The sequence below is a fragment of the Anopheles stephensi genome, chromosome X (assembly GCF_013141755.1).
Source record: "Anopheles stephensi strain Indian chromosome X, UCI_ANSTEP_V1.0, whole genome shotgun sequence".
In the NCBI taxonomy this organism is placed as follows: Eukaryota; Metazoa; Arthropoda; class Insecta; order Diptera; family Culicidae; genus Anopheles; species Anopheles stephensi.
Window position 1 is genome coordinate 22,185,242 of NC_050201.1, and position 70,581 is coordinate 22,255,822.

The 70,581-nt window shown below is 41.8% G+C and overlaps 4 protein-coding genes and 3 long non-coding RNA genes across 13 annotated transcripts; all 7 read left to right on the forward strand.

Annotated features, from left to right (window-relative positions):
- The first annotated feature begins 7,501 nt into the window (after positions 1-7,501).
- On the forward strand, positions 7,502-12,122 carry LOC118514955. 3 transcript variants are annotated; one of them, XR_004906942.1, is made up of 5 exons: positions 7,502-7,638; positions 7,806-8,076; positions 8,166-8,236; positions 11,418-11,605; positions 11,720-12,122. XR_004906942.1 is itself a non-coding variant. In XM_036061805.1 (4 exons), the coding sequence occupies exons 1-4, from the start codon at positions 7,558-7,560 to the stop codon at positions 11,427-11,429; spliced, it is 435 nt and encodes a 144-aa protein (XP_035917698.1). In that variant the 5' UTR covers positions 7,502-7,557; the 3' UTR covers positions 11,430-12,122. The 3 variants fall into 3 exon arrangements, 2 of the variants coding, with proteins under 2 accessions (XP_035917698.1, XP_035917697.1); XM_036061805.1 differs by having other exon boundaries at positions 11,418-12,122; XM_036061804.1 differs by lacking the exons at positions 11,418-11,605; positions 11,720-12,122 and having other exon boundaries at positions 8,166-8,834.
- A 1,667-nt stretch (positions 12,123-13,789) lies between these two features.
- LOC118515044 lies at positions 13,790-16,197 on the forward strand. Of its 2 annotated transcripts, XR_004906950.1 has the most exons (3): positions 13,790-15,735; positions 15,820-15,898; positions 15,964-16,197. It is a non-coding gene; the product is annotated as an uncharacterized LOC118515044 (long non-coding RNA). The 2 variants fall into 2 exon arrangements; XR_004906949.1 differs by lacking the exon at positions 13,790-15,735 and having other exon boundaries at positions 15,742-15,898.
- Positions 16,198-17,062: 865 nt separating this feature from the next.
- On the forward strand, positions 17,063-18,631 carry LOC118508487. The gene is made up of 4 exons (XM_036048347.1): positions 17,063-17,210; positions 17,271-17,620; positions 17,788-18,058; positions 18,148-18,631. The coding sequence occupies exons 1-4, from the start codon at positions 17,063-17,065 to the stop codon at positions 18,348-18,350; spliced, it is 972 nt and encodes a 323-aa protein (XP_035904240.1). The 3' UTR covers positions 18,351-18,631.
- Positions 18,632-26,165: 7,534 nt separating this feature from the next.
- Positions 26,166-28,573, forward strand: LOC118515060. 2 transcript variants are annotated; one of them, XR_004906952.1, is made up of 3 exons: positions 26,166-28,111; positions 28,196-28,274; positions 28,340-28,573. It is a non-coding gene; the product is annotated as an uncharacterized LOC118515060 (long non-coding RNA). The 2 variants fall into 2 exon arrangements; XR_004906951.1 differs by lacking the exon at positions 26,166-28,111 and having other exon boundaries at positions 28,118-28,274.
- An 828-nt stretch (positions 28,574-29,401) lies between these two features.
- LOC118514824 lies at positions 29,402-34,460 on the forward strand. Of its 3 annotated transcripts, XR_004906814.1 has the most exons (6): positions 29,402-29,586; positions 29,647-29,996; positions 30,164-30,434; positions 30,524-30,594; positions 33,791-33,978; positions 34,093-34,458. XR_004906814.1 is itself a non-coding variant. In XM_036061797.1 (5 exons), exons 1-5 carry the CDS (start codon positions 29,424-29,426, stop codon positions 33,800-33,802), a joined length of 867 nt encoding a protein of 288 aa, XP_035917690.1. In that variant the 5' UTR covers positions 29,402-29,423; the 3' UTR covers positions 33,803-34,460. The 3 variants fall into 3 exon arrangements, 2 of the variants coding, with proteins under 2 accessions (XP_035917690.1, XP_035917688.1); XM_036061797.1 differs by having other exon boundaries at positions 33,791-34,460; XM_036061795.1 differs by lacking the exons at positions 33,791-33,978; positions 34,093-34,458 and having other exon boundaries at positions 30,524-30,895.
- A 2,375-nt stretch (positions 34,461-36,835) lies between these two features.
- Positions 36,836-40,035, forward strand: LOC118508548. Its single transcript, XM_036048476.1, has 5 exons — positions 36,836-36,882; positions 37,157-37,385; positions 37,457-37,536; positions 37,578-37,611; positions 39,767-40,035. The coding sequence occupies exons 1-5, from the start codon at positions 36,844-36,846 to the stop codon at positions 40,033-40,035; spliced, it is 651 nt and encodes a 216-aa protein (XP_035904369.1). The 5' UTR covers positions 36,836-36,843.
- Positions 40,036-60,785: 20,750 nt separating this feature from the next.
- Positions 60,786-61,009, forward strand: LOC118515033. The gene is made up of 2 exons (XR_004906948.1): positions 60,786-60,840; positions 60,916-61,009. It is a non-coding gene; the product is annotated as an uncharacterized LOC118515033 (long non-coding RNA).
- The last annotated feature ends 9,572 nt before the right edge of the window (positions 61,010-70,581 follow it).

Consider the following 70,581-nt stretch of genomic DNA (forward strand, 5'->3'; position numbering starts at 1 on the left):
TATCCTTTCAGATTTCCGTCGACGGATTACCGCTTCATAATAGTTCGGCAAGGCAACTATGGCCGATTCTTATGAAGGTTGAGGAACTGCCAGAAGCCCCGGTAATGTTAGTTGGGACATATTGCGGATACACCAAGCCGGACAACATCGAGCAGTATTTGCGGCCACTCGTGACGGAAATAAATGAACTGCATGAGAGAGGTTTGATGTTCGGCGATAAAATGGTGCATACTAAACTATGTATGTTTATCACGGATTCACCTGCTCGCTGTTTTGTCAACGGTAAGTATTCAAATATGTGTTTAGCATGCGCAACTTATAATAATTTTGCCAGACAATATGGTAATATCGGCGATTATATTTCATTCTAGCTACCATTATCTTCGTTGGAAAACATAGCTGCCTGAAATGTTCCTGCGTTGGAGTGCACGAAGCGAACAAGGTAATTTTTGTTGATGTGGATGCTGAGTTGCGTACAGATGAAGGGTTCAGGAACAGGGAAGATAGAGAGCATCATAAAAGTTGGCGATCACCGTTAGAAGATATTAGCTGCTTTGATTTGTTTCAATTGTAGCAGAACGTTTACATTTATTAGATATCGGGGTAACAAAAAAGATAGCAAGAGGTTTAGTAGAGCACAATTTTTTAGATTTTGGAAGATGGACAGCCCAACAACACGAAAACGTGTCTGATTTTCTAATGTCAACACAGCTTCCGGTAGAAATCAATAGAAGATTACGGCACGTTAAGTTTATTAAGTATTGGAAGGCAACAGAATTCCGCACGTTTCTCCATTACGTTTGTGTGGGAAAGATTTTGTGTGGGAAAAAGCTTTTAATCATTTCCTGCTCTATTTCTCTGCAATAACCATTTCACAATTTTTTTTGTTGCAATAACCAGAACAAAACACCACCATCTTTGGACGCTTGCTAAAAAGATGTTGTATAAATTTGTAAATGATTTTGCCAATTTTTATGGTCGTAGACACATTTATGATGACGTTGATAGGTTTGGTCCCTTAAATAAAATTTCAGCTTATGTTTTTGAAAACCATTTGCAATTTATTAAACGTTGCATTAGATCTGGCAATAGATGTTTAGAGCAGGTTAAACGAGAGGTAGAGAGTTTGAAAATATTAAGAGGGCTTATCATATAATAACACCAACCTATCCTAAGTTGTTGGCCAACGGCTCCGGCTTGCAAGTAAGAGATGATTTTTGTCTTACGGCCAATTTTAAAAACCAATGGTTCCTTAGTCATGTAAACTGTATTGTACAGTTTTTAGAAGCTAAGGAATCAGCTTCATCATCATCATCATCATCATCCTTTACAATAGTTGGTTTGCAATATGAATGCTGCGAAGAAATGTATAAAGTTTCGATAGAGGGGGACACTATCTCTCCTGTCGAATTATCGTCCACTGCTTTATATATTTATAAAGTAAGAAATAACACTCCTCGCCGCAGAGTGGAGCTGCCCCATCAAACGATTAAATGCAAATTAGTTGCTATACGCTTACCATCCCAATCGCTTGCCCGCCGGCCTGTTCAACCAACAATTCCTTCAACTACTACGGTATTTTTCCCCTTGATAGTTTGATTGTTCCCCTGAATAGTTTGCTTGATTTAATAACTAACACGTAAATTAAGTAAGATTTAATTTACTAATCACATTAACCTCTCTTAGTTAATTGAAAACTTAAATCACATGATGATAACAGTGATTAGCTCGGAAAAAAAAATAACGGTAATGCACAGATTTGAGACAATAGCATGTTAATTGTGGGCTCTTCATGTTTTTCTAATCATTCCCACGTTACTTCATAGATTATGTTTCCGTTCAATAGTCAAATCTGTGCATGGGAAAGAGGTGGGACATTTTTGTCATCATTTGATTTATCTTTTAGAATATTGATTTTAGAAATCTTTAAAACCTTTCACTGTTGTTCGTTTGAATTCGCATTACAATCGTACATGTAAAATGGTTGACCTCATCATTCATTTCAAATTAAAAAAATATATATACATTCAACAATGTTATCAGGCGCTACAACCGCTTTGCGGTCTTGGCCTGCTGCAACAATCCTCGATACCGCTCACGGTTCAGCGCCGTCGTCTGCCAATCCGTTATCCCGGCCGTTCTGGCGGACGCATCAACGCCATCACTCCATCTCAATTTGGGCCTACCACGCCTCTTCTGTCCGTGTGGATGGCCTAAAAGGACTTTACGGGCTGGGTCGTCCGGTGTCATTCTCATGACGTGACCAGCCCACCGGAGCCTGGCGAGTCTAATGCGCTGTACGATAGTGAGATCATCATACAGCTCGTAGAGCTCGTCGTTGTAGCGGCTCCTCCATTGTCCTTCCACACATACGGGGCCAAAGATCCTTCTGAGCATCTTCCTCTCGAACGCGGCTAAGAGGGCTTCGTCAGTTTTGGACAGAGTCCATGTCTCAGAGGCGTATGTGAGTACTGGGACTATAAACGTTCTGTACAGTCCCAGCTTCGTCCGTCGCGACAGGTATTTAGAGTGGAGAAGTTTCCTCAGGCTGTAGTATGACCGGTTGGCAGCCAGCACCCGTGCGCGTAACTCAACATCAATGTTGTTGTCGGTGCTGACTTTTGACCCCAGATAGGTGAAGTTTTGGACGACTTCGAAGGTGCGGTCACCTATCTGTACATCACCCCTGCGTAAATCAGTGTTTGTTAGCAGGGCCGCTGGTGGTGCCACCATCATTTTGGTTTTCGCCTCGTTAATCTCCAACCCGAGGTTCTGTGCCGCACGCTCGATCCTTTGATAAGCTTCTGCTACATAGGAGAGCCTCAAACTAATGATGTCTATGTCATCAGCGTATGCCAGGATCTGGATTGACTTATAGAAGATGGTCCCCGAAGTTTCCACCTCTTAGTCACGGATGGCTCTCTCTAGCGCCAGGTTGAAGAGGAGACAGGCGAGCCCATCTCCCTGGCGCAGGCCCTTGGTGGTAGCAAAGGGCCCTGAGAGTTTTCCATCCACCTTCACCTGGCATGTGATGTTGGCCATTGTCATTCGTACAAGCCTGGTAAGCTTGGCCGGGATTCCAAAAGAGCTCATTGCGTCGTACAGTTTTACCCTGGCTATGCTGTCATAGGCGGCTTTGAAATCAATGAAGAGATGGTAGGAGTGGAGCTGTTGCTCCGCCATCTTCTCCAAGATTTGCCGCATCGTGAAGATCTGGTCAGTGGTTGATTTTCCGTTTCGGACAATACTACATTCCGTACATTCAACAATACTAAAAACATATTACACCCTAATATAAGAGTAATGGTGAAAGATTTTGGTTGGTATTAAATTTTATTACAAACACAAACAATATTTCATATCAACTCACGATTCAGTTTTAATTTAACTAAAATTCATAAAATTCAATTATAATTCATTAACAACTTAACATTAATTCGTTTTTAAAATTCATACAAGTACTTTGTAAATTCATTGTTGCTATTGTTACAACTAACATTAGATGTTTTCTAACTTAGTATTTTCTTTGTTGGCTTTTGAACGATTACGTGTTATTGATTTTATTTTTTGTTTCATTGCAACGCGGCTTGCCGCATTTTTTAATTTCATTTTTATGAAATCAGAAACAATTTTAGCATCGATTACCTTTGGACCAACAGAAGCAACTTCCTGAAACAGCCGTAAAATGTTGGTCTTATCATAAAACGGAATTTTTGGATTAGGCCGGCCATCCCCACTTCAACTGCATTTTGTCAAAAACATTTGACAAAACAATGCGTACAATAACTCGTGTAACCTCTGCTTGTAGAAGGTAACTAAAATTGCACTACACATTCGCGTTTTTACCTCGTCATAAAACTCCGCACATGAAAACTTTTCATTGAACGCTTCATATCTTCTTCCGACGTTATTTTTTCCATTACAGATCCAGTATCGATGTTTGATGACGACGGCGCCAGTACTACCCAGTTATCAATAAGATGATCTAGTTGGCATTTCATTGTGACCACTGCACTCATCGTTTTGGATACGTTCTTCATATTTTCATCCAACTTTAGCTGCATGTGGTTTAATGTCATCAAAATTCGGTCCAACTTTTCTTCGACAGACGTTGATCGATTAGCGGCTGGTTGTTCGCTACCCTGGTTTGCCATCGCTTCTGATTGTGCTACGGTTGAAATACTCGCTAATTATCATTTATTGTTCACACACGTTCGTTTTTCATAACTATTATACCTTTTCTAATTTCAGTACAAATTTCACTGCTAGTTAAACGCAATCAATATTTTGTTTTGATCGACCAGCTGCTGTAAACATTCTGAATAAAACGTTCGATTGCATCGTAAATTGCTCCTTGCAACTAGGTTTCTAAGAATTGTTCTTTTATATCCATAACAGCTGTGCTTGGAGCGGGGAGCATCCAATACAGCAAAAGGAAAGAAAAAGAGAGCATGAGAACGAGTGCCGAGTACGCTCGCCGCTCACGCCCGGTCACTCAAGAAGGCTGAAACTCAAATGACTTTCAGCCCGAGTTCCCGCATGACAGAGAGTAACTCATTTTGATGCCTCTCGCTACCCCTGACCCACACTTTCGAGCGATCGCGCAACTTACTCGCACTCCGCAATCCCACTTCATGCCTGAACGCTTCCACCAGTAGTGTGTTTGCCGAATTTTCTTCCTGAGCATAAGCTACCCTCACACTCCACCTCGACACTACCTTCCCTCTCCATTCCGGAACGCTCGTTCCGTTAAGGTGTTCGAAAAATTTCGCCTTGCGCTCGGCTCACACTCTCGCACTCTCACATGGTCCACCACTCTACGCTACTCCTGAATGCTCTCTCGTTCTATGTGTTGGAAATTCACACTTGTGGTAGAAGGTTTACCAGACAGATCACAGGTAGATAAACAGTTTTCAACTTGGCTTGGCTTGGTGCGCATGAAAGTGGATTCTAAAGCTTAAAATTTTATATTTTAAATACAAATATCATTCTTTTATAGTGTTTTTGGTGAAATAAACTTTACCGTGTGGCTATTGAACGAGTTTAAGTGTATTCGCATGCGCGAAAGTGTTTGATCGTACTAGTGCAGTGAACCAAATAGTCGGTAGGTACCCAACCTAATGAAAGTGTGTATAGTTTTTCACGTTCGTTTTTCATAACTTTTATACCTTTTCTAATAATTTCAGTACAAATTTCACTGTTAGTTAAACGCAATCAATATTTTGTTTTGATCGACCAGCTGCTGTAAACATTCTGAATAAAACGTTCGATTGCATCGTAAATTGCTCCTTGCAACTAGGTTTCTAAGAATTGCTCTTTTATATCCATAACAGCTGTGCTTGGAGCGGGGAGCATCCAATACAGCGAAAGGAAAGAAAAAGAGAGCATGAGAATATGGTGAGAACAAGTGCCGAGTACGCTCGCCGCTCACGCCCGGTCACTCAAGAAGGCTGAAACTCGAATGACTTTCAGCCCGAGTTTCAGCTTGCATGTTGCGCGACATCCTGTCAAGCGCCCGCATGACAGAGAGTAACTCATTTTGATGCCTCTCGCTACCCCTGACCCACACTTTCGAGCGATCGCGCAACTTACTCGCACTCCGCAATCCCACTCCATGCCTGAACGCTTCCACCAGTAGTGTGTTTGCCGAATATTCTTCAAGAGCATAAGCTACCCTCACACTCTACCTCGATACTACCTTCCCCCTCCATTCCGGAACGCTCGTTCCGTTGAGGTGTTAGAAAAATTTCGCCTTGCGCTCGGCTCACACTCTCGCACTCTCACATAGTCCACCACTCATTCAGTTGGCATTTCATTGTGACCACTGCACTCATCGTTTTGGATACGTTCTTCGTATTTTCATCCAACTTTAGCTGCATGTGGTTTAATGTCATCAAAATTCGGTCCAACTTTTCTTCGACAGACGCTGATCGATTAGCGGCTGGTTGTTCGCTACCCTGGTTTGCCATCGCTTCTGATTGTGCTACGGTTGAAATACTCGCTAATTATCATTTATTGTTCACACACGTTCGTTTTTCATAACTATTATACCTTTTCTAATAATTTCAGTACAAATTTCACTGCTAGTTAAACGCTATCAATATTTTGTTTTGATCGACCAGCTGCTGTAAACATACTGAATAAAACATTCGATTGCATCGCAAATTGCTCCTTGCAGCTAGGTTTCTAAGAATTGCTCTTTTATATCCATAACAGCTGTGCTTGGAGCGGGGAGCATCCAATACAGCGAAAGGAAAGAAAAAGAGAGCATGAGAATATGGTGAGAACAAGTGCCGAGTACGCTCGCCGCTCACGCACGGTCACTCAAGAAAGCTGAAACTCGAATGACTTTCCCCGCATGACAGAGAGTAACTCATTTTGATGCCTCTCGCTACCCCTGACCCACACTTTCGAGCGATTGCGCAACTTACTCGCACTCCGCAATCCCACTTCATGCCTGAACGCTTCCACCAGTAGTGTGTTTGCCGAATATTCTTCCTGAGCATAAGCTACCCTCACACTCCACCTCGATACTACCTTCCCTTTCCATTCCGGAACGCTCGTTCCGTTGAGGTGTTCGAAAAATTTCGCCTTGCGCTCGGCTCACACTCTCGCACTCTCACATAGTCCACCACTCTACGCTACTCCTGAATGCTCTCTCGTTCTATGTGTTGGAAATTCACACTTGTGGTAGAAGGTTTACCAGACAGATCACAGGTAGATAAACAGTTTTCAACTTGGCTTGGCTTGGTGCGCATGAAAGTGGATTATAAAGCTTAAAATTTTATATTTTAAATACAAATATCATTCTTTTATAGTGTTTTTGGTGAAATAAACTTTACCGTGTGGCTATTGAACGAGTTTAAGTGTATTCGCATGCGCGAAAGTGTTTGATCGTACTAGTGCAGTGAACCAAATAGTCGGTAGGTACCCAACCTAATGAAATTGTGTATAGTTTTTCACTAAAATGTTTCTATTTCTACTTGCTACAACCGTGATATAGAATCCATTTTTATTTGTGAAGTGGAAAAAAGCAATGGCTTCGAAAAAATGCGGACTGATGGAAGCTTGATCAAAAAACGCCGTCAGTACATGGAACAGTAAGAACGTGAATGGCAAGCGGAGCAGCAAGCCAATCTTCCGGGGCCAAGCGTTGTATCCAGTGTACAAAGGTCGGAGCTGGATGCTAACACTACTGGTAAGCACGTGTAAATACTACATTAAATATGATAAAAATGACGTGTAATTTGTGTTTATTTTGCAGTTAAAACATTGCACGCTGCAACAGGTCAAAGCGTTTCGGGCAATCACACCGAGAAGATCACTATAAATTCTTCGGGAGGTGTAGCAGGTGATGAAAGAGGCGTTCAATATAGTTCCGTGGATCAGGAATCCGATACGGATTTCGACGTGCACGAGGACAACGATTGCCAGGACGATGTAGAAGATATATACATGGAGAGCGACACCACCTATAGTTTCTTCGATAACATAGCGCTGGCAGAAGGGCTTCGTTATATTGCCGTCACGAAGAATTTATCGCGGTCAACCGTCAACATGATACTGGCCCTACTTCGAAGAAAACTAAATGTGTTGCTGCCAACGGATTCGCGCACCTTGCTGAAAACGCCTTCCCAAGTCGGTTTGGAAATTCAACCAATCTCGGGAGGGCAATATTGGTATAGGGGAATCGAAACAGCGTTATACACATAGGTTCACTTTGTAATAAGATTTAAGTTCTTTTTTATTAATATTTTCTTTTTCTCAGGGACAATATCCCACCTGTTAATCAATTATCCTTTCAGATTTCCGTCGACGGATTACCGCTTCATAATAGTTCGGCAAGGCAACTATGGCCGATTCTTATGAAGGTTGAGGAACTGCCAGAAGCCCCGGTAATGTTAGTTGGGACATATTGCGGATACACCAAGCCGGACAACATCGAGCAGTATTTGCGGCCACTCGTGACGGAAATAAATGAACTGCATGAGAGAGGTTTGATGTTCGGCGATAAAATGGTGCATACTAAACTATGTATGTTTATCACGGATTCACCTGCTCGCTGTTTTGTCAACGGTAAGTATTCAAATATGTGTTTAGCATGCGCAACTTATAATAATTTTGCCAGACAATATGGTAATATCGGCGATTATATTTCATTCTAGCTACCATTATCTTCGTTGGAAAACATAGCTGCCTGAAATGTTCCTGCGTTGGAGTGCACGAAGCGAACAAGGTAATTTTTGTTGATGTGGATGCTGAGTTGCGTACAGATGAAGGGTTCAGGAACAGGGAAGATAGAGAGCATCATAAAAGTTGGCGATCACCGTTAGAAGATATTAGCTGCTTTGATTTGTTTCAATTGTAGCAGAACGTTTACATTTATTAGATATCGGGGTAACAAAAAAGATAGCAAGAGGTTTAGTAGAGCACAATTTTTTAGATTTTGGAAGATGGACAGCCCAACAACACGAAAACGTGTCTGATTTTCTAATGTCAACACAGCTTCCGGTAGAAATCAATAGAAGATTACGGCACGTTAAGTTTATTAAGTATTGGAAGGCAACAGAATTCCGCACGTTTCTCCATTACGTTTGTGTGGGAAAGATTTTGTGTGGGAAAAAGCTTTTAATCATTTCCTGCTCTATTTCTCTGCAATAACCATTTCACAATTTTTTTTGTTGCAATAACCAGAACAAAACACCACCATCTTTGGACGCTTGCTAAAAAGATGTTGTATAAATTTGTAAATGATTTTGCCAATTTTTATGGTCGTAGACACATTTATGATGACGTTGATAGGTTTGGTCCCTTAAATAAAATTTCAGCTTATGTTTTTGAAAACCATTTGCAATTTATTAAACGTTGCATTAGATCTGGCAATAGATGTTTAGAGCAGGTTAAACGAGAGGTAGAGAGTTTGAAAATATTAAGAGGGCTTATCATATAATAACACCAACCTATCCTAAGTTGTTGGCCAACAGCTCCGGCTTGCAAGTAAGAGATGATTTTTGTCTTACGGCCAATTTTAAAAACCAATGGTTCCTTAGTCATGTAAACTGTATTGTACAGTTTTTAGAAGCTAAGGAATCAGCTTCATCATCATCATCATCATCATCCTTTACAATAGTTGGTTTGCAATATGAATGCTGCGAAGAAATGTATAAAGTTTCGATAGAGGGGGACACTATCTCTCCTGTCGAATTATCGTCCACTGCTTTATATATTTATAAAGTAAGAAATAACACTCCTCGCCGCAGAGTGGAGCTGCCCCATCAAACGATTAAATGCAAATTAGTTGCTATACGCTTACCATCCCAATCGCTTGCCCGCCGGCCTGTTCAACCAACAATTCCTTCAACTACTACGGTATTTTTCCCCTTGATAGTTTGATTGTTCCCCTGAATAGTTTGCTTGATTTAATAACTAACACGTAAATTAAGTAAGATTTAATTTACTAATCACATTAACCTCTCTTAGTTAATTGCAAACTTAAATCACATGATGATAACAGTGATTAGCTCGGAAAAAAAAATAACGGTAATGCACAGATTTGAGACAATAGCATGTTAATTGTGGGCTCTTCATGTTTTTCTAATCATTCCCACGTTACTTCATAGATTATGTTTCCGTTCAATAGTCAAATCTGTGCATGGGAAAGAGGTGGGACATTTTTGTCATCATTTGATTTATCTTTTAGAATATTGATTTTAGAAATCTTTAAAACCTTTCACTGTTGTTCGTTTGAATTCGCATTACAATCGTACATGTAAAATGGTTGACCTCATCATTCATTTCAAATTAAAAAAATATATATACATTCAACAATGTTATCAGGCGCTACAACCGCTTTGCGGTCTTGGCCTGCTGCAACAATCCTCGATACCGCTCACGGTTCAGCGCCGTCGTCTGCCAATCCGTTATCCCGGCCGTTCTGGCGGACGCATCAACGCCATCACTCCATCTCAATTTGGGCCTACCACGCCTCTTCTGTCCGTGTGGATGGCCTAAAAGGACTTTACGGGCTGGGTCGTCCGGTGTCATTCTCATGACGTGACCAGCCCACCGGAGCCTGGCGAGTCTAATGCGCTGTACGATAGTGAGATCATCATACAGCTCGTAGAGCTCGTCGTTGTAGCGGCTCCTCCATTGTCCTTCCACACATACGGGGCCAAAGATCCTTCTGAGCATCTTCCTCTCGAACGCGGCTAAGAGGGCTTCGTCAGTTTTGGACAGAGTCCATGTCTCAGAGGCGTATGTGAGTACTGGGACTATAAACGTTCTGTACAGTCCCAGCTTCGTCCGTCGCGACAGGTATTTAGAGTGGAGAAGTTTCCTCAGGCTGTAGTATGACCGGTTGGCAGCCAGCACCCGTGCGCGTAACTCAACATCAATGTTGTTGTCGGTGCTGACTTTTGACCCCAGATAGGTGAAGTTTTGGACGACTTCGAAGGTGCGGTCACCTATCTGTACATCACCCCTGCGTAAATCAGTGTTTGTTAGCAGGGCCGCTGGTGGTGCCACCATCATTTTGGTTTTCGCCTCGTTAATCTCCAACCCGAGGTTCTGTGCCGCACGCTCGATCCTTTGATAAGCTTCTGCTACATAGGAGAGCCTCAAACTAATGATGTCTATGTCATCAGCGTATGCCAGGATCTGGATTGACTTATAGAAGATGGTCCCCGAAGTTTCCACCTCTTAGTCACGGATGGCTCTCTCTAGCGCCAGGTTGAAGAGGAGACAGGCGAGCCCATCTCCCTGGCGCAGGCCCTTGGTGGTAGCAAAGGGCCCTGAGAGTTTTCCATCCACCTTCACCTGGCATGTGATGTTGGCCATTGTCATTCGTACAAGCCTGGTAAGCTTGGCCGGGATTCCAAAAGAGCTCATTGCGTCGTACAGTTTTACCCTGGCTATGCTGTCATAGGCGGCTTTGAAATCAATGAAGAGATGGTAGGAGTGGAGCTGTTGCTCCGCCATCTTCTCCAAGATTTGCCGCATCGTGAAGATCTGGTCAGTGGTTGATTTTCCGTTTCGGACAATACTACATTCCGTACATTCAACAATACTAAAAACATATTACACCCTAATATAAGAGTAATGGTGAAAGATTTTGGTTGGTATTAAATTTTATTACAAACACAAACAATATTTCATATCAACTCACGATTCAGTTTTAATTTAACTAAAATTCATAAAATTCAATTATAATTCATTAACAACTTAACATTAATTCGTTTTTAAAATTCATACAAGTACTTTGTAAATTCATTGTTGCTATTGTTACAACTAACATTAGATGTTTTCTAACTTAGTATTTTCTTTGTTGGCTTTTGAACGATTACGTGTTATTGATTTTATTTTTTGTTTCATTGCAACGCGGCTTGCCGCATTTTTTAATTTCATTTTTATGAAATCAGAAACAATTTTAGCATCGATTACCTTTGGACCAACAGAAGCAACTTCCTGAAACAGCCGTAAAATGTTGGTCTTATCATAAAACGGAATTTTTGGATTAGGCCGGCCATCCCCACTTCAACTGCATTTTGTCAAAAACATTTGACAAAACAATGCGTACAATAACTCGTGTAACCTCTGCTTGTAGAAGGTAACTAAAATTGCACTACACATTCGCGTTTTTACCTCGTCATAAAACTCCGCACATGAAAACTTTTCATTGAACGCTTCATATCTTCTTCCGACGTTATTTTTTCCATTACAGATCCAGTATCGATGTTTGATGACGACGGCGCCAGTACTACCCAGTTATCAATAAGATGATCTAGTTGGCATTTCATTGTGACCACTGCACTCATCGTTTTGGATACGTTCTTCATATTTTCATCCAACTTTAGCTGCATGTGGTTTAATGTCATCAAAATTCGGTCCAACTTTTCTTCGACAGACGTTGATCGATTAGCGGCTGGTTGTTCGCTACCCTGGTTTGCCATCGCTTCTGATTGTGCTACGGTTGAAATACTCGCTAATTATCATTTATTGTTCACACACGTTCGTTTTTCATAACTATTATACCTTTTCTAATTTCAGTACAAATTTCACTGCTAGTTAAACGCAATCAATATTTTGTTTTGATCGACCAGCTGCTGTAAACATTCTGAATAAAACGTTCGATTGCATCGTAAATTGCTCCTTGCAACTAGGTTTCTAAGAATTGTTCTTTTATATCCATAACAGCTGTGCTTGGAGCGGGGAGCATCCAATACAGCAAAAGGAAAGAAAAAGAGAGCATGAGAACGAGTGCCGAGTACGCTCGCCGCTCACGCCCGGTCACTCAAGAAGGCTGAAACTCAAATGACTTTCAGCCCGAGTTCCCGCATGACAGAGAGTAACTCATTTTGATGCCTCTCGCTACCCCTGACCCACACTTTCGAGCGATCGCGCAACTTACTCGCACTCCGCAATCCCACTTCATGCCTGAACGCTTCCACCAGTAGTGTGTTTGCCGAATTTTCTTCCTGAGCATAAGCTACCCTCACACTCCACCTCGACACTACCTTCCCTCTCCATTCCGGAACGCTCGTTCCGTTAAGGTGTTCGAAAAATTTCGCCTTGCGCTCGGCTCACACTCTCGCACTCTCACATGGTCCACCACTCTACGCTACTCCTGAATGCTCTCTCGTTCTATGTGTTGGAAATTCACACTTGTGGTAGAAGGTTTACCAGACAGATCACAGGTAGATAAACAGTTTTCAACTTGGCTTGGCTTGGTGCGCATGAAAGTGGATTCTAAAGCTTAAAATTTTATATTTTAAATACAAATATCATTCTTTTATAGTGTTTTTGGTGAAATAAACTTTACCGTGTGGCTATTGAACGAGTTTAAGTGTATTCGCATGCGCGAAAGTGTTTGATCGTACTAGTGCAGTGAACCAAATAGTCGGTAGGTACCCAACCTAATGAAAGTGTGTATAGTTTTTCACGTTCGTTTTTCATAACTTTTATACCTTTTCTAATAATTTCAGTACAAATTTCACTGTTAGTTAAACGCAATCAATATTTTGTTTTGATCGACCAGCTGCTGTAAACATTCTGAATAAAACGTTCGATTGCATCGTAAATTGCTCCTTGCAACTAGGTTTCTAAGAATTGCTCTTTTATATCCATAACAGCTGTGCTTGGAGCGGGGAGCATCCAATACAGCGAAAGGAAAGAAAAAGAGAGCATGAGAATATGGTGAGAACAAGTGCCGAGTACGCTCGCCGCTCACGCCCGGTCACTCAAGAAGGCTGAAACTCGAATGACTTTCAGCCCGAGTTTCAGCTTGCATGTTGCGCGACATCCTGTCAAGCGGGCGGGCGGGAGCGCAAATACTCGTAGCGCACTACCCGCCCGCCGAAGGTTTTCCTGTATCAGATAGGCTCCACTTAGCAGATGAGGGTGTAACCCAAAAAGTTTTAGTTGGGCTTACAACCAATTTGTTTGAGCGTTTTGTTCACGTTTATCCTAGACAGAAGGAAGCAGTATCTACATACATGACAAAAATACGGCTTCCTTTTGAGATAAACCGAAGAATACATTCCCTAAATGAATTGCCGTTGTGGAAAGCTACCGAATATCGGACATTCTTGCACTACACAAGCGTTGTTTTATTGAAAGATTTCTGTTCGCAAGATGGAGCTTTCAATCATTTTTTGTTCTATTTTTGTGGACTGACAATTTTTTCGTCAGTGGAACATCAGCGACATTGGCCACTAACAAAAATAATGCTGGACGAATTCGTCAGACACTTTGCGAAATATTACATATTACAATATTACAGCAATGTGCATAATATCCAGCATATTGCAGAAGAAGTTTTTAAGTTAGGACCACTGGATTCGTTTTCTGCCTACGAATTCGAAAATAATTTGAGGTTCGTGAAACAATGCGTAAAATCGGGGACCAAGACCGTTGAACAGGTTGCTGGCCGATTGATTGAGCGCGGTCACATAATCAAAGCCTATAACGGTCGTGTGCAATCATATCCACAACTAAAAGCAAACGGTAGATTTTTTATTAGCGAAGATTTTTCCCTCCACACACAGTTTCAGAACAGGTGGTTTTTGACTAAAGAGAGGAATATTGTTAAGTTGATAGAGGTAAAAAAATCTAATGATAGTTCGTTTGTCATAATAGGTGATCTTTTAGAGTCTTGTGAGGAACTATTTCATGCAGTGTCCGACAACGACAATGTGTTAGCAGACATACAGCTTTCGTCAATCGATATTTACATATTTAAAGTTAAATGTAACGTTCCCACAAGTAGGGTTGAAGTGCCATATAGGTCGGTTAAATGTAAGCTTGTTCCTGTATTCATAACATCTCGATCTTTATTGCAACTTCCTGTTAGAGTATCTCCACAACCTGATTCGATAGCGTTATTCCCTTTGCTACACACTTTCCAGAACTGATACTGTTAATTGAATATATTATCTGTTTGTTCACGTCATCGTTTTGTTTTCATCATGATATTAGCGTTTCTTTTGTGATATAACTATGTGCTAAAACTAAATACCAAATAGCATAAGGTAAGCGCTAAGGAAATTTTGTAAGCCTACGTCTCACTGAATATATAAATAAAAAGAAAACTGAAGCTTCATTTTATTACTTTTTTGCGGTTATGCGGTTTGTGTATTACACTTTTTGTTATGCCCCTTGACACATTTGCGCTTTTCGAGTTTTTAAGTTTTAGTTTAATGAAACGCTCAGCATCATGCTTGGAGACAACACCTACTCTTTTTAGTACGGTTAGCATTTTCCTATAAGCAACAAATGCTACCTTTTCTGCTCCGTCTCGTGCTCGTCCTGTCCAACTACAATCGACTAAAAGTTTCCGGGCAAACAAAGTGTAGAACGCCTCATGCATCCTCTGCTTTTTGTCCGTTGCATCTATTTTACTTTCCAGCCAGGTCACCAAAGCATCTTCATTGGACTGGACGGACAAACAGGCCTCCAAACTGTCCAATTGATCCCTGCTGGACACGGTTTCAAAAAATTCAGGTCGTTGAATGCAAACTACTGGTTCGTGGTTTTCCTTGTTTTTGTCAGAAACCACCTCCACTAGCTCATTCAAAGTTACGGCTACGCCAGCAACTACCTTGGAAATCAGTGCCGTTTGCACAAGACGCGCCTCTGATGCATTTTTTAAGAGTCGCAACTCCTCCAATATCTTTGCATTATTGGCAGCATCCATTTCCTAAAACAAAAACAAATATTATGGAACAATCATTCATAAAGATAGACCTTGAAAATAGTAACTTACTGTTGTTCATATAGATATATTGCCTGGCGATTTATATTTATTTCTGGACACCTAATGTTACACCTTCGCACGTTGAAATGAAAACATACTTGATTTTACAAGACTGTGCATAGCACCAAGTTTTCTTATGTCATGTTATGTGCATAACCAATTAAAAAAAAAACAATAAATTATTTCTACTATAATTGTGCTACTATAAATTGCTACTATAAATCACTATAATTTGCAAGAAGCTGTGAAAATAAATTTCTAACGTGCACAACATTTACTAACATAGCTGTGCATGTTAACTGATTCCATTAAAATTTGATTTTTCAGTTGAAAATTCGTTGCAAATTAAATTCAGACTATTGAATCAACAACGATGACGTTTAGGTTTCTATCAACCCTGTCATACGTTGATCAACCTTGGTTAATTGTTTCATTGAGTTTGACAGCAGCGGACAGCACCGGAACTTCTGGCAGAATAAATTGGTGTAAAAAGATGTTTTTTGGTTGCAAAAATACCGTTAATGGTAAGTATTTCAATAATATTCTGCTTCTAGTATCTCCTTCAACAGGAAAGACAACTTTCAACATGGTTCCGAGCTGGAAAACTGGCTGCAAACAACGGCAGCAGTACCGCAGTATCGCAGTGAGGTGAGGAGCATTTTGTTCAAACGGATTCCCACAGATTTTCAACGTAATTTCGATCTTATTTCTAGCTTCCAGCCATCCCATCAACATGCCAACGTTATTCCTAGGAGCCTTAATTTGCTTCCCGGCTTCTCTCATTGCTCCCAGAACAGCACGGAACGGCTCCACGGCTCGGAACTGCCCCATGGCACGGAAGTTATATCGAAATTGAATTCCCGCCGAATCATAGTTAAATGTGTTATTTTGGGCCAATTATATTGTGTTGAATGTGTAAAGTGAATAAATAAGTTGTTTTAATCAAATATGATTCTTTAAATTCTTCAAAACATAAAATAATAGCAAAATTAATAACAGCAATGAAAGAAAGAGGGGAAAGGCACTCAAAGCACTCAAAATCACTCACGGTCACTCAAAAAGATGTTGCACGTTTGCTTAACGAGCATCTTCCTTTAAGCAATGGTTAAGCAAAGATGATACCCGCATGACAGAGAGTAACTCATTTTGATGCCTCTCGCTACCCCTGACCCACACTTTCGAGCGATCGCGCAACTTACTCGCACTCCGCAATCCCACTTCATGCCTGAACGCTTCCACCAGTAGTGTGTTTGCCGAATTTTCTTCCTGAGCATAAGCTACCCTCACACTCCACCTCGATACTACCTTCCCTCTCCATTCCGGAGCGCTCGTTCCGTTAAGGTGTTCGAAAAATTTCGCCTTGCGCTCGGCTCACACTCTCGCACTCTCACATAGTCCACCACTCTACGCTACTCCTGAATGCTCTCTCGTTCTATGTGTTGGAAATTCACACTTGTGGTAGAAGGTTTACCAGACAGATCACAGGTAGATTTCAACTTGGCTTGGCTTGGTGCGCATGAAAGCGGATTATAAAGCTTAAAATTTTATATTTTAAATACAAATATCATTCTTTTATAGTGTTTTTGGTGAAATAAACTTTACCGTGTGGCTATTGAACGAGTTTAAGTGTATTCGCATGCGCAAAAGTGTTTGATCGTACTAGTGCAGTGAACCAAATAGTCGGTAGGTACCCAACCTAATGAAATTGTATATAGTTTTTCACTAAAATGTTTCTATTTCTACTTGCTACAACCGTGATATAGAATCCATTTTTATTTGTGAAGTGTAAAAACAGCTATGGCTTCGAAAAAAATGCGGACTGATGGAAGCTTGTCCAAAAAACGCCGTCAGTACATGGAACAGTTAGAACGTGAATGGCAAGCGGAGCAGCAAGCCAACCTTCCGGGGCCAAGCGTTGTATCCAGTGTACAAAGGCCGGAGCTGGATGCTAACACTACTGGTAAGCACGTGTAAATACTACATTAAATATGATAAAAATGACAATTGCACGCTGCAACAGGTCAAAGAGTTTCGGGCAATCACACCGAGAAGATCACTTTTAATTCTTCGGGAGGTGTAGCAGGTGATGAAAGAGGCGTTCAATATAGTTCCGTGGATCAGGAATCCGATACGGATTTCGACGTGCACGAGGACAACGATTGTCAGGACGATGTAGAAGATATATACATGGAGAGCGACACCACCTATAGTTTCTTCGATAACATAGCGCTGGCAGAAGGGCTTCGTTATATTGCCGTCACGAAGAATTTATCGCGGTCAACCGTCAACATGATACTGGCCCTACTTCGAAGAAAACTAAATGTGTTGCTGCCAACGGATTCGCGCACCTTGCTGAAAACGCCTTCCCAAGTCGGTTTGGAAATTCAACCAATCTCGGGAGGGCAATATTGGTATAGGGGAATCGAAACAGCGTTATACACATAGGTTCACTTTGTAATAAGATTTAAGTTCTTTTTTATTAATATTTTCTTTTTCTCAGGGACAATATCCCACCTGTTAATCAATTATCCTTTCAGATTTCCGTCGACGGATTACCGCTTCATAATAGTTCGGCAAGGCAACTATGGCCGATTCTTATGAAGGTTGAGGAACTGCCAGAAGCCCCGGTAATGTTAGTTGGGACATATTGCGGATACACCAAGCCGGACAACATCGAGCAGTATTTGCGGCCACTCGTGACGGAAATAAATGAACTGCATGAGAGAGGTTTGATGTTCGGCGATAAAATGGTGCATACTAAACTATGTATGTTTATCACGGATTCACCTGCTCGCTGTTTTGTCAACGGTAAGTATTCAAATATGTGTTTAGCATGCGCAACTTATAATAATTTTGCCAGACAATATGGTAATATCGGCGATTATATTTCATTCTAGCTACCATTATCTTCGTTGGAAAACATAGCTGCCTGAAATGTTCCTGCGTTGGAGTGCACGAAGCGAACAAGGTAATTTTTGTTGATGTGGATGCTGAGTTGCGTACAGATGAAGGGTTCAGGAACAGGGAAGATAGAGAGCATCATAAAAGTTGGCGATCACCGTTAGAAGATATTAGCTGCTTTGATTTGTTTCAATTGTAGCAGAACGTTTACATTTATTAGATATCGGGGTAACAAAAAAGATAGCAAGAGGTTTAGTAGAGCACAATTTTTTAGATTTTGGAAGATGGACAGCCCAACAACACGAAAACGTGTCTGATTTTCTAATGTCAACACAGCTTCCGGTAGAAATCAATAGAAGATTACGGCACGTTAAGTTTATTAAGTATTGGAAGGCAACAGAATTCCGCACGTTTCTCCATTACGTTTGTGTGGGAAAGATTTTGTGTGGGAAAAAGCTTTTAATCATTTCCTGCTCTATTTCTCTGCAATAACCATTTCACAATTTTTTTTGTTGCAATAACCAGAACAAAACGCCACCATCTTTGGACGCTTGCTAAAAAGATGTTGTATAAATTTGTAAATGATTTTGCCAATTTTTATGGTCGTAGACACATTTATGATGACGTTGATAGGTTTGGTCCCTTAAATAAAATTTCAGCTTATGTTTTTGAAAACCATTTGCAATTTATTAAACGTTGCATTAGATCTGGCAATAGATGTTTAGAGCAGGTTAAACGAGAGGTAGAGAGTTTGAAAATATTAAGAGGGCTTATCATATAATAACACCAACCTATCCTAAGTTGTTGGCCAACGGCTCCGGCTTGCAAGTAAGAGATGATTTTTGTCTTACGGCCAATTTTAAAAACCAATGGTTCCTTAGTCATGTAAACTGTATTGTACAGTTTTTAGAAGCTAAGGAATCAGCTTCATCATCATCATCATCATCATCCTTTACAATAGTTGGTTTGCAATATGAATGCTGCGAAGAAATGTATAAAGTTTCGATAGAGGGGGACACTATCTCTCCTGTCGAATTATCGTCCACTGCTTTATATATTTATAAAGTAAGAAATAACACTCCTCGCCGCAGAGTGGAGCTGCCCCATCAAACGATTAAATGCAAATTAGTTGCTATACGCTTACCATCCCAATCGCTTGCCCGCCGGCCTGTTCAACCAACAATTCCTTCAACTACTACGGTATTTTTCCCCTTGATAGTTTGATTGTTCCCCTGAATAGTTTGCTTGATTTAATAACTAACACGTAAATTAAGTAAGATTTAATTTACTAATCACATTAACCTCTCTTAGTTAATTGCAAACTTAAATCACATGATGATAACAGTGATTAGCTCGGAAAAAAAAATAACGGTAATGCACAGATTTGAGACAATAGCATGTTAATTGTGGGCTCTTCATGTTTTTCTAATCATTCCCACGTTACTTCATAGATTATGTTTCCGTTCAATAGTCAAATCTGTGCATGGGAAAGAGGTGGGACATTTTTGTCATCATTTGATTTATCTTTTAGAATATTGATTTTAGAAATCTTTAAAACCTTTCACTGTTGTTCGTTTGAATTCGCATTACAATCGTACATGTAAAATGGTTGACCTCATCATTCATTTCAAATTAAAAAAATATATATACATTCAACAATGTTATCAGGCGCTACAACCGCTTTGCGGTCTTGGCCTGCTGCAACAATCCTCGATACCGCTCACGGTTCAGCGCCGTCGTCTGCCAATCCGTTATCCCGGCCGTTCTGGCGGACGCATCAACGCCATCACTCCATCTCAATTTGGGCCTACCACGCCTCTTCTGTCCGTGTGGATGGCCTAAAAGGACTTTACGGGCTGGGTCGTCCGGTGTCATTCTCATGACGTGACCAGCCCACCGGAGCCTGGCGAGTCTAATGCGCTGTACGATAGTGAGATCATCATACAGCTCGTAGAGCTCGTCGTTGTAGCGGCTCCTCCATTGTCCTTCCACACATACGGGGCCAAAGATCCTTCTGAGCATCTTCCTCTCGAACGCGGCTAAGAGGGCTTCGTCAGTTTTGGACAGAGTCCATGTCTCAGAGGCGTATGTGAGTACTGGGACTATAAACGTTCTGTACAGTCCCAGCTTCGTCCGTCGCGACAGGTATTTAGAGTGGAGAAGTTTCCTCAGGCTGTAGTATGACCGGTTGGCAGCCAGCACCCGTGCGCGTAACTCAACATCAATGTTGTTGTCGGTGCTGACTTTTGACCCCAGATAGGTGAAGTTTTGGACGACTTCGAAGGTGCGGTCACCTATCTGTACATCACCCCTGCGTAAATCAGTGTTTGTTAGCAGGGCCGCTGGTGGTGCCACCATCATTTTGGTTTTCGCCTCGTTAATCTCCAACCCGAGGTTCTGTGCCGCACGCTCGATCCTTTGATAAGCTTCTGCTACATAGGAGAGCCTCAAACTAATGATGTCTATGTCATCAGCGTATGCCAGGATCTGGATTGACTTATAGAAGATGGTCCCCGAAGTTTCCACCTCTTAGTCACGGATGGCTCTCTCTAGCGCCAGGTTGAAGAGGAGACAGGCGAGCCCATCTCCCTGGCGCAGGCCCTTGGTGGTAGCAAAGGGCCCTGAGAGTTTTCCATCCACCTTCACCTGGCATGTGATGTTGGCCATTGTCATTCGTACAAGCCTGGTAAGCTTGGCCGGGATTCCAAAAGAGCTCATTGCGTCGTACAGTTTTACCCTGGCTATGCTGTCATAGGCGGCTTTGAAATCAATGAAGAGATGGTAGGAGTGGAGCTGTTGCTCCGCCATCTTCTCCAAGATTTGCCGCATCGTGAAGATCTGGTCAGTGGTTGATTTTCCGTTTCGGACAATACTACATTCCGTACATTCAACAATACTAAAAACATATTACACCCTAATATAAGAGTAATGGTGAAAGATTTTGGTTGGTATTAAATTGTATTACAAACACAAACAATATTTCATATCAACTCACGATTCAGTTTTAATTTAACTAAAATTCATAAAATTCAATTATAATTCATTAACAACTTAACATTAATTCGTTTTTAAAATTCATACAAGTACTTTGTAAATTCATTGTTGCTATTGTTACAACTAACATTAGATGTTTTCTAACTTAGTATTTTCTTTGTTGGCTTTTGAACGATTACGTGTTATTGATTTTATTTTTTGTTTCATTGCAACGCGGCTTGCCGCATTTTTTAATTTCATTTTTATGAAATCAGAAACAATTTTAGCATCGATTACCTTTGGACCAACAGAAGCAACTTCCTGAAACAGCCGTAAAATGTTGGTCTTATCATAAAACGGAATTTTTGGATTAGGCCGGCCATCCCCACTTCAACTGCATTTTGTCAAAAACATTTGACAAAACAATGCGTACAATAACTCGTGTAACCTCTGCTTGTAGAAGGTAACTAAAATTGCACTACACATTCGCGTTTTTACCTCGTCATAAAACTCCGCACATGAAAACTTTTCATTGAACGCTTCATATCTTCTTCCGACGTTATTTTTTCCATTACAGATCCAGTATCGATGTTTGATGACGACGGCGCCAGTACTACCCAGTTATCAATAAGATGATCTAGTTGGCATTTCATTGTGACCACTGCACTCATCGTTTTGGATACGTTCTTCATATTTTCATCCAACTTTAGCTGCATGTGGTTTAATGTCATCAAAATTCGGTCCAACTTTTCTTCGACAGACGTTGATCGATTAGCGGCTGGTTGTTCGCTACCCTGGTTTGCCATCGCTTCTGATTGTGCTACGGTTGAAATACTCGCTAATTATCATTTATTGTTCACACACGTTCGTTTTTCATAACTATTATACCTTTTCTAATTTCAGTACAAATTTCACTGCTAGTTAAACGCAATCAATATTTTGTTTTGATCGACCAGCTGCTGTAAACATTCTGAATAAAACGTTCGATTGCATCGTAAATTGCTCCTTGCAACTAGGTTTCTAAGAATTGTTCTTTTATATCCATAACAGCTGTGCTTGGAGCGGGGAGCATCCAATACAGCAAAAGGAAAGAAAAAGAGAGCATGAGAACGAGTGCCGAGTACGCTCGCCGCTCACGCCCGGTCACTCAAGAAGGCTGAAACTCAAATGACTTTCAGCCCGAGTTCCCGCATGACAGAGAGTAACTCATTTTGATGCCTCTCGCTACCCCTGACCCACACTTTCGAGCGATCGCGCAACTTACTCGCACTCCGCAATCCCACTTCATGCCTGAACGCTTCCACCAGTAGTGTGTTTGCCGAATTTTCTTCCTGAGCATAAGCTACCCTCACACTCCACCTCGACACTACCTTCCCTCTCCATTCCGGAACGCTCGTTCCGTTAAGGTGTTCGAAAAATTTCGCCTTGCGCTCGGCTCACACTCTCGCACTCTCACATGGTCCACCACTCTACGCTACTCCTGAATGCTCTCTCGTTCTATGTGTTGGAAATTCACACTTGTGGTAGAAGGTTTACCAGACAGATCACAGGTAGATAAACAGTTTTCAACTTGGCTTGGCTTGGTGCGCATGAAAGTGGATTCTAAAGCTTAAAATTTTATATTTTAAATACAAATATCATTCTTTTATAGTGTTTTTGGTGAAATAAACTTTACCGTGTGGCTATTGAACGAGTTTAAGTGTATTCGCATGCGCGAAAGTGTTTGATCGTACTAGTGCAGTGAACCAAATAGTCGGTAGGTACCCAACCTAATGAAAGTGTGTATAGTTTTTCACGTTCGTTTTTCATAACTTTTATACCTTTTCTAATAATTTCAGTACAAATTTCACTGTTAGTTAAACGCAATCAATATTTTGTTTTGATCGACCAGCTGCTGTAAACATTCTGAATAAAACGTTCGATTGCATCGTAAATTGCTCCTTGCAACTAGGTTTCTAAGAATTGCTCTTTTATATCCATAACAGCTGTGCTTGGAGCGGGGAGCATCCAATACAGCGAAAGGAAAGAAAAAGAGAGCATGAGAATATGGTGAGAACAAGTGCCGAGTACGCTCGCCGCTCACGCCCGGTCACTCAAGAAGGCTGAAACTCGAATGACTTTCAGCCCGAGTTTCAGCTTGCATGTTGCGCGACATCCTGTCAAGCGGGTTTCAGCTTGCATGTTGCGCGACATCCTGCCAAGCGCCCGCATGACAGAGAGTAACTCATTTTGATGCCTCTCGCTACCCCTGACCCACACTTTCGAGCGATCGCGCAACTTACTCGCACTCCGCAATCCCACTTCATGCCTGAACGCTTCCACCAGTAGTGTGTTTGCCGAATTTTCTTCCTGAGCATAAGCTACCCTCACACTCCACCTCGACACTACCTTCCCTCTCCATTCCGGAACGCTCGTTCCGTTAAGGTGTTCGAAAAATTTCGCCTTGCGCTCGGCTCACAACTCTCGCACTCTCACATGGTCCACCACTCTACGCTACTCCTGAATGCTCTCTCGTTCTATGTGTTGGAAATTCACACTTGTGGTAGAAGGTTTACCAGACAGATCACAGGTAGATAAACAGTTTTCAACTTGGCTTGGCTTGGTGCGCATGAAAGTGGATTCTAAAGCTTAAAATTTTATATTTTAAATACAAATATCATTCTTTTATAGTGTTTTTGGTGAAATAAACTTTACCGTGTGGCTATTGAACGAGTTTAAGTGTATTCGCATGCGCGAAAGTGTTTGATCGTACTAGTGCAGTGAACCAAATAGTCGGTAGGTACCCAACCTAATGAAAGTGTGTATAGTTTTTCACGTTCGTTTTTCATAACTTTTATACCTTTTCTAATAATTTCAGTACAAATTTCACTGTTAGTTAAACGCAATCAATATTTTGTTTTGATCGACCAGCTGCTGTAAACATTCTGAATAAAACGTTCGATTGCATCGTAAATTGCTCCTTGCAACTAGGTTTCTAAGAATTGCTCTTTTATATCCATAACAGCTGTGCTTGGAGCGGGGAGCATCCAATACAGCGAAAGGAAAGAAAAAGAGAGCATGAGAATATGGTGAGAACAAGTGCCGAGTACGCTCGCCGCTCACGCCCGGTCACTCAAGAAGGCTGAAACTCGAATGACTTTCAGCCCGAGTTTCAGCTTGCATGTTGCGCGACATCCTGTCAAGCGCCCGCATGACAGAGAGTAACTCATTTTGATGCCTCTCGCTACCCCTGACCCACACTTTCGAGCGATCGCGCAACTTACTCGCACTCCGCAATCCCACTTCATGCCTGAACGCTTCCACCAGTAGTGTGTTTGCCGAATATTCTTCCTGAGCATAAGCTACCCTCACACTCCACCTCGATACTACCTTCCCTCTCTATTCCGGAACGCTCGTTCCGTTGAGGTGTTCGAAAAATTTCGCCTTGCGCTCGGCTCACACTCTCGCACTCTCACATAGTCCACCACTCTACGCTACTCCTGAATGCTCTCTCGTTCTATGTGTTGGAAATTCACACTTGTGGTAGAAGGTTTACCAGACAGATCACAGGTAGATAAACAGTTTTCAACTTGGCTTGGCTTGGTGCGCATCCCGCATGACAGAGAGTAACTCATTTTGATGCCTCTCGCTACCCCTGACCCACACTTTCGAGCGATCGCGCAACTTACTCGCACTCCGCAATCCCACTTCATGCCTGAACGCTTCCACCAGTAGTGTGTTTGCCGAATATTCTTTCTGAGCATAAGCTACCCTCACACTCCACCTCGATACTACCTTGCCTTTCCATTCCGGAACGCTCGTTCCGTTGAGGTGTTAGAAAAATTTCGCCTTGCGCTCGGCTCACACTCTCGCACTCTCACATAGTCCACCACTCTACGCTACTCCTGAATGCTCTCTCGTTCTATGTGTTGGAAATTCACACTTGTGGTAGAAGGTTTACCAGACAGATCACAGGTAGATAAACAGTTTTCAACTTGGCTTGGCTTGGTGCGCATGAAAGTGGATTATAAAGCTTAAAATTTTATATTTTAAATACAAATATCATTCTTTTATAGTGTTTTTGGTGAAATAAACTTTAGCGTGTGGCTATTGAACGGGTTTAAGTGTATTCGCATGCGCGAAAGTGTTTGATCGTACTAGTGCAGTGAACCAAATAGTCGGTAGGTACCCAACCTAATGAAATTGTGTATAGTTTTTCACGTTCGTTTTTCATAACTTTTATACCTTTTCTAATTTCAGTACAAATTTCACTGCTAGTTAAACGCAATCAATATTTTGTTTTGATCGACCAGCTGCTGTAAACATTCTGAATAAAACGTTCGATTGCATCGTAAATTGCTCCTTGCAACTAGGTTTCTAAGAATTGTTCTTTTATATCCATAACAGCTGTGCTTGGAGCGGGGAGCATCCAATACAGCAAAAGGAAAGAAAAAGAGAGCATGAGAACGAGTGCCGAGTACGCTCGCCGCTCACGCCCGGTCACTCAAGAAGGCTGAAACTCAAATGACTTTCAGCCCGAGTTTCAGCTTGCATGTTGCGCGACATCCTGTCAAGCGGGCGGGCGGGCGGGAGCGCAAATACTCGTAGCGCACTACCCGCCCGCCGAAGGTTTTCCTGTATCAGATAGGCTCCACTTAGCAGATGAGGGTGTAACCCAAAAAGTTTTAGTTGGGCTTACAACCAATTTGTTTGAGCGTTTTGTTCACGTTTATCCTAGACAGAAGGAAGCAGTATCTACATACATGACAAAAATACGGCTTCCTTTTGAGATAAACCGAAGAATACATTCCCTAAATGAATTGCCGTTGTGGAAAGCTACCGAATATCGGACATTCTTGCACTACACAAGCGTTGTTTTATTGAAAGATTTCTGTTCGCAAGATGGAGCTTTCAATCATTTTTTGTTCTATTTTTGTGGACTGACAATTTTTTCGTCAGTGGAACATCAGCGACATTGGCCACTAACAAAAATAATGCTGGACGAATTCGTCAGACACTTTGCGAAATATTACATATTACAATATTACAGCAATGTGCATAATATCCAGCATATTGCAGAAGAAGTTTTTAAGTTAGGACCACTGGATTCGTTTTCTGCCTACGAATTCGAAAATAATTTGAGGTTCGTGAAACAATGCGTAAAATCGGGGACCAAGACCGTTGAACAGGTTGCTGGCCGATTGATTGAGCGCGGTCACATAATCAAAGCCTATAACGGTCGTGTGCAATCATATCCACAACTAAAAGCAAACGGTAGATTTTTTATTAGCGAAGATTTTTCCCTCCACACACAGTTTCAGAACAGGTGGTTTTTGACTAAAGAGAGGAATATTGTTAAGTTGATAGAGGTAAAAAAATCTAATGATAGTTCGTTTGTCATAATAGGTGATCTTTTAGAGTCTTGTGAGGAACTATTTCATGCAGTGTCCGACAACGACAATGTGTTAGCAGACATACAGCTTTCGTCAATCGATATTTACATATTTAAAGTTAAATGTAACGTTCCCACAAGTAGGGTTGAAGTGCCATATAGGTCGGTTAAATGTAAGCTTGTTCCTGTATTCATAACATCTCGATCTTTATTGCAACTTCCTGTTAGAGTATCTCCACAACCTGATTCGATAGCGTTATTCCCTTTGCTACACACTTTCCAGAACTGATACTGTTAATTGAATATATTATCTGTTTGTTCACGTCATCGTTTTGTTTTCATCATGATATTAGCGTTTCTTTTGTGATATAACTATGTGCTAAAACTAAATACCAAATAGCATAAGGTAAGCGCTAAGGAAATTTTGTAAGCCTACGTCTCACTGAATATATAAATAAAAAGAAAACTGAAGCTTCATTTTATTACTTTTTTGCGGTTATGCGGTTTGTGTATTACACTTTTTGTTATGCCCCTTGACACATTTGCGCTTTTCGAGTTTTTAAGTTTTAGTTTAATGAAACGCTCAGCATCATGCTTGGAGACAACACCTACTCTTTTTAGTACGGTTAGCATTTTCCTATAAGCAACAAATGCTACCTTTTCTGCTCCGTCTCGTGCTCGTCCTGTCCAACTACAATCGACTAAAAGTTTCCGGGCAAACAAAGTGTAGAACGCCTCATGCATCCTCTGCTTTTTGTCCGTTGCATCTATTTTACTTTCCAGCCAGGTCACCAAAGCATCTTCATTGGACTGGACGGACAAACAGGCCTCCAAACTGTCCAATTGATCCCTGCTGGACACGGTTTCAAAAAATTCAGGTCGTTGAATGCAAACTACTGGTTCGTGGTTTTCCTTGTTTTTGTCAGAAACCACCTCCACTAGCTCATTCAAAGTTACGGCTACGCCAGCAACTACCTTGGAAATCAGTGCCGTTTGCACAAGACGCGCCTCTGATGCATTTTTTAAGAGTCGCAACTCCTCCAATATCTTTGCATTATTGGCAGCATCCATTTCCTAAAACAAAAACAAATATTATGGAACAATCATTCATAAAGATAGACCTTGAAAATAGTAACTTACTGTTGTTCATATAGATATATTGCCTGGCGATTTATATTTATTTCTGGACACCTAATGTTACACCTTCGCACGTTGAAATGAAAACATACTTGATTTTACAAGACTGTGCATAGCACCAAGTTTTCTTATGTCATGTTATGTGCATAACCAATTAAAAAAAAAACAATAAATTATTTCTACTATAATTGTGCTACTATAAATTGCTACTATAAATCACTATAATTTGCAAGAAGCTGTGAAAATAAATTTCTAACGTGCACAACATTTACTAACATAGCTGTGCATGTTAACTGATTCCATTAAAATTTGATTTTTCAGTTGAAAATTCGTTGCAAATTAAATTCAGACTATTGAATCAACAACGATGACGTTTAGGTTTCTATCAACCCTGTCATACGTTGATCAACCTTGGTTAATTGTTTCATTGAGTTTGACAGCAGCGGACAGCACCGGAACTTCTGGCAGAATAAATTGGTGTAAAAAGATGTTTTTTGGTTGCAAAAATACCGTTAATGGTAAGTATTTCAATAATATTCTGCTTCTAGTATCTCCTTCAACAGGAAAGACAACTTTCAACATGGTTCCGAGCTGGAAAACTGGCTGCAAACAACGGCAGCAGTACCGCAGTATCGCAGTGAGGTGAGGAGCATTTTGTTCAAACGGATTCCCACAGATTTTCAACGTAATTTCGATCTTATTTCTAGCTTCCAGCCATCCCATCAACATGCCAACGTTATTCCTAGGAGCCTTAATTTGCTTCCCGGCTTCTCTCATTGCTCCCAGAACAGCACGGAACGGCTCCACGGCTCGGAACTGCCCCATGGCACGGAAGTTATATCGAAATTGAATTCCCGCCGAATCATAGTTAAATGTGTTATTTTGGGCCAATTATATTGTGTTGAATGTGTAAAGTGAATAAATAAGTTGTTTTAATCAAATATGATTCTTTAAATTCTTCAAAACATAAAATAATAGCAAAATTAATAACAGCAATGAAAGAAAGAGGGGAAAGGCACTCAAAGCACTCAAAATCACTCACGGTCACTCAAAAAGATGTTGCACGTTTGCTTAACGAGCATCTTCCTTTAAGCAATGGTTAAGCAAAGATGATACCCGCATGACAGAGAGTAACTCATTTTGATGCCTCTCGCTACCCCTGACCCACACTTTCGAGCGATCGCGCAACTTACTCGCACTCCGCAATCCCACTTCATGCCTGAACGCTTCCACCAGTAGTGTGTTTGCCGAATTTTCTTCCTGAGCATAAGCTACCCTCACACTCCACCTCGATACTACCTTCCCTCTCCATTCCGGAGCGCTCGTTCCGTTAAGGTGTTCGAAAAATTTCGCCTTGCGCTCGGCTCACACTCTCGCACTCTCACATAGTCCACCACTCTACGCTACTCCTGAATGCTCTCTCGTTCTATGTGTTGGAAATTCACACTTGTGGTAGAAGGTTTACCAGACAGATCACAGGTAGATTTCAACTTGGCTTGGCTTGGTGCGCATGAAAGCGGATTATAAAGCTTAAAATTTTATATTTTAAATACAAATATCATTCTTTTATAGTGTTTTTGGTGAAATAAACTTTACCGTGTGGCTATTGAACGAGTTTAAGTGTATTCGCATGCGCAAAAGTGTTTGATCGTACTAGTGCAGTGAACCAAATAGTCGGTAGGTACCCAACCTAATGAAATTGTATATAGTTTTTCACTAAAATGTTTCTATTTCTACTTGCTACAACCGTGATATAGAATCCATTTTTATTTGTGAAGTGTAAAAACAGCTATGGCTTCGAAAAAAATGCGGACTGATGGAAGCTTGTCCAAAAAACGCCGTCAGTACATGGAACAGTTAGAACGTGAATGGCAAGCGGAGCAGCAAGCCAATCTTCCGGGGCCAAGCGTTGTATCCAGTGTACAAAGGCCGGAGCTGGATGCTAACACTACTGGTAAGCACGTGTAAATACTACATTAAATATGATAAAAATGACAATTGCACGCTGCAACAGGTCAAAGAGTTTCGGGCAATCACACCGAGAAGATCACTTTTAATTCTTCGGGAGGTGTAGCAGGTGATGAAAGAGGCGTTCAATATAGTTCCGTGGATCAGGAATCCGATACGGATTTCGACGTGCACGAGGACAACGATTGTCAGGACGATGTAGAAGATATATACATGGAGAGCGACACCACCTATAGTTTCTTCGATAACATAGCGCTGGCAGAAGGGCTTCGTTATATTGCCGTCACGAAGAATTTATCGCGGTCAACCGTCAACATGATACTGGCCCTACTTCGAAGAAAACTAAATGTGTTGCTGCCAACGGATTCGCGCACCTTGCTGAAAACGCCTTCCCAAGTCGGTTTGGAAATTCAACCAATCTCGGGAGGGCAATATTGGTATAGGGGAATCGAAACAGCGTTATACACATAGGTTCACTTTGTAATAAGATTTAAGTTCTTTTTTATTAATATTTTCTTTTTCTCAGGGACAATATCCCACCTGTTAATCAATTATCCTTTCAGATTTCCGTCGACGGATTACCGCTTCATAATAGTTCGGCAAGGCAACTATGGCCGATTCTTATGAAGGTTGAGGAACTGCCAGAAGCCCCGGTAATGTTAGTTGGGACATATTGCGGATACACCAAGCCGGACAACATCGAGCAGTATTTGCGGCCACTCGTGACGGAAATAAATGAACTGCATGAGAGAGGTTTGATGTTCGGCGATAAAATGGTGCATACTAAACTATGTATGTTTATCACGGATTCACCTGCTCGCTGTTTTGTCAACGGTAAGTATTCAAATATGTGTTTAGCATGCGCAACTTATAATAATTTTGCCAGACAATATGGTAATATCGGCGATTATATTTCATTCTAGCTACCATTATCTTCGTTGGAAAACATAGCTGCCTGAAATGTTCCTGCGTTGGAGTGCACGAAGCGAACAAGGTAATTTTTGTTGATGTGGATGCTGAGTTGCGTACAGATGAAGGGTTCAGGAACAGGGAAGATAGAGAGCATCATAAAAGTTGGCGATCACCGTTAGAAGATATTAGCTGCTTTGATTTGTTTCAATTGTAGCAGAACGTTTACATTTATTAGATATCGGGGTAACAAAAAAGATAGCAAGAGGTTTAGTAGAGCACAATTTTTTAGATTTTGGAAGATGGACAGCCCAACAACACGAAAACGTGTCTGATTTTCTAATTTCAACACAGCTTCCGGTAGAAATCAATAGAAGATTACGGCACGTTAAGTTTATGAGGTATTGGAAGGCAACAGAATTCCGCACGTTTCTCCATTACGTTAGCATAATTGTGTTTAAAGATTTTATGTGGGAAGAGGCTTTTAATCATTTCCTGCTCTATTTCTCTGCAATAACCATTTTCTCCAGTACAAAACACCATCATCTTTAGGCGCTTGCTAAAAAGATGTTGTATAAATTTGTAAAAGATTTTGCCAATTTTTATGGTCGTAGTAACTTAACCAGTAATGTCCACAACCTTATACACATTTATGATGACGTTGATAGGTTTGGTCCCTTAAATAAAATTTCAGCTTATGTTTTTGAAAACCATTTGCAATTTATTAAACGTTGCATTAGATCTGGCAATAGATGTTTAGAGCAGGTTAAACGAGAGGTAGAGAGTTTGAAAATATTAAGAGGGCTTATCATATAATAACACCAACCTATCCTAAGTTGTTGGCCAACGGCTCCGGCTTGCAAGTAAGAGATGATTTTTGTCTTACGGCCAATTTTAAAAACCAATGGTTCCTTAGTCATGTAAACTGTATTGTACAGTTTTTAGAAGCTAAGGAATCAGCTTCATCATCATCATCATCATCATCCTTTACAATAGTTGGTTTGCAATATGAATGCTGCGAAGAAATGTATAAAGTTTCGATAGAGGGGGACACTATCTCTCCTGTCGAATTATCGTCCACTGCTTTATATATTTATAAAGTAAGAAATAACACTCCTCGCCGCAGAGTGGAGCTGCCCCATCAAACGATTAAATGCAAATTAGTTGCTATACGCTTACCATCCCAATCGCTTGCCCGCCGGCCTGTTCAACCAACAATTCCTTCAACTACTACGGTATTTTTCCCCTTGATAGTTTGATTGTTCCCCTGAATAGTTTGCTTGATTTAATAACTAACACGTAAATTAAGTAAGATTTAATTTACTAATCACATTAACCTCTCTTAGTTAATTGCAAACTTAAATCACATGATGATAACAGTGATTAGCTCGGAAAAAAAATAACGGTAATGCACAGATTTGAGACAATAGCATGTTAATTGTGGGCTCTTCATGTTTTTCTAATCATTCCCACGTTACTTCATAGATTATGTTTCCGTTCAATAGTCAAATCTGTGCATGGGAAAGAGGTGGGACATTTTTGTCATCATTTGATTTATCTTTTAGAATATTGATTTTAGAAATCTTTAAAACCTTTCACTGTTGTTCGTTTGAATTCGCATTACAATCGTACATGTAAAATGGTTGACCTCATCATTCATTTCAAATTAAAAAAATATATATACATTCAACAATGTTATCAGGCGCTACAACCGCTTTGCGGTCTTGGCCTGCTGCAACAATCCTCGATACCGCTCACGGTTCAGCGCCGTCGTCTGCCAATCCGTTATCCCGGCCGTTCTGGCGGACGCATCAACGCCATCACTCCATCTCAATTTGGGCCTACCACGCCTCTTCTGTCCGTGTGGATGGCCTAAAAGGACTTTACGGGCTGGGTCGTCCGCTGTCATTCTCATGACGTGACCAGCCCACCGGAGCCTGGCGACGTAATGCGCTGTACGATAGTGAGATCATCGTACAGCTCGTAGAGCTCATCGTTGTAGCGGCTCCTCCATTGTCCTTCCACACATACGGGGCCAAAAATCCTTCTGAACATCTTCCTCTCGAACGCGGCTAAGAGGGCTTCGTCAGTTTTGGACAGAGTCCATGTCTCAGAGGCGTATGTGAGTACTGGGACTATAAATGTTCCGTACAGTCCCAGCTTCGTCCGTCGCGACAGGTATTTAGAGTGGAGAAGTTTCCTCAGGCTGTAGTATGACCGGTTGGCAGCCAGCACCCGTGCGCGTAACTCAACATCAATGTTGTTGTCGGTGCTGACTTTTGACCCCAGATAGGTGAAGTTTTGGACGACTTCGAAGGTGCGGTCACCTATCTGTACATCACCCCTGCGTAAATCAGTGTTTGTTAGCAGGGCCGCTGGTGGTGCCACCATCATTTTGGTTTTCGCCTCGTTAATCTCCAACCCGAGGTTCTGTGCCGCACGCTCGATCCTTTGATAAGCTTCTGCTACATAGGAGAGCCTCAAACTAATGATGTCTATGTCATCAGCGTATGCCAGGATCTGGATTGACTTATAGAAGATGGTCCCCGAAGTTTCCACCTCTTAGTCACGGATGGCTCTCTCTAGCGCCAGGTTGAAGAGGAGACAGGCGAGCCCATCTCCCTGGCGCAGGCCCTTGGTGGTAGCAAAGGGCCCTGAGAGTTTTCCATCCACCTTCACCTGGCATGTGATGTTGGCCATTGTCATTCGTACAAGCCTGGTAAGCTTGGCCGGGATTCCAAAAGAGCTCATTGCGTCGTACAGTTTTACCCTGGCTATGCTGTCATAGGCGGCTTTGAAATCAATGAAGAGATGGTAGGAGTGGAGCTGTTGCTCCGCCATCTTCTCCAAGATTTGCCGCATCGTGAAGATCTGGTCAGTGGTTGATTTTCCGTTTCGGACAATACTACATTCCGTACATTCAACAATACTAAAAACATATTACACCCTAATATAAGAGTAATGGTGAAAGATTTTGGTTGGTATTAAATTTTATTACAAACACAAACAATATTTCATATCAACTCACGATTCAGTTTTAATTTAAATAAAATTCATAAAATTCAATTATAATTCATTAACAACTTAACATTAATTCGTTTTTAAAATTCATACAAGTACTTTGTAAATTCATTGTTGCTATTGTTACAACTAACATTAGATGTTTTCTAACTTAGTATTTTCTTTGTTGACTTTTGAACGATTACGTGTTATTGATTTTATTTTTTGTTTCATTGCAACGCGGCTTGCCGCATTTTTTAATTTCATTTTTATGAAATCAGAAACAATTTTAGCATCGATTACCTTTGGACCAACAGAAGCAACTTCCTGAAACAGCCGTAAAATGTTGGTCTTATCATAAAACGGAATTTTTGGATTAGGCCGGCCATCCCCACTTCAACTGCATTTTGTCAAAAACATTTGACAAAACAATGCGTACAATAACTCGTGTAACCTCTGCTTGTAGAAGGTAACTAAAATTGCACTACACATTCGCGTTTTTACCTCGTCATAAAACTCCGCACATGAAAACTTTTCATTGAACGCTTCATATCTTCTTCCGACGTTATTTTTTCCATTACAGATCCAGTATCGATGTTTGATGACGACGGCGCCAGTACTACCCAGTTATCAATAAGATGATCTAGTTGGCATTTCATTGTGACCACTGCACTCATCGTTTTGGATACGTTCTTCATATTTTCATCCAACTTTAGCTGCATGTGGTTTAATGTCATCAAAATTCGGTCCAACTTTTCTTCGACAGACGTTGATCGATTAGCGGCTGGTTGTTCGCTACCCTGGTTTGCCATCGCTTCTGATTGTGCTACGGTTGAAATACTCGCTAATTATCATTTATTGTTCACACACGTTCGTTTTTCATAACTATTATACCTTTTCTAATTTCAGTACAAATTTCACTGCTAGTTAAACGCAATCAATATTTTGTTTTGATCGACCAGCTGCTGTAAACATTCTGAATAAAACGTTCGATTGCATCGTAAATTGCTCCTTGCAACTAGGTTTCTAAGAATTGTTCTTTTATATCCATAACAGCTGTGCTTGGAGCGGGGAGCATCCAATACAGCAAAAGGAAAGAAAAAGAGAGCATGAGAACGAGTGCCGAGTACGCTCGCCGCTCACGCCCGGTCACTCAAGAAGGCTGAAACTCAAATGACTTTCAGCCCGAGTTTCAGCTTGCATGTTGCGCGACATCCTGCCAAGCGTTATAATCCACTTTCATCCCGCTTGACAGGATGTCGCGCAACATGCAAGCTGAAACTCGGGCTGAAAGTCATTTGAGTTTCAGCCTTCTTGAGTGACCGGGCGTGAGCGGCGAGCGTACTCGGCACTCGTTCTCATGCTCTCTTTTTCTTTCCTTTTGCTGTATTGGATGCTCCCCGCTCCAAGCACAGCTGTTATGGATATAAAAGAACAATTCTTAGAAACCTAGTTGCAAGGAGCAATTTACGATGCAATCGAACGTTTTATTCAGAATGTTTACAGCAGCTGGTCGATCAAAACAAAATATTGATTGCGTTTAACTAGCAGTGAAATTTGTACTGAAATTAGAAAAGGTATAAAAGTTATGAAAAACGAACGTGAAAAACTATACACACTTTCATTAGGTTGGGTACCTACCGACTATTTGGTTCACTGCACTAGTACGATCAAACACTTTCGCGCATGCGAATACACTTAAACCCGTTCAATAGCCACACGCTAAAGTTTATTTCACCAAAAACACTATAAAAGAATGATATTTGTATTTAAAATATAAAATTTTAAGCTTTATAATCCACTTTCATGCGCACCAAGCCAAGCCAAGTTGAAAACTGTTTATCTACCTGTGATCTGTCTGGTAAACCTTCTACCACAAGTGTGAATTTCCAACACATAGAACGAGAGAGCATTCAGGAGTAGCGTAGAGTGGTGGACTATGTGAGAGTGCGAGAGTGTGAGCCGAGCGCAAGGCGAAATTTTTCTAACACCTCAACGGAACGAGCGTTCCGGAATGGAAAGGCAAGGTAGTATCGAGGTGGAGTGTGAGGGTAGCTTATGCTCAGAAAGAATATTCGGCAAACACACTACTGGTGGAAGCGTTCAGGCATGAAGTGGGATTGCGGAGTGCGAGTAAGTTGCGCGATCGCTCGAAAGTGTGGGTCAGGGGTAGCGAGAGGCATCAAAATGAGTTACTCTCTGTCATGCGGGATGCGCACCAAGCCAAGCCAAGTTGAAAACTGTTTATCTACCTGTGATCTGTCTGGTAAACCTTCTACCACAAGTGTGAATTTCCAACACATAGAACGAGAGAGCATTCAGGAGTAGCGTAGAGTGGTGGACTATGTGAGAGTGCGAGAGTGTGAGCCGAGCGCAAGGCGAAATTTTTCGAACACCTCAACGGAACGAGCGTTCCGGAATAGAGAGGGAAGGTAGTATCGAGGTGGAGTGTGAGGGTAGCTTATGCTCAGGAAGAATATTCGGCAAACACACTACTGGTGGAAGCGTTCAGGCATGAAGTGGGATTGCGGAGTGCGAGTAAGTTGCGCGATCGCTCGAAAGTGTGGGTCAGGGGTAGCGAGAGGCATCAAAATGAGTTACTCTCTGTCATGCGGGTGTTTATCTACCTGTGATCTGTCTGGTAAACCTTCTACCACAAGTGTGAATTTCCAACACATAGAACGAGAGAGCATTCAGGAGTAGCGTAGAGTGGTGGACTATGTGAGAGTGCGAGAGTGTAAGCCGAGCGCAAGGCGAAATTTTTCGAACACCTCAACGGAACGAGCGTTCCGGAATGGAGAGGGAAGGTAGTATCGAGGTGGAGTGTGAGGGTAGCTTATGCTCTTGAAGAATATTCGGCAAACACACTACTGGTGGAAGCGTTCAGGCATGAAGTGGGATTGCGGAGTGCGAGTAAGTTGCGCGATCGTTCGAAAGTGTGGGTCAGGGGTAGCGAGAGGCATCAAAATGAGTTACTCTCTGTAATGCGGGCAGTACACACCAAGTTACTCGCTTCGCGTTCCGAATCTAACTCTTAAAGCCAGGCTACACGATGCGAGATGTCAAAAAGATTTCGCTTAAAAGGGGGGGTTATGCGAAATCTATACGTCAAAAACATTTCAGCTCCTTGAGCTGAAATCCATGCGAAATCTTTTTGGCACTTCGCCGAGATCATCAAAATTGAAATTGAGAAAAAAAAGAAGAGGGAATAAACCAAAACAAAACAAACCGCGACAAAGCCGGCAAAGCTACGGTATGGTATAAAAAATCTTAAATTGTACATGCTACTTCGCAAATAACTTTCTTGTCTTTTGTTTTTAGAATAAATTTGAACATGGAAAATGCAAAGCCGCAACGTGCGTACGCTCAGAAGGTGAGTACGAATCATTATCACATGATGAAAACGGAAGCCGCCTCTTCCAAGCAACAATATGTAGCGGTCTCCTGAGGTGCCACTAATGTAGCGACGCTAGAAGTTCCCATGGCGAATGGAGGATGGTGGAATTGCATCGCTGCAGCTGCACTGGCAGCTGCCAGTGCATGGTGCATGTTGGCGTCCTATGTTGTGCGAGGATATTATACAGTTCTTCAATGGAGCCGCTGTTGAACTGCAATTAGTGACTGCTATTATTGTTTTTTAATTGTAGAATACGGAGCTCTGCCTGCGTTTGGCAAATGCCGTGGAACGGCAGCCGATAATATACACAAAAAGTTCGCGAAATTACAAAAATCGCAACTTGCAGAACGACGCTTGGTCTTGCGTCGCAACGGAGGTTGGAACCACAATCGTTGAGGCTAAGCGCCTATGGACCAACATGCTATGTAGCTTTCGATCATATCGGTCGAAAGTGCGGCAGAGCATGCATGCTGGAACAGGTAAGTTGTTATAAATTAATTAGTTAAGTAACTTAAAGTAATCTTTCTACTTCTTTTAACATACGATGAAGTTTTCCGGCCGAGGTGGTTCGCCTATGAGGCGATGATGTTCATGGCGAATGCCACGGAGGACAACGACCATGCCGATACGGTTAGTATAACCTCTATTTACATTTCATGTAATTTCCAAAGGCTAGCAACATTACAGACATGGACAACGTAGGATGTATTGCAATCAGTAGATTAGTTAGTTTGAAATTCTTTATAAAACGGTATGACCGTATTGCATAGTAGGCTAATTGATAGTAGTGATAGCAATGTAGGATCAACTGATGCGGTTTCTATCATACGCTGCCGCTGTCTGCAATGTTGTTTATCTTGTGACATCATTTTTTAAATACCTGTATGTCATAGTAAGTAGCGTTGTTTGGTATATTTTACTTATCACGTTATGCTTACTTATTACATGCAACTTGGCCTCTCTGGCCAAGACAACGGTCTGCTGTAGAGGTGTCCGACATCAACTAAAATCGAGCCAACGGAAACTTGTCGATCTGTTACACTATATGACCGTATCTGTTCAGGCGTGCAGGTCTGAGTTCATTTAGCGGTATACTCAATGTTTCTCAACTTTCCATGTAGTGCAGTGGTGTTATTTTTATTTTAAAACATTTAAACATTTAAGATTTTTTCTATGCAACTAAAATTTACAGAAAGCAATATTTACATTTTTTATTGTGAATAGAATGAACGAAAATATCACAACAACACATTTTAAAAGGAAATCATTATCTTAAGCAAACTGAATAATTAATCTAATCTTCAGAAACGAATCACGTTCTGTGATCATGTCGGATTTCCACCTCGTCCCAGATTAAATAAAAGAGAGGTGAGCACATAGTTTGGTGGTAGCAAAGGGGTCATGTAGTTTCAGGGACTAAGCAGCATAATGCAGAGCATGCATACTGGAGCAGGTAAGTTGTTATAAATAAATTAGTTAGAATAATAATAAATTAGAATCACGTTCTGTGATCATGTCGGATTTCCACCTCGTCCCAGATTAAATAAAAGAGAGGTGAGCACATAGTTTGGTGGTAGCAAAGGGGTCATGTAGTTTCAGGGACTAAGCAGCATAATGATGGTAATTATTTTTAAAATCGAGAGCCATATGCGTTCGAACATTCATCAATCGATCAGCTGTCCGTGACGAAACAAATTGAAGATTTACCAAATTATCATTGGCTCTCCAATCGCCAGGGACCACGTTCTCGCCAATGACTCTATCGAATGAGGATGGTGGAGAGTATGTTGTTCTTGAAGCATTTTTTCGTAAAAAGTTGTGTAAATAGATAGTCGTTAGAACAATATGTTTTGCCACATCCGGAGAAAGAAGTATTTGTCCTTTCAATACTTGAAACCGATTTGCAAGTATTCCTAGCGCATTTTCAACGGGCATTCGAGCACGCGAATGTCTATAATTGAAAATGCGCTGGTAGCTCCCAGGTGAGTGGAGCCCGCCAAAGGGACGGATGCAGTAGTCAGTAAAAGCAAAAGTCTTGTCTCCTAATATAAAATATGGTACTGGAATTTTATATGGTAATCGCAATGGTTCGGGATCTGGAATATTTAATAACTTGTTTTCAAGCTTTTGGAACAATCTACTGTTTCTGAATATTCCTCCATCCGAAATCCCACCCTTGCCTCCCGCATCAGCAATCATAAAATTGTAATCTGCATCTACCATTACCAGAAGCACAATACTATAAAAGTTTTTGTAGTTATAGTAATTGGATCCGCTGTGTGCAGGAGCGCGGGTGTTAATATGTTTCCCGTCTATCGCTGCAATGGCATGGGGAAAGTTCCAACGCTGCTCAAACCTTTTTGATACTTCCAGCCATTGTTCATTAGTGGATGGTAACTGAAAATGAAAAGAATAATTAATTTCAAGTGCATAAAAATTAAATATAGAAATACGGCCAGGCCGTTCTTCATGAATAAAAAAAAATGTATTAATCTGTTTTCTTTTTTATAATTTCAGCTTGACGATCATGATGAGGGCCTCGCTCAGCACTCCCTCATCTCGACCGCGCCATCCACCGTCCAATCCTTTACCCATCCGATACCTACAACACCACCAAACCCGATTTCCATAATTGACCATTCCTACAGTTCTAGAACCTCTGCCCAACCTTCTTCTTCCCGTGCCGGCCCTTCCGGCCTCCAAACTATACAGCCTTCTTCTCCTCGACCCGGCCCTTCAAACCTTCGGTGCATACAGCCCTCGTCGTCTCATCGTCCCAGTCCTGCCGTTCTTCCTAGCACCACACCCTCTTCTTCTCCTAACTCTCATTTACGCACCGATTCGTTGCTCCCTTCCCAAGGTTCCCTTGTCCCGACCAATGCTCCACAACGGCGTCGTCGTCGAAGAAATCATGATGGCGGGGGCAGTGAGTTGAGCGAGGCCCTCAAGCAGCTGATGGAGGCCACAAGGGAGAATGCACACTCCCGGGAGAACACGTTTGGCCGCTGGGTCGCTGAATTTCTCCGACATTTTTCACCCGAAGAACAAGATTTTGTTACGTCGAGGATTCAGAGATCCATGCTCGATGCGGAAGATTTAGTTTTGGCCAAACGTGCTAACCGGGAGTAGTGTTTTTCTTTAGCATAGTATAGTGTAGGTTTAGGTTTTTTTAGTTAGTTAGTTAGTTAATTAGTAAGTTAGTTAGTTAGTTTACATTAGCGTAATTAGTTTAGTTAGCATTAGTTTGTTTGTAAATATAGTTAGATTTTTTGGTAGGATAGTTGTAAGTTTTGTTAAATAGATTACGGTTTACCATAACTGACAAAATTATTGTTGTACATTTGTTGGTGTACAATTGATCTACAATCAAATTCGAAAGAAACGTATTCGAATCCTACCTTCACATATGATCGTAGAGTTTTTGTAAGGCAGACACACGTCTTCTTTACTATGTTGCTTATGGAGGAACGAGACACCTGAAATAATACAAAGATGTTATAATTTGTTCGTTTTAGTATATCCCTCACGCACGAGATACTCACTCGAAACAAATATTGCAAACTACTGAAGGTTTCTCCAGTTGCTAAATACCGCAACGTAATTAGCAACCTTTCTTGGGCTGTGATGGAGTCGCGCATATTGGTGTTCATGCGACTTATTGCCGGCCTTATAGCTTGCAGCAAAACATCAAAATCTTCCTTCTTCATTCGAAGAAAGTTAACGACGGTTTCGTTGGCTTGTTCTGCGACAATATTATCCAGCAAGCGGTTGCCATCTTCTTGCCGCCGGAAAAAATTGGTCGCATCCACCACCTGCGCACAATTTGCCTGTTGCGTCTTCGCAAATTCACTTCATTCAATTCCACAACCCACGATAACGAAGCTAACCACTCTTCACTCATCAACAGATTTTCCATTGCAAACTTTTCACAGCAAAATCCTTAATATTTCCAAATCAACGCCGGAAAACAAATCAACAACTGCAAACAACACTACCTGTATGTTTACAAACATGGCGAGGAATGACAGAAATATTTCGCATACATCGAATGACAGCTGCTGGGTGTGCGTTTTGTTGCCCTAAACGCGGCTATATGAACCGAAATGTTTTTGACGTAAAAATTTCGCCAATCCCCCCCTTTTAGACGAAATCTTTATGAAATCTCGCATCGTGTAGCCTGGCTTTTACACACTTAACCCGCGCTCCCGATTTTAAAGCTCCGCGTTCTCTCTCTCGCAACTCGTTATCACTCTCTCCCTACCACTAGCGCTTTTCCTTTCTTACATTTATCCACTTCAAAAAGTAAAATTTTACACATTTGTAATAACACACACAACAGAACACTTAAACCTATAAAAAATAATTCAAACATTATTCCCAATGGAAGATCAGCCAAAATTCTTAGAATTGTAATAGACTCTCGTTTAAATTTTCGCCAGCACTACCTTCACATAAAAAAAGTATCAAAGGAAGGCTACTCCTTTTGCAGCTATTAGGTTGCGGAAGAACGCGATCGTCTAGAAAGACTCTTATCTATATCTTCAACAGTTGGTTCGTACCTTAGTTACTATATGGTATTGAATTTATCACAATAGGCAACAATAACTTTGGTTGCAAACTGACTCCTTTTTACAAATCCGCTTTAAAAAAAAGTAACAGGGGCTTTTATAACCAGCGCAAATAATGCTGTTTTATGTGAGAGTGGTCAGCTGCCTTTGGAATGTGTTATAGCATTGAAAATGGTCAATGCAACTGGCAGGCTTCTTGAAAAAGGTGTGCAAGCAGAGTCTTTTCTTGAAAGATCCAACGATCTGTTTAAATAGCTGACAGGTCAAAACATACCAAAAATCGCCCAGCTCATCAAAAACTCCGAAAGATCTTTGTTTAGTAACAGTCCACATGTCGACTGGACTTTACACAGACTGCTTGGAGCGGGAGGTAACAAACAAAAAGCAATGCAACACTTCCGAAAACTCATAACTGAGGAATATAAGATCTTTCACAAGATTTATACAGATGGTTCATTCGACGACAGCTCTGCAGGCTGTGGAATATTCTCCACAAATACCAGCAACAGCATAAAGCTCCCTGAAATACATCTATATTCTCAGCGGAAGCTATAGCCATCGTCATAGCATCAGAGGAAGCCACAGTCACCGACAGACCTAACGTTATTTTCACAGATAGCGCTAGCGTTCTGAAGGCTTTGGAGAAAGGCAGTATGCGGAACCCTCACTTGCAGGCGATTGATTCGGTTTCAGATAACCGATCGATCGTCTATTGTTGGATACCGGGACACTGTGGAATAAGAGGTAACGATACAGCAGACCAACTTGCTAATGAAGGTATCCGTATTAAGGAACTAGTCGAAGTACCCATCTCCAGAGCCGATGCATCGGTTTGGTGGACAAGGTTGTGAGAACAACATTGGCAGAACAAGTGGAACATCTCACCACTCACGAACCTCAAGATCATCAAAAAATCTACAGCACCGTGGACCGACCCACCGGACCAAAATGATCAAAGGGTGATCACGAGACTGCGAATTGGCCACACGCGTTTGACTCACACGCACAGACTAAAAAAAGAGTCTCCTTTAATCTGCTCACTTTGTGGAGTGGATTTAACCGTAACACATCTTATTGACTGCTACGGATATAGCGTTGAGAGCAAGGTATATGGATATCCCAACTGACATCTGTTATACAAAAAAGCTAAAATTTCACAAAAAATCGCGCGATCCTCGCCATAACTGCTAGCTTCATGCGCGAATGCTCGTTACCCAACTGACATTTTATAGCAGGCTTATAGCGTTTTTCGAGTTCTTTTACCTAAATCTCGATACTAAATCTTGCCTTAGAGAGCAGCAGATTTAGGTAATTATAACAGTTCGAACGCGTGGTTTCACGTAGTTTTTTCACCCTTTTCCTTCGGATCCAAGCTGTCATAGGCCAGAGGCGCCATGGCAGCGCAAATGAAAACAAAGCAAACAATAACACTCGGATTAGATTGTGATATGAATGAATGAATTTTTATTTATTTAACAAACCCGTTCATGTTTCTTTCTCTCCGTTGCACTCCTCGTGTTCGCCAGTGTTCCTTTAGGGGGAAAAAACAAGACGGTGAGTTGAGATGAATGATGCTCTTCGTCGTACATGAGATGCTGAACCATACCTCATCTCTCGCAGAAAACATGTTATGGGAAGCGGCAAACACGAATCGATCATCACCGAGTGAAACTCCAGGCTACCGCAGCTCACCTACACGCAAATACACGAACAATCCTAACACCATCTGCATTCAAACACCGGGTCATGCGCCTCGGCTTATCCGTGCGCGTGCGACGTCCTCCCCCCATCACATTCAGAACACGACTGTCGTTCAGCGTGCTCAGGGCAGAGCCAATAAAGAAAGAGAGAAGCAGAAATTTGCAGGGGTGTCCAGACGGTTTTAAAATGCGCGCTGCATGCCAGTACCAAAACGGCGCGCGAGAAACAGTTCGAGCGCCCCTGCACGCGTGTGTTCGCTCTCTCGCACTCAGGGGCTCTCAAGCGAAAGATCATGGTTCGAGCAGTGCACGGCACATTGCGGAAAGCGAGAAAATGTTTGAGCGCCACTGCACGCGAGAGCGAACGGGTGTGTGCTGTGCTGCTCGTTCCAACGGCAAACTGGTATGGTGCTGAGCTGCTCTAAGAGCGTAACGAGCATGCGCGCATGAAGCGAGCAGTTATGGCGAGGATCGGGCAATTTTTTTTTGAAATTTTAGCTTTTTTGTATAACAGATGTCAGTTGGGAAAAGCTTAAATTTCAAAAAAAAATTGCCCGATCCTCGCCAATTCATTCATTCATTCATATCACAATCTAAATCCAAAAAATTCATTCATTCATATCACAATCTAATCCGAGTGTTATTGTTTGCTTTGTTTTCATTTGCGCTGCCATGGCGCCTCTGGCCTATGACAGCTTGGATCCGAAGAAAATGGAAAAACTACGTGAAACCACGCGTTCGAACTGTTATAATTACCTAAATCTACTGCTCTCTAAGGCAAGATTAAGCTTAGAGATTTAGGTAAAAGAACTCGAAAACCGCTATAAGCCTGCTATAAAATGTCAGTTGGGGTCCCAGTAGGCGGCTATAAGGTCCAGCGGCTATAGACGGCTGATAAGAAAGCGGCGGATAAGAGAGCGGCCGATAAGAGAGCGGGAGAATCGACGGAGACAAAAAATTGTTGATCGAGTAGAGGAGAAAAAAAAACGATGGCGAAGAATGACGCGGGAGATTCTGGTGTTGGCCTGTGCGTATTATAGAGGTGTTTTGAGGAGAATAAAAAGTTGTCGATAGTAGCGAAAAATAACGTTTTTAATTGAATAATATTTGAAGTTGTTTCACAAAGTTCATTCCGTTCGATTACATAGTTCATCCATTCGTCAACGCATTTTCCCCATAATTCATTTCTTAGTTCGTTCGTTTGCGTCAATTTATACTATTTGCTCATAGTGTTGTCCCTTTACAATAATTCGTGAAACAATTTCAAATTTATCTCATGCTCCTACAATCTTTATAAATATACTCAGATGTTGAATGAGTAATTTTGTCAACATCGCCTCTAACGAATTACAATTGCTAGTGGTTAAGAACCAAGAATCAGGAAAATTATTTCTCAGCAACAAGCCACTTCGTTCATGTACATGCATGAGTTAGCGGAACTATGACTTCGGATGTTTAAGATGCTAAGAAAGACGAAAGCTACTTTCTTCTACGACGGTCAGGCTAAGAATGATTTTATTTCTTAAGTGTTTTGGTTTGGTCGGGGATAGGGATGGAAAGTATATAAGGAGAAGGTATTATGTAAAGGATCGTTGGGATCATAAAATATCACGAACGTAAGGGATCGATTTCTTTATGATTTTCATCCGTTGCAATCGGTCTGCTCTCCTTGTAGGCCAGGATATGGCTGGTGGCATGGTGATTTCAGTCTTTTTGCTATCGCTCGAATGGATGTTGTTTTAGAATCGAGTACACCTTAGCACACGCTCCCTCAAAAAAGGAATTAGGAGTGGCTGTTTTGCCTCTAACATGCTAAAATTCATCAGTTCATTTTTTCAATTAGTTATCTCTTGTAAGTCTTTGTACCCTTATCTCAACATGTGTTTTATGGATTATAACTCAGTTTTAAATGTTGAGGTGCTCAACATTGGTCCAAATTTTCCTACGTCATTGTAAATATGTTGTAAATTGTTAACACTGCTGGTGATGTACTTAAGACCGTTTTTTTTAAATTAAGAATGTATGGCTCAAGTATTTTGACAGCAAGCTGTGATGATCGATTCGTGATTACCGCTTCCCGTAACATGTCTTCTGCGAGAGATGAGGTATGGTGCAGCATCTCATGTACGACGAAGAGCACCATTTCTCAACTCACCGTCTTGTTTTTTCCCCCTAAAGGAACACTGGCGAACACGAGGAGTGCAACGGAATAGTGAGATACATGAACGGGTTTGTTAAATAAATAATAATTCAGCGTTATATCACAATCTAATCCGAGTGTTATTGTTTGTTTTGTTTTTATTTGCGCTGCCATGGCGCCTCTGGCCTATGACAGCTTGGATCCGAAGAAAATGGGTGAAAAAACTACGTGAAACCACGCGTTCGAACTGTTATACTTACCTAAATCTGCTGCTCTCTAAGGCAAGATTTAGTATCGAGATTAAGGTAAAAGAACTCGAAAAACGCCATAAGCCTGCTATAAAATGTCAGTTGGGACAGCACTGTGGTCTGTCACTTTTATTGCACAAAGGGATTTTTGTATGGGCAAAATTCGTTTGATATAAACATTGTGCATTTTTCCTTAATACTGTTACCATACAGCGAGTAGAGCATGATAATGTACATTGTAAGAAGTGATTTGAAATGTTAGTATTCTTATTTTTCCTCCTTTTCTGAATATCGATGCCCGTTAACAAGTATCCATCGAACCAATGTTCCGTTACAGTGCGGGAACATCGTGTATAAGCCTGATTGGCCATCTCTAGCGTGACCAAAAATTAGTACCTAGCTCCAGTTAGGCAAAATAAATGGTCAGCACAGTGGTAGGGAGATTTAATCGAACAATAAGCAATATTTCATTCGACTTTATTCAACCATTTTTGACCATAGTGAAAGCACACTGTGAAGCTTTCGCAACGTCTACTGCGGATTGCATACATTTAGGCGTAAATGCTACAGTGCCTTAAAAATTTTGTTAGGAGGGGGGGGCCTTCTCGAGTCTTTTACTATCTATTCTGCCTGCCGCTGTTCGTCGACCAGCTGCTGCACCACTTCATCAAGTCACTGCTCAAGCTAGCCGTGTCGCACGTCGGCAATCTGCACCTGGAACAAATGACCAATGTGTTGTACGAAACGTTGGACGTCGTTCCGATGCGGCTGAAAGTGATCGTATGTGATATGGGTCCGACCCACGATCTAACAACGTACCACATGCTCCAATCTGCGGAGGACTTTCCATCATTCCAGATGGCATTCAAGAAGATCATCAATGAAGCCAAAACGCAATCTCCCGCGTGCAACAACTTCCAGTTCCTGAACTAAGTAAGGCACAGTCGGGAGAAACTGTTTTAATTTTTTTAGTTAGCAACTAGAGAAACGTGTTCCTTTTAGCTGCGATTTGTTGTTTTTCGTTACATGGATTTTATCGCTTGAGTGTGTGTGTGTGTGTCTGGCCGCCTCAAAGAAGGTTATAAGTTTCTACGCATCTTCGGTGATGCGTCTAATATTCATTTAGGTGCTTCACAAAAAATCTTCATAGAAGTATTGCCACACTATTTACTCTATTTTGAAAGAGAGTTAGAGCGTAAGTGAGAGAGTGCGATAGAGAGCGAGAAAGAGAAAAAGGGGGAGAGAAAAACATTCATGAGCTGGTCAGTAAACGAAAAACAACATCCTATACATTTACATACAATTTTCCATTAAGAAAGATTCGCATATAGGCGGTTTATTTATTCATTTATTTTTATTCGCACAACCATACGAAGTAGTGGGAATACCAAGCGATCAAATATGCATTATTAAAAATGGGAGGAAATGGGAAAAAATCCATAACAATAGGTAGAAAAAATTTAACTTGTAACATGATTATAATTACAATACGAAAGCACGTAAACATAAGATACAATGTTAGGATTTTTTTATAGAGTAAGTTAGACTAACATAAATTAAGATAGTCTAACGGTGCGAAGGTGGGAGGTAGAGATAGATAATAAGAGTAGATTATTATTAGGATACTTAGTAATTAAGGACGAAAAAAAAGCAATAGGAGTGACTATCGCTAACACTTTTACACATAACCACGCAATGCTTAACCCAAAAGTGGGAGATATAGTAATCAGAATACGAAAACTGCGATTACTGATGAGTTGATGGTGAGGTTGAGGATGAGCGGGTGCAATGCAATGCAATTGATGGAAGAGTTGAAAAAAAAATTCGAGTCACAGCACACACCCGTTTGCTCTCGCGTGCAGTGGCGCTCAAACATTTTCTCGCTTTCCGCAATGTGCCGTGCACTGCTCGAACCATGATCCCCCGCTTGAGAGCCCCTGAGTGCGAGAGAGCGAACACACGCGTGCAGGGGCGCTCGAACTGTTTCTCGCGCGCCGTTTTGGTACTGGTATGTAGTGTGCATTATAAAACCGTCTGGAAACCCCTGCAAATTGCTGCTTCTGTCTTTCTTTATTCGCTCTGCCCTGAGCACGCTGAGCGACAGTCGTGTTCTGAATGTGAAGGGGGGAGGATGTCGCACGCGAACGGATAAGCCGAGGCGCATGACCCGGAGTTTGAATGCAGATGGTGTTGGAATTGTTCATGTATTTGCGTGTAGATGAGCTGCGGTAGCCTGGAGTTTCACTCGGTGATGATCGATTCGTGATTACCGCTTCCCGTAACATGTCTTCTGCGAGAGATGAGGTATGGTGCAGCATCTCATGTACGACGAAGAGCATCATTCATCTCAACTCACCGTCTTGTTTTTTCCCCCTAAAGGAACACTGGCGAACACGAGGAGTGCAACGGAATAGTGAGATACATGAACGGGTTTGTTAAATAAATAATAATTCAGCGTTATATCACAATCTAATCCGAGTGTTATTGTTTGTGTTGTTTTCATTTGCGCTGCCATGGCGCCTCTGGCCTATGACAGCTTGGATCCGAAGAAAATGGAAAAACTACGTGAAACCACGCGTTCGAACTGTTATAATTACCTAAATCTGCTGCTCTCTAAGGCAAGATTAAGCTTAGAGATTTAGGTAAAAGAACTCGAAAACCGCTATAAGCCTGCTATAAAATGTCAGTTGGGGTCCCAGTAGGCGGCTATAAGGTCCAGCGGCTATAGACGGCTGATAAGAAAGCGACGGATAAGAGAGCGGCCGATAAGAGAGCGGGAGAATCGACGGAGACAAAAAATTGTTGATCGAGTAGAGGAGAAAAAAAACGATGGCGAAGAATGACGCGGGAGATTCTGGTGTTGGCCTGTGCGTATTATAGAGGTGTTTTGAGGAGAATAAAAAGTTATCGATAGTAGCGAAAAATAACGTTTTTAATTGAATAATATTTGAAGTTGTTTCACAAAGTTCATTCCGTTCGATTACATAGTTCATCCATTCGTCAACGCATTTTCCCCATAATTCATTTCTTAGTTCGTTCGTTTGCGTCAATTTATACTATTTGCTCATAGTGTTGTCCCTTTACAATAATTCGTGAAACAATTTCAAATTTATCTCATGCTCCTACAATCTTTATAAATATACTCAGATGTTGAATGAGTAATTTTGTCAACATCGCCTCTAACGAATTACAATTGCTAGTGGTTAAGAACCAAGAATCAAGAAAATTATTTCTCAGCAACAAGCCACTTCGTTCATGTACATGCATGAGTTAGCGGAACTATGACTTCAGATGTTTAAGATGCTAAGAAAGACGAAAGCTACTTTCTTCTACGACGGTCAGGCTAAGAATGATTTTATTTCTTAAGTGTTTCGGTTTGGTCGGGGATAGGGATGGAAAGTATATAAGGAGAAGGTATTATGTAAAGGATCGTTGGGATCATAAAATATCACGAACGTAAGGGATCGATTTCTTTATGATTTTCATCCGTTGCAATCGGTCTGCTCTCCTTGTAGGCCAGGATATGGCTGGTGGCATGGTGATTTCAGTCTTTTTGCTATCGCTCGAATGGATGTTGTTTTAGAATCGAGTACACCTTAGCACAAGCTCCCTCAAAAAAAAAAAAAAAATAGGAGTGGCTGTTTTGCCTCTAACATGCTAAAATTCATCAGTTCATTTTTTCAATTAGTTAGATCTCTTGTAAGTCTTTGTACCCTTATCTCAACATGTGTTTTATGGATTATAACTCAGTTTTAAATGTTGAGGTGCTCAACATTGGTCCAAATTTTCCTACGTCATTGTAAATATGTTGTAAATTGTTAACACTGCTGGTGATGTACTTAAGACCGTTTTTTTTAATTAAGAATGTATGGCTCAAGTATTTTGACAGCAAGCTGTGATGATCGATTCGTGATTACCGCTTCCCGTAACATGTCTTCTGCGAGAGATGAGGTATGGTGCAGCATCTCATGTACGACGAAGAGCACCATTTCTCAACTCACCGTCTTGTTTTTTCCCCCTAAAGGAACACTGGCGAACACGAGGAGTGCAACGGAATAGTGAGATACATGAACGGGTTTGTTAAATAAATAATAATTCAGCGTTATATCACAATCTAATCCGAGTGTTATTGTTTGTTTTGTTTTTATTTGCGCTGCCATGGCGCCTCTGGCCTATGACAGCTTGGATCCGAAGAAAATGGGTGAAAAAACTACGTGAAACCACGCGTTCGAACTGTTATAATTACCTAAATCTGCTGCTCTCTAAGGCAAGATTTAGTATCGAGATTTAGGTAAAAGAACTCGAAAAACGCCATAAGCCTGCTATAAAATGTCAGTTGGGACAGCACTGTGGCCTGTCACTTTTATTGCACAAAGGGATTTTTGTATGGGCAAAATTCGTTTGATATAAACATTGTGCATTTTTCCTTAATACTGTTACCATACAGCGAGTAGAGCATGATAATGTACATTGTAAGAAGTGATTTGAAATGTTAGTATTCTTATTTTTCCTCCTTTTCTGAATATCGATGCCCGTTAACAAGTATCCATCGAACCAATGTTCCGTTACAGTGCGGGAACATCGTGTATAAGCCTGATTGGCCATCTCTAGCGTGACCAAAAATTAGTACCTAGCTCCAGTTAGGCAAAATAAATGGTCAGCACAGTGGTAGGGAGATTTAATCGAACAATAAGCAATATTTCATTCGACTTTATTCAACCATTTTTGACCATAGTGAAAGCACACTGTGAAGCTTTCGCAACGTCTACTGCGGATTGCATACATTTAGGCGTAAATGCTACAGTGCCTTAAAAATTTTGTTAGGAGGGGGGGCCTTCTCGAGTCTTTTACTATCTATTCTGCCTGCCGCTGTTCGTCGACCAGCTGCTGCACCACTTCATCAAGTCACTGCTCAAGCTAGCCGTGTCGCACGTCGGCAATCTGCACCTGGAACAAATGACCAATGTGTTGTACGAAACGTTGGACGTCGTTCCGATGCGGCTGAAAGTGATCGTATGTGATATGGGTCCGACCCACGATCTAACAACGTACCACATGCTCCAATCTGCGGAGGACTTTCCATCATTCCAGATGGCATTCAAGAAGATCATCAATGAAGCCAAAACGCAATCTCCCGCGTGCAACAACTTCCAGTTCCTGAACTAAGTAAGGCACAGTCGGGAGAAACTGTTTTAATTTTTTTAGTTAGCAACTAGAGAAACGTGTTCCTTTTAGCTGCGATTTGTTGTTTTTCGTTACATGGATTTTATCGCTTGAGTGTGTGTGTGTGTGTCTGGCCGCCTCAAAGAAGGTTATAAGTTTCTACGCATCTTCGGTGATGCGTCTAATATTCATTTAGGTGCTTCACAAAAAATCTTCATAGAAGTATTGCCACACTATTTACTCTATTTTGAAAGAGAGTTAGAGCGTAAGTGAGAGAGTGCGATAGAGAGCGAGAAAGAGAAAAAGGGGGAGAGAAAAACATTCATGAGCTGGTCAGTAAACGAAAAACAACATCCTATACATTTACATACAATTTTCCATTAAGAAAGATTCGCATATAGGCGGTTTATTTATTCATTTATTTTTATTCGCACAACCATACGAAGTAGTGGGAATACCAAGCGATCAAATATGCATTATTAAAAATGGGAGGATATGGGAAAAAATCCATAACAATAGGTTGAAAAAATTTAACTTGTAACATGATTATAATTACAATACGAAAGCACGTAAACATAAGATACAATGTTAGGATTTTTTTATAGAGTAAGTTAGACTAATATAAATTAAGATAGTCTAACGGTGCGAAGGTGGGAGGTAGAGATAGATAATAAGAGTAGATTATTATTAGGATACTTAGTAATTAAGGACGAAAAAAAAGCACTAGGAGTGACTACCGCTAACACTTTTACACATAACCACGCAATGCTTAACCCAAAAGTGGGAGATATAGTAATCAGAATACGAAAACTGCGATTACTGATGAGTTGATGGTGAGGTTGAGGATGAGCAGGTGCAATGCAATGCAATTGATGGAAGAGTTGAAAAAAAAATTCGAGTCACAGCACACACCCGTTTGCTCTCACGTGCAGTGGGGCTCAAACATTTTCTCGCTTTCCGCAATGTGCCGTGCACTGCTCGAACCATGATCCTCCGCTTGAGAGCCCCTGAGTGCGAGAGAGCGAACACACGCGTGCAGGGGCGCTCGAACTGTTTCTCGCGCGCCGTTTTGGTACTGGTATGTAGTGCGCATTATAAAACCGTCTGGAAACCCCTGCAAATTTCTGCTTCTCTCTTTCTTTATTCGCTCTGCCCTGAGCACGCTGAACGACAGTCGTGTTCTGAATGTGATGGAGGGAGGACGTAGCCTGCGGTAGCCTGGAGTTTCACTCGGTGATGATCGATTCGTGTTTGCCGCTTCCCATAACATGTTTTCTGCGAGAGATGAGGTATGGTTCAGCATCTCATGTACGACGAAGAGCATCATTCATCTCAACTCACCGTCTTGTTTTTTCCCCCTAAAGGAACACTGGCGAACACGAGGAGTGCAACGGAATAGTGAGATACATGAACAGGTTTGTTAAATAAATAATAATTCAGCGTTATATCACAATCTAATCTGAGTGTTATTGTTTGTGTTGTTTTCATTTGCGCTGCCATGGCGCCTCTGGCCTATGACAGCTTGGATCCGAAGAAAATGGAAAAACTACGTGAAACCACGCGTTCGAACTGTTATAATTACCTAAATCTGCTGCTCTCTAAGGCAAGATTTAGTATCGAGATTTAGGTAAAAGAACTCGAAAAACGCCATAAGCCTGCTATAAAATGTCAATTGGGGTCCCAACTGACATCTGTTATACAAAAAAGCTTAAATTTCAAAAACAAAATTGCCCGATCCTAACCATAACTGCTCGCTTCAGGCGCGCATGCTCGTTACGCTCTTAGAGCAGCTCAGCACCATGCCAGTTTGCCGTTGGAACGAGCAGCACAGCACACACCCGTTCGCTCTCGCGTGCAGTGGCGCTCAAACATTTTCTCGCTTTCCGCAATGTGCCGTGCACTGCTCGAACCATGATCCTCCGCTTGAGGGCCCCTGGAATGCGAGAGAGCGAACACACGTGTGCAGGGGCGCTCGAACTGTTTCTCGCGCCCCGTTTTGGTACTGGCATGCAGCGCGCATTTTAAAACCGTCTGGAAACCCCTGCTAATTGCTGCTTCTGTCTTTCTTTATTCGCTCTGCCCTGAGCACGCTGAGCGACAGTCGTGTTCTGAATGTGAAGGGGGGAGGATGTCGCACGCGAACGGATAAGCCGAGGCGCATGACCCGGAGTTTGAATGCAGATGGTGTTGGAATTGTTCATGTATTTGCGTGTAGATGAGCTGCGGTAGCCTGGAGTTTCACTCGGTGATGATCGATTCGTGATTACCGCTTCCCGTAACATGTCTTCTGCGAGAGATGAGGTATGGTGCAGCATCTCATGTACGACGAAGAGCACCATTTCTCAACTCACCGTCTTGTTTTTTCCCCCTAAAGGAACACTGGCGAACACGAGGAGTGCAACGGAATAGTGAGATACATGAACGGGTTTGTTAAATAAATAATAATTCAGCGTTATATCACAATCTAATCTGAGTGTTATTGTTTGTGTTGTTTTCATTTGCGCTGCCATGGCGCCTCTGGCCTATGACAGCTTGGATCCGAAGAAAATGGAAAAACTACGTGAAACCACGCGTTCGAACTGTTATAATTACCTAAATCTGCTGCTCTCTAAGGCAAGATTTAGTATCGAGATTAAGGTAAAAGAACTCGAAAAACGCCATAAGCCTGCTATAAAATGTCAGTTGGGACAGCACTGTGGCCTGTCACTTTTATTGCACAAAGGGATTTTTGTATGGGCAAAATTCGTTTGATATAAACATTGTGCATTTTTCCTTAATACTGTTACCATACAGCGAGTAGAGCATGATAATGTACATTGTAAGAAGTGATTTGAAATGTTAGTATTCTTATTTTTCCTCCTTTTCTGAATATCTATGCCCGTTAACAAGTATCCATCGAACCAATGTTCCGTTACAGTGCGGGAACATCGTGTATAAGCCTGATTGGCCATCTCTAGCGTGACCAAAAATTAGTACCTAGCTCCAGTTAGGCAAAATAAATGGTCAGCACAGTGGTAGGGGGATTTAATCGAACAATAAGCAATATTTCATTCGACTTTATTCAACCATTTTTGACCATAGTGAAAGCACACTGTGAAGCTTTCGCAACGTCTACTGCGGATTGCATACATTTAGGCGTAAATGCTACAGTGCCTTAAAAATTTTGTTAGGAGGGGGGGCCTTCTCGAGTCTTTTACTATCTATTCTGCCTGCCGCTGTTCGTCGACCAGCTGCTGCACCACTTCATCAAGTCACTGCTCAAGCTAGCCGTGTCGCACGTCGGCAATCTGCACCTGGAACAAATGACCAATGTGTTGTACGAAACGTTGGACGTCGTTCCGATGCGGCTGAAAGTGATCGTATGTGATATGGGTCCGACCCACGATCTAACAACGTACCACATGCTCCAATCTGCGGAGGACTTTCCATCATTCCAGATGGCATTCAAGAAGATCATCAATGAAGCCAAAACGCAATCTCCCGCGTGCAACAACTTCCAGTTCCTGAACTAAGTAAGGCACAGTCGGGAGAAACTGTTTTAATTTTTTTAGTTAGCAACTAGAGAAACGTGTTCCTTTTAGCTGCGATTTGTTGTTTTTCGTTACATGGATTTTATCGCTTGAGTGTGTGTGTGTGTGTCTGGCCGCCTCAAAGAAGGTTATAAGTTTCTACGCATCTTCGGTGATGCGTCTAATATTCATTTAGGTGCTTCACAAAAAATCTTCATAGAAGTATTGCCACACTATTTACTCTATTTTGAAAGAGAGTTAGAGCGTAAGTGAGAGAGTGCGATAGAGAGCGAGAAAGAGAAAAAGGGGGAGAGAAAAACATTCATGAGCTGGTCAGTAAACGAAAAACAACATCCTATACATTTACATACAATTTTCCATTAAGAAAGATTCGCATATAGGCGGTTTATTTATTCATTTATTTTTATTCGCACAACCATACGAAGTAGTGGGAATACCAAGCGATCAAATATGCATTATTAAAAATGGGAGGAAATGGGAAAAAATCCATAACAATAGGTTGAAAAAATTTAACTTGTAACATGATTATAATTACAATACGAAAGCACGTAAACATAAGATACAATGTTAGGATTTTTTTATAGAGTAAGTTAGACTAACATAAATTAAGATAGTCTAACGGTGCGAAGGTGGGAGGTAGAGATAGATAATAAGAGTAGATTATTATTAGGATACTTAGTAATTAAGGACGAAAAAAAAGCACTAGGAGTGACTATCGCTAACACTTTTACACATAACCACGCAATGCTTAACCCAAAAGTGGGAGATATAGTAATCAGAATACGAAAACTGCGATTACTGATGAGTTGATGGTGAGGTTGAGGATGAGCGGGTGCAATGCAATGCAATTGATGGAAGAGTTGAAAAAAAATTCGAGTCACAGCACACACCCGTTTGCTCTCGCGTGCAGTGGCGCTCAAACATTTTCTCGCTTTCCGCAATGTGCCGTGCACTGCTCGAACCATGATCTTTCGCTTGAGAGCCCCTGAGTGCGAGAGAGCGAACACACGCGTGCAGGGGCGCTCGAACTGTTTCTCGCGCGCCGTTTTGGTACTGGTATGCAGTGCGCATTATAAAACCGTCTGGAAACCCCTGCAAATTTCTGCTTCTCTCTTTCTTTATTCGCTCTGCCCTGAGCACGCTGAACGACAGTCGTGTTCTGAATGTGATGGAGGGAGGACGTCGCACGCGCACGGATAAGCCGAGGCGCATGACCCGGTGTTTGAATGCAGATGGTGTTAGGATTGTTCATGTATTTGCGTGTAGGTGAGCTGCGGTAGCCTGGAGTTTCACTCGGTGATGATCGATTCGTGTTTGCCGCTTCCCATAACATGTTTTCTGCGAGAGATGAGGTATAGTTCAGCATCTCATGTACGACGAAGAGCATCATTCATCTCAACTCACCGTCTTGTTTTTTCCCCCTAAAGGAACACTGGCGAACACGAGGAGTGCAACGGAATAGTGAGATACATGAACAGGTTTGTTAAATAAATAATAATTCAGCGTTATATCACAATCTAATCTGAGTGTTATTGTTTGTGTTGTTTTCATTTGCGCTGCCATGGCGCCTCTGGCCTATGACAGCTTGGATCCGAAGAAAATGGAAAAACTACGTGAAACCACGCGTTCGAACTGTTATAATTACCTAAATCTGCTGCTCTCTAAGGCAAGATTTAGTATCGAGATTTAGGTAAAAGAACTCGAAAAACGCTATAAGCCTGCTATAAAATGTCAATTGGGGTCCCAACTGACATCTGTTATACAAAAAAGCTTAAATTTCAAAAACAAAATTGCCCGATCCTAACCATAACTGCTCGCTTCATGCGCGCATGCTCGTTACGCTCTTAGAGCAGCTCAGCACCATGCCAGTTTGCCGTTGGAACGAGCAGCACAGCACACACCCGTTCGCTCTCGCGTGCAGTGGCGCTCAAACATTTTCTCGCTTTCCGCAATGTGCCGTGCACTGCTCGAACCATGATCTTTCGCTTGAGAGCCCCTGGAATGCGAGAGAGCGAACACACGTGTGCAGGGGCGCTCGAACTGTTTCTCGCGCGCCGTTTTGGTACTGGCATGCAGCGCGCATTTTAAAACCGTCTGGAAACCCCTGCAAATTGCTGCTTCTGTCTTTCTTTATTCGCTCTGCCCTGAGCACGCTGAGCGACAGTCGTGTTCTGAATGTGAAGGGGGGAGGATGTCGCACGCGCACGGATAAGCCGAGGCGCATGACCCGGTGTTTGAATGCAGATGGTGTTAGGATTGTTCGTGTATTTGCGTGTAGGTGAGCTGCGGTAGCCTGGAGTTTCACTCGGTGATGATCGATTCGTGTTTGCCGCTTCCCATAACATGTTTTCTGCGAGAGATGAGGTATGGTTCAGCATCTCATGTACGACGAAGAGCATCATTCATCTCAACTCACCGTCTTGTTTTTTCCCCCTAAAGGAACACTGGCGAACACGAGGAGTGCAACGGAATAGTGAGATACATGAACGGGTTTGTTAAATAAATAATAATTCAGCGTTATATCACAATCTAATCCGAGTGTTATTGTTTGTGTTGTTTTCATTTGCGCTGCCATGGCGCCTCTGGCCTATGACAGCTTGGATCCGAAGAAAATGGAAAAACTACGTGAAACCACGCGTTCGAACTGTTATAATTACCTAAATCTGCTGCTCTCTAAGGCAAGATTAAGCTTAGAGATTTAGGTAAAAGAACTCGAAAACCGCTATAAGCCTGCTATAAAATGTCAGTTGGGGTCCCAGTAGGCGGCTATAAGGTCCAGCGGCTATAGACGGCTGATAAGAAAGCGGCGGATAAGAGAGCGGCCGATAAGAGAGCGGGAGAATCGACGGAGACAAAAAATTGTTGATCGAGTAGAGGAGAAAAAAAAACGATGACGAAGAATGACGCGGGAGATTCTGGTGTTGGCCTGTGCGTATTATAGAGGTGTTTTGAGGAGAATAAAAAGTTGTCGATAGTAGCGAAAAATAACGTTTTTAATTGAATAATATTTGAAGTTGTTTCACAAAGTTCATTCCGTTCGATTACATAGTTCATCCATTCGTCAACGCATTTTCCCCATAATTCATTTCTTAGTTCGTTCGTTTGCGTCAATTTATACTATTTGCTCATAGTGTTGTCCCTTTACAATAATTCGTGAAACAATTTCAAATTTATCTCATGCTCCTACAATCTTTATAAATATACTCAGATGTTGAATGAGTAATTTTGTCAACATCGCCTCTAACGAATTACAATTGCTAGTGGTTAAGAACCAAGAATCAGGAAAATTATTTCTCAGCAACAAGCCACTTCGTTCATGTACATGCATGAGTTAGCGGAACTATGACTTCAGATGTTTAAGATGCTAAGAAAGACGAAAGCTACTTTCTTCTACGACGGTCAGGCTAAGAATGATTTTATTTCTTAAGTGTTTCGGTTTGGTCGGGGATAGGGATGGAAAGTATATAAGGAGAAGGTATTATGTAAAGGATCGTTGGGATCATAAAATATCACGAACGTAAGGGATCGATTTCTTTATGATTTTCATCCGTTGCAATCGGTCTGCTCTCCTTGTAGGCCAGGATATGGCTGGTGGCATGGTGATTTCAGTCTTTTTGCTATCGCTCGAATGGATGTTGTTTTAGAATCGAGTACACCTTAGCACAAGCTCCCTCAAAAAAAAAATAGGAGTGGCTGTTTTGCCTCTAACATGCTAAAATTCATCAGTTCATTTTTTCAATTAGTTATCTCTTGTAAGTCTTTGTATCCTTATCTCAACATGTGTTTTATGGATTATAACTCAGTTTTAAATGTTGAGGTGCTCAACATTGGTCCAAATTTTCCTACGTCATTGTAAATATGTTGTAAATTGTTAACACTGCTGGTGATGTACTTAAGACCGTTTTTTTTAATTAAGAATGTATGGCTCAAGTATTTTGACAGCAAGCTGTGATGATCGATTCGTGATTACCGCTTCCCGTAACATGTCTTCTGCGAGAGATGAGGTATGGTGCAGCATCTCATGTACGACGAAGAGCACCATTTCTCAACTCACCGTCTTGTTTTTTCCCCCTAAAGGAACACTGGCGAACACGAGGAGTGCAACGGAATAGTGAGATACATGAACGGGTTTGTTAAATAAATAATAATTCAGCGTTATATCACAATCTAATCCGAGTGTTATTGTTTGTTTTGTTTTTATTTGCGCTGCCATGGCGCCTCTGGCCTATGACAGCTTGGATCCGAAGAAAATGGAAAAACTACGTGAAACCACGCGTTCGAACTGTTATAATTACCTAAATCTGCTGCTCTCTAAGGCAAGATTTAGTATCGAGATTAAGGTAAAAGAACTCGAAAAACGCCATAAGCCTGCTATAAAATGTCAGTTGGGACAGCACTGTGGCCTGTCACTTTTATTGCACAAAGGGATTTTTGTATGGGCAAAATTCGTTTGATATAAACATTGTGCATTTTTCCTTAATACTGTTACCATACAGCGAGTAGAGCATGATAATGTACATTGTAAGAAGTTATTTGAAATGTTAGTATTCTTATTTTTCCTCCTTTTCTGAATATCTATGCCCGTTAACAAGTATCCATCGAACCAATGTTCCGTTACAGTGCGGGAACATCGTGTATAAGCCTGATTGGCCATCTCTAGCGTGACCAAAAATTAGTACCTAGCTCCAGTTAGGCAAAATAAATGGTCAGCACAGTGGTAGGGAGATTTAATCGAACAATAAGCAATATTTCATTCGACTTTATTCAACCATTTTTGACCATAGTGAAAGCACACTGTGAAGCTTTCGCAACGTCTACTGCGGATTGCATACATTTAGGCGTAAATGCTACAGTGCCTTAAAAATTTTGTTAGGAGGGGGGGCCTTCTCGAGTCTTTTACTATCTATTCTGCCTGCCGCTGTTCGTCGACCAGCTGCTGCACCACTTCATCAAGTCACTGCTCAAGCTAGCCGTGTCGCACGTCGGCAATCTGCACCTGGAACAAATGACCAATGTGTTGTACGAAACGTTGGACGTCGTTCCGATGCGGCTGAAAGTGATCGTATGTGATATGGGTCCGACCCACGATCTAACAACGTACCACATGCTCCAATCTGCGGAGGACTTTCCATCATTCCAGATGGCATTCAAGAAGATCATCAATGACGCCAAAACGCAATCTCCCGCGTGCAACAACTTCCAGTTCCTGAACTAAGTAAGGCACAGTCGGGAGAAACTGTTTTAATTTTTTTAGTTAGCAACTAGAGAAACGTGTTCCTTTTAGCTGCGATTTGTTGTTTTTCGTTACATGGATTTTATCGCTTGAGTGTGTGTGTGTGTGTCTGGCCGCCTCAAAGAAGGTTATAAGTTTCTACGCATCTTCGGTGATGCGTCTAATATTCATTTAGGTGCTTCACAAAAAATCTTCATAGAAGTATTGCCACACTATTTACTCTATTTTGAAAGAGAGTTAGAGCGTAAGTGAGAGAGTGCGATAGAGAGCGAGAAAGAGAAAAAGGGGGAGAGAAAAACATTCATGAGCTGGTCAGTAAACGAAAAACAACATCCTATACATTTACATACAATTTTCCATTAAGAAAGATTCGCATATAGGCGGTTTATTTATTCATTTATTTTTATTCGCACAACCATACGAAGTAGTGGGAATACCAAGCGATCAAATATGCATTATTAAAAATGGGAGGAAATGGGAAAAAATCCATAACAATAGGTTGAAAAAATTTAACTTGTAACATGATTATAATTACAATACGAAAGCACGTAAACATAAGATACAATGTTAGGATTTTTTTATAGAGTAAGTTAGACTAACATAAATTAAGATAGTCTAACGGTGCGAAGGTGGGAGGTAGAGATAGATAATAAGAGTAGATTATTATTAGGATACTTAGTAATTAAGGACGAAAAAAAAGCACTAGGAGTGACTATCGCTAACACTTTTACACATAACCACGCAATGCTTAACCCAAAAGTGGGAGGTATAGTAATCAGAATACGAAAACTGCGATTACTGATGAGTTGATGGTGAGGTTGAGGATGAGCGGGTGCAATGCAATGCAATTGATGGAAGAGTTGAAAAAAAATTCGAGTCACAGCACACACCCGTTTGCTCTCGCGTGCAGTGGCGCTCAAACATTTTCTCGCTTTCCGCAATGTGCCGTGCACTGCTCGAACCATGATCTTTCGCTTGAGAGCCCCTGAGTGCGAGAGAGCGAACACACGCGTGCAGGGGCGCTCGAACTGTTTCTCGCGCGCCGTTTTGGTACTGGTATGCAGTGCGCATTTTAAAACCGTCTGGAAACCCCTGCAAATTTCTGCTTCTCTCTTTCTTTATTCGCTCTGCCCTGAGCACGCTGAACGACAGTCGTGTTCTGAATGTGATGGAGGGAGGACGTCGCACGCGCACGGATAAGCCGAGGCGCATGACCCGGTGTTTGAATGCAGATGGTGTTAGGATTGTTCATGTATTTGCGTGTAGGTGAGCTGCGGTAGCCTGGAGTTTCACTCGGTGATGATCGATTCGTGTTTGCCGCTTCCCATAACATGTTTTCTGCGAGAGATGAGGTATGGTTCAGCATCTCATGTACGACGAAGAGCATCATTCATCTCAACTCACCGTCTTGTTTTTTCCCCCTAAAGGAACACTGGCGAACACGAGAAGTGCAACGGAATAGTGAGATACATGAACAGGTTTGTTAAATAAATAATAATTCAGCGTTATATCACAATCTAATCCGAGTGTTATTGTTTGTGTTGTTTTCATTTGCGCTGCCATGGCGCCTCTGGCCTATGACAGCTTGGATCCGAAGGAAATGGAAAAACTACGTGAAACCACGCGTTCGAACTGTTATAATTACCTAAATCTGCTGCTCTCTAAGGCAAGATTTAGTATCGAGATTTAGGTAAAAGAACTCGAAAAACGCTATAAGCCTGCTATAAAATGTCAATTGGGGTCCCAACTGACATCTGTTATACAAAAAAGCTTAAATTTCAAAAACAAAATTGCCCGATCCTAACCATAACTGCTCGCTTCATGCGCGCATGCTCGTTACGCTCTTAGAGCAGCTCAGCACCATGCCAGTTTGCCGTTGGAACGAGCAGCACAGCACACACCCGTTCGCTCTCGCGTGCAGTGGCGCTCAAACATTTTCTCGCTTTCCGCAATGTGCCGTGCACTGCTCGAACCATGATCCTCCGCTTGAGAGCCCCTGGAATGCGAGAGAGCGAACACACACGTGCAGGGGCGCTCGAACTGTTTCTCGCGCCCCGTTTTGGTACTGGCATGCAGCGCGCATTTTAAAACCGTCTGGAAACCCCTGCTAATTGCTGCTTCTGTCTTTCTTTATTCGCTCTGCCCTGAGCACGCTGAGCGACAGTCGTGTTCTGAATGTGAAGGGGGGAGGATGTCGCACGCGAACGGATAAGCCGAGGCGCATGACCCGGAGTTTGAATGCAGATGGTGTTGGAATTGTTCATGTATTTGCGTGTAGATGAGCTGCGGTAGCCTGGAGTTTCACTCGGTGATGATCGATTCGTGATTACCGCTTCCCGTAACATGTCTTCTGCGAGAGATGAGGTATGGTGCAGCATCTCATGTACGACGAAGAGCACCATTTCTCAACTCACCGTCTTGTTTTTTCCCCCTAAAGGAACACTGGCGAACACGAGGAGTGCAACGGAATAGTGAGATACATGAACGGGTTTGTTAAATAAATAATAATTCAGCGTTATATCACAATCTAATCCGAGTGTTATTGTTTGTTTTGTTTTTATTTGCGCTGCCATGGCGCCTCTGGCCTATGACAGCTTGGATCCGAAGAAAATGGAAAAACTACGTGAAACCACGCGTTCGAACTGTTATAATTACCTAAATCTGCTGCTCTCTAAGGCAAGATTTAGTATCGAGATTAAGGTAAAAGAACTCGAAAAACGCCATAAGCCTGCTATAAAATGTCAGTTGGGACAGCACTGTGGCCTGTCACTTTTATTGCACAAAGGGATTTTTGTATGGGCAAAATTCGTTTGATATAAACATTGTGCATTTTTCCTTAATACTGTTACCATACAGCGAGTAGAGCATGATAATGTACATTGTAAGAAGTTATTTGAAATGTTAGTATTCTTATTTTTCCTCCTTTTCTGAATATCTATGCCCGTTAACAAGTATCCATCGAACCAATGTTCCGTTACAGTGCGGGAACATCGTGTATAAGCCTGATTGGCCATCTCTAGCGTGACCAAAAATTAGTACCTAGCTCCAGTTAGGCAAAATAAATGGTCAGCACAGTGGTAGGGAGATTTAATCGAACAATAAGCAATATTTCATTCGACTTTATTCAACCATTTTTGACCATAGTGAAAGCACACTGTGAAGCTTTCGCAACGTCTACTGCGGATTGCATACATTTAGGCGTAAATGCTACAGTGCCTTAAAAATTTTGTTAGGAGGGGGGGCCTTCTCGAGTCTTTTACTATCTATTCTGCCTGCCGCTGTTCGTCGACCAGCTGCTGCACCACTTCATCAAGTCACTGCTCAAGCTAGCCGTGTCGCACGTCGGCAATCTGCACCTGGAACAAATGACCAATGTGTTGTACGAAACGTTGGACGTCGTTCCGATGCGGCTGAAAGTGATCGTATGTGATATGGGTCCGACCCACGATCTAACAACGTACCACATGCTCCAATCTGCGGAGGACTTTCCATCATTCCAGATGGCATTCAAGAAGATCATCAATGACGCCAAAACGCAATCTCCCGCGTGCAACAACTTCCAGTTCCTGAACTAAGTAAGGCACAGTCGGGAGAAACTGTTTTAATTTTTTTAGTTAGCAACTAGAGAAACGTGTTCCTTTTAGCTGCGATTTGTTGTTTTTCGTTACATGGATTTTATCGCTTGAGTGTGTGTGTGTGTGTCTGGCCGCCTCAAAGAAGGTTATAAGTTTCTACGCATCTTCGGTGATGCGTCTAATATTCATTTAGGTGCTTCACAAAAAATCTTCATAGAAGTATTGCCACACTATTTACTCTATTTTGAAAGAGAGTTAGAGCGTAAGTGAGAGAGTGCGATAGAGAGCGAGAAAGAGAAAAAGGGGGAGAGAAAAACATTCATGAGCTGGTCAGTAAACGAAAAACAACATCCTATACATTTACATACAATTTTCCATTAAGAAAGATTCGCATATAGGCGGTTTATTTATTCATTTATTTTTATTCGCACAACCATACGAAGTAGTGGGAATACCAAGCGATCAAATATGCATTATTAAAAATGGGAGGAAATGGGAAAACATCCATAACAATAGGTAGAAAAAATTTAACTTGTAACATGATTATAATTACAATACGAAAGCACGTAAACATAAGATACAATGTTAGGATTTTTTTATAGAGTAAGTTAGACTAACATAAATTAAGATAGTCTAACGGTGCGAAGGTGGGAGGTAGAGATAGATAATAAGAGTAGATTATTATTAGGATACTTAGTAATTAAGGACGAAAAAAAAGCACTAGGAGTGACTATCGCTAACACTTTTACACATAACCACGCAATGCTTAACCCAAAAGTGGGAGGTATAGTAATCAGAATACGAAAACTGCGATTACTGATGAGTTGATGGTGAGGTTGAGGATGAGCGGGTGCAATGCAATGCAATTGATGGAAGAGTTGAAAAAAAATTCGAGTCACAGCACACACCCGTTTGCTCTCGCGTGCAGTGGCGCTCAAACATTTTCTCGCTTTCCGCAATGTGCCGTGCACTGCTCGAACCATGATCTTTCGCTTGAGAGCCCCTGAGTGCGAGAGAGCGAACACACGCGTGCAGGGGCGCTCGAACTGTTTCTCGCGCGCCGTTTTGGTACTGGTATGCAGTGCGCATTTTAAAACCGTCTGGAAACCCCTGCAAATTTCTGCTTCTCTCTTTCTTTATTCGCTCTGCCCTGAGCACGCTGAACGACAGTCGTGTTCTGAATGTGATGGAGGGAGGACGTCGCACGCGCACGGATAAGCCGAGGCGCATGACCCGGTGTTTGAATGCAGATGGTGTTAGGATTGTTCATGTATTTGCGTGTAGGTGAGCTGCGGTAGCCTGGAGTTTCACTCGGTGATGATCGATTCGTGTTTGCCGCTTCCCATAACATGTTTTCTGCGAGAGATGAGGTATGGTTCAGCATCTCATGTACGACGAAGAGCATCATTCATCTCAACTCACCGTCTTGTTTTTTCCCCCTAAAGGAACACTGGCGAACACGAGGAGTGCAACGGAATAGTGAGATACATGAACAGGTTTGTTAAATAAATAATAATTCAGCGTTATATCACATTCTAATCCGAGTGTTATTGTTTGCTTTGTTTTGATTTGCGCTGCCATAGCGCCTCTGGCCTATGACAGCTTGGATCCGAAGGAAATGGGTGAAAAAACTACGTGAAACCACGCGTTGGAACTGTTATAATTACCTAAATCTGCTGCTCTCTAAGGCAAGATTTAGTATCGAGATTTAGGTAAAAGAACTCGAAAAACGCCATAAGCCTGCTTGTCAGTTGGGTACCCAACTGACATCTGTTATACAAAAAAGCTTAAATTTCAAAAACAAAATTGCCCGATCCTCGCCATAACTACTCGCTTCATGCGCGAATGCTCGTTACGCTCTTAGAGCAGCTCAGCACCATGCCAGTTTGCCGTTGGAACGAGCAGCACAGCACACACCCGTTCGCTCTCGCGTGCAGTGGCGCTCAAACATTTTCTCGCTTTCCGCAATGTGCCGTGCACTGCTCGAACCATGATCCTCCGCTTGAGAGCCCCTGGAATGCGAGAGAGCGAACACACGTGTGCAGGGGCGCTCGAACTGTTTCTCGCGCGCCGTTTTGGTACTGGCATGCAGCGCGCATTTTAAAACCGTCTGGAAACCCCTGCAAATTGCTGCTTCTGTCTTTCTTTATTCGCTCTGCCCTGAGCACGCTGAGCGACAGTCGTGTTCTGAATGTGAAGGGGGGAGGATGTCGCACGCGCACGGATAAGCCGAGGCGCATGACCCGGTGTTTGAATGCAGATGGTGTTAGGATTGTTCGTGTATTTGCGTGTAGGTGAGCTGCGGTAGCCTGGAGTTTCACTCGGTGATGATCGATTCGTGTTTGCCGCTTCCCATAACATGTTTTCTGCGAGAGATGAGGTATGGTTCAGCATCTCATGTACGACGAAGAGCATCATTCATCTCAACTCACCGTCTTGTTTTTTCCCCCTAAAGGAACACTGGCGAACACGAGGAGTGCAACGGAATAGTGAGATACATGAACGGGTTTGTTAAATAAATAATAATTCAGCGTTATATCACAATCTAATCCGAGTGTTATTGTTTGTGTTGTTTTCATTTGCGCTGCCATGGCGCCTCTGGCCTATGACAGCTTGGATCCGAAGAAAATGGAAAAAACTACGTGAAACCACGCGTTCGAACTGTTATAATTACCTAAATCTGCTGCTCTCTAAGGCAAGATTAAGCTTAGAGATTTAGGTAAAAGAACTCGAAAACCGCTATAAGCCTGCTATAAAATGTCAGTTGGGGTCCCAGTAGGCGGCTATAAGGTCCAGCGGCTATAGACGGCTGATAAGAAAGCGGCGGATAAGAGAGCGGCCGATAAGAGAGCGGGAGAATCGACGGAGACAAAAAATTGTTGATCGAGTAGAGGAGAAAAAAAAACGATGACGAAGAATGACGCGGGAGATTCTGGTGTTGGCCTGTGCGTATTATAGAGGTGTTTTGAGGAGAATAAAAAGTTGTCGATAGTAGCGAAAAATAACGTTTTTAATTGAATAATATTTGAAGTTGTTTCACAAAGTTCATTCCGTTCGATTACATAGTTCATCCATTCGTCAACGCATTTTCCCCATAATTCATTTCTTAGTTCGTTCGTTTGCGTCAATTTATACTATTTGCTCATAGTGTTGTCCCTTTACAATAATTCGTGAAACAATTTCAAATTTATCTCATGCTCCTACAATCTTTATAAATATACTCAGATGTTGAATGAGTAATTTTGTCAACATCGCCTCTAACGAATTACAATTGCTAGTGGTTAAGAACCAAGAATCAGGAAAATTATTTCTCAGCAACAAGCCACTTCGTTCATGTACATGCATGAGTTAGCGGAACTATGACTTCGGATGTTTAAGATGCTAAGAAAGACGAAAGCTACTTTCTTCTACGACGGTCAGGCTAAGAATGATTTTATTTCTTAAGTGTTTCGGTTTGGTCGGGGATAGGGATGGAAAGTATATAAGGAGAAGGTATTATGTAAAGGATCGTTGGGATCATAAAATATCACGAACGTAAGGGATCGATTTCTTTATGATTTTCATCCGTTGCAATCGGTCTGCTCTCCTTGTAGGCCAGGATATGGCTGGTGGCATGGTGATTTCAGTCTTTTTGCTATCGCTCGAATGGATGTTGTTTTAGAATCGAGTACACCTTAGCACAAGCTCCCTCAAAAAAAAAAATAGGAGTGGCTGTTTTGCCTCTAACATGCTAAAATTCATCAGTTCATTTTTTCAATTAGTTATCTCTTGTAAGTCTTTGTATCCTTATCTCAACATGTGTTTTATGGATTATAACTCAGTTTTAAATGTTGAGGTGCTCAACATTGGTCCAAATTTTCCTACGTCATTGTAAATATGTTGTAAATTGTTAACACTGCTGGTGATGTACTTAAGACCGTTTTTTTTAATTAAGAATGTATGGCTCAAGTATTTTGACAGCAAGCTGTGATGATCGATTCGTGATTACCGCTTCCCGTAACATGTCTTCTGCGAGAGATGAGGTATGGTGCAGCATCTCATGTACGACGAAGAGCACCATTTCTCAACTCACCGTCTTGTTTTTTCCCCCTAAAGGAACACTGGCGAACACGAGGAGTGCAACGGAATAGTGAGATACATGAACGGGTTTGTTAAATAAATAATAATTCAGCGTTATATCACAATCTAATCCGAGTGTTATTGTTTGTTTTGTTTTTATTTGCGCTGCCATGGCGCCTCTGGCCTATGACAGCTTGGATCCGAAGAAAATGGAAAAACTACGTGAAACCACGCGTTCGAACTGTTATAATTACCTAAATCTGCTGCTCTCTAAGGCAAGATTTAGTATCGAGATTAAGGTAAAAGAACTCGAAAAACGCCATAAGCCTGCTATAAAATGTCAGTTGGGACAGCACTGTGGCCTGTCACTTTTATTGCACAAAGGGATTTTTGTATGGGCAAAATTCGTTTGATATAAACATTGTGCATTTTTCCTTAATACTGTTACCATACAGCGAGTAGAGCATGATAATGTACATTGTAAGAAGTTATTTGAAATGTTAGTATTCTTATTTTTCCTCCTTTTCTGAATATCTATGCCCGTTAACAAGTATCCATCGAACCAATGTTCCGTTACAGTGCGGGAACATCGTGTATAAGCCTGATTGACCATCTCTAGCGTGACCAAAAATTAGTACCTAGCTCCAGTTAGGCAAAATAAATGGTCAGCACAGTGGTAGGGAGATTTAATCGAACAATAAGCAATATTTCATTCGACTTTATTCAACCATTTTTGACCATAGTGAAAGCACACTGTGAAGCTTTCGCAACGTCTACTGCGGATTGCATACATTTAGGCGTAAATGCTACAGTGCCTTAAAAATTTTGTTAGGAGGGGGGGCCTTCTCGAGTCTTTTACTATCTATTCTGCCTGCCGCTGTTCGTCGACCAGCTGCTGCACCACTTCATCAAGTCACTGCTCAAGCTAGCCGTGTCGCACGTCGGCAATCTGCACCTGGAACAAATGACCAATGTGTTGTACGAAACGTTGGACGTCGTTCCGATGCGGCTGAAAGTGATCGTATGTGATATGGGTCCGACCCACGATCTAACAACGTACCACATGCTCCAATCTGCGGAGGACTTTCCATCATTCCAGATGGCATTCAAGAAGATCATCAATGACGCCAAAACGCAATCTCCCGCGTGCAACAACTTCCAGTTCCTGAACTAAGTAAGGCACAGTCGGGAGAAACTGTTTTAATTTTTTTAGTTAGCAACTAGAGAAACGTGTTCCTTTTAGCTGCGATTTGTTGTTTTTCGTTACATGGATTTTATCGCTTGAGTGTGTGTGTGTGTGTGTCTGGCCGCCTCAAAGAAGGTTATAAGTTTCTACGCATCTTCGGTGATGCGTCTAATATTCATTTAGGTGCTTCACAAAAAATCTTCATAGAAGTATTGCCACACTATTTACTCTATTTTGAAAGAGAGTTAGAGCGTAAGTGAGAGAGTGCGATAGAGAGCGAGAAAGAGAAAAAGGGGGAGAGAAAAACATTCATGAGCTGGTCAGTAAACGAAAAACAACATCCTATACATTTACATACAATTTTCCATTAAGAAAGATTCGCATATAGGCGGTTTATTTATTCATTTATTTTTATTCGCACAACCATACGAAGTAGTGGGAATACCAAGCGATCAAATATGCATTATTAAAAATGGGAGGAAATGGGAAAAAATCCATAACAATAGGTAGAAAAAATTTAACTTGTAACATGATTATAATTACAATACGAAAGCACGTAAACATAAGATACAATGTTAGGATTTTTTTATAGAGTAAGTTAGACTAACATAAATTAAGATAGTCTAACGGTGCGAAGGTGGGAGGTAGAGATAGATAATAAGAGTAGATTATTATTAGGATACTTAGTAATTAAGGACGAAAAAAAAGCACTAGGAGTGACTATCGCTAACACTTTTACACATAACCACGCAATGCTTAACCCAAAAGTGGGAGATATAGTAATCAGAATACGAAAACTGCGATTACTGATGAGTTGATGGTGAGGTTGAGGATGAGCGGGTGCAATGCAATGCAATTGATGGAAGAGTTGAAAAAAAATTCGAGTCACAGCACACACCCGTTTGCTCTCGCGTGCAGTGGCGCTCAAACATTTTCTCGCTTTCCGCAATGTGCCGTGCACTGCTCGAACCATGATCTTTCGCTTGAGAGCCCCTGAGTGCGAGAGAGCGAACACACGCGTGCAGGGGCGCTCGAACTGTTTCTCGCGCGCCGTTTTGGTACTGGTATGCAGTGCGCATTATAAAACCGTCTGGAAACCCCTGCAAATTTCTGCTTCTCTCTTTCTTTATTCGCTCTGCCCTGAGCACGCTGAACGACAGTCGTGTTCTGAATGTGATGGAGGGAGGACGTCGCACGCGCACGGATAAGCCGAGGCGCATGACCCGGTGTTTGAATGCAGATGGTGTTAGGATTGTTCATGTATTTGCGTGTAGGTGAGCTGCGGTAGCCTGGAGTTTCACTCGGTGATGATCGATTCGTGTTTGCCGCTTCCCATAACATGTTTTCTGCGAGAGATGAGGTATGGTTCAGCATCTCATGTACGACGAAGAGCATCATTCATCTCAACTCACCGTCTTGTTTTTTCCCCCTAAAGGAACACTGGCGAACACGAGGAGTGCAACGGAATAGTGAGATACATGAACGGGTTTGTTAAATAAATAATAATTCAGCGTTATATCACAATCTAATCCGAGTGTTATTGTTTGTGTTGTTTTCATTTGCGCTGCCATGGCGCCTCTGGCCTATGACAGCTTGGATCCGAAGAAAATGGAAAAACTACGTGAAACCACGCGTTCGAACTGTTATAATTACCTAAATCTGCTGCTCTCTAAGGCAAGATTTAGTATCGAGATTTAGGTAAAAGAACTCGAAAAACGCTATAAGCCTGCTATAAAATGTCAATTGGGGTCCCAACTGACATCTGTTATACAAAAAAGCTTAAATTTCAAAAACAAAATTGCCCGATCCTAACCATAACTGCTCGCTTCAGGCGCGCATGCTCGTTACGCTCTTAGAGCAGCTCAGCACCATGCCAGTTTGCCGTTGGAACGAGCAGCACAGCACACACCCGTTCGCTCTCGCGTGCAGTGGCGCTCAAACATTTTCTCGCTTTCCGCAATGTGCCGTGCACTGCTCGAACCATGATCCTCCGCTTGAGAGCCCCTGGAATGCGAGAGAGCGAACACACGTGTGCAGGGGCGCTCGAACTGTTTCTCGCGCCCCGTTTTGGTACTGGCATGCAGCGCGCATTTTAAAACCGTCTGGAAACCCCTGCTAATTGCTGCTTCTGTCTTTCTTTATTCGCTCTGCCCTGAGCACGCTGAGCGACAGTCGTGTTCTGAATGTGAAGGGGGGAGGATGTCGCACGCGCACGGATAAGCCGAGGCGCATGACCCGGTGTTTGAATGCAGATGGTGTTAGGATTGTTCGTG

Bases quoted from the DNA above. Each gene is read 5' to 3' on its own strand.
- LOC118508548 (XM_036048476.1), top strand. From the start codon at position 36,844: ATGGAAAATGCAAAGCCGCAACGTGCGTACGCTCAGAAG. The intron at 37,386-37,456 runs GTAAGTTGTTAT...CATACGATGAAG, and splicing joins GAGCATGCATGCTGGAACAG to TTTTCCGGCCGAGGTGGTTC. The intron at 37,612-39,766 runs GTATTGCAATCA...TCCCTTCCCAAG, and splicing joins AGACATGGACAACGTAGGAT to GTTCCCTTGTCCCGACCAAT.
- LOC118514955 (XM_036061804.1), top strand. From the start codon at position 7,558: ATGATACTGGCCCTACTTCGAAGAAAACTAAATGTGTTGCTGCCAACG. The intron at 7,639-7,805 runs GTCGGTTTGGAA...TTATCCTTTCAG, and splicing joins TGCTGAAAACGCCTTCCCAA to ATTTCCGTCGACGGATTACC. The intron at 8,077-8,165 runs GTAAGTATTCAA...ATTTCATTCTAG, and splicing joins TGCTCGCTGTTTTGTCAACG to CTACCATTATCTTCGTTGGA.
- LOC118508487 (XM_036048347.1), top strand. From the start codon at position 17,063: ATGCGGACTGATGGAAGCTTGTCCAAAAAACGCCGTCAGTACATGGAA. The intron at 17,621-17,787 runs GTCGGTTTGGAA...TTATCCTTTCAG, and splicing joins TGCTGAAAACGCCTTCCCAA to ATTTCCGTCGACGGATTACC. The intron at 18,059-18,147 runs GTAAGTATTCAA...ATTTCATTCTAG, and splicing joins TGCTCGCTGTTTTGTCAACG to CTACCATTATCTTCGTTGGA.
- LOC118514824 (XM_036061795.1), top strand. From the start codon at position 29,424: ATGGCTTCGAAAAAAATGCGGACTGATGGAAGCTTGTCCAAAAAACGC. The intron at 29,997-30,163 runs GTCGGTTTGGAA...TTATCCTTTCAG, and splicing joins TGCTGAAAACGCCTTCCCAA to ATTTCCGTCGACGGATTACC. The intron at 30,435-30,523 runs GTAAGTATTCAA...ATTTCATTCTAG, and splicing joins TGCTCGCTGTTTTGTCAACG to CTACCATTATCTTCGTTGGA.